General features: G+C 39.4%; 5 protein-coding genes across 5 annotated transcripts; 2 read left to right on the top strand and 3 right to left on the bottom strand.

Moving 5' to 3' along the window:
• Positions 1-12,494: 12,494 nt before the first annotated feature.
• larp6a (La ribonucleoprotein 6, translational regulator a) lies at positions 12,495-17,802 on the top strand. The gene is made up of 3 exons (XM_085352124.1): positions 12,495-13,330; positions 15,009-15,207; positions 16,618-17,802. Exons 1-3 carry the CDS (start codon positions 12,495-12,497, stop codon positions 17,710-17,712), a joined length of 2,130 nt encoding a protein of 709 aa, XP_085208250.1. The 3' UTR covers positions 17,713-17,802.
• Positions 17,803-21,457: 3,655 nt separating this feature from the next.
• tm2d3 (TM2 domain containing 3) lies at positions 21,458-25,933 on the bottom strand. The gene is made up of 6 exons (XM_085352112.1): positions 25,817-25,933; positions 25,311-25,397; positions 23,746-23,900; positions 23,438-23,612; positions 22,734-22,809; positions 21,458-22,616 (listed from the first exon to the last, which is right to left on the bottom strand). Exons 1-6 carry the CDS (start codon positions 25,920-25,922, stop codon positions 22,451-22,453), a joined length of 765 nt encoding a protein of 254 aa, XP_085208238.1. The 5' UTR covers positions 25,923-25,933; the 3' UTR covers positions 21,458-22,450.
• A 1,485-nt stretch (positions 25,934-27,418) lies between these two features.
• tars3 (threonyl-tRNA synthetase 3) lies at positions 27,419-40,187 on the bottom strand. The gene is made up of 19 exons (XM_085362209.1): positions 39,863-40,187; positions 39,508-39,594; positions 39,211-39,398; positions 38,897-39,020; positions 38,523-38,647; positions 37,107-37,224; positions 36,964-37,028; positions 36,762-36,840; positions 35,901-36,047; positions 34,584-34,682; positions 32,017-32,183; positions 31,709-31,871; positions 31,422-31,559; positions 30,931-31,008; positions 30,716-30,816; positions 30,146-30,250; positions 29,420-29,492; positions 29,177-29,291; positions 27,419-27,909 (listed from the first exon to the last, which is right to left on the bottom strand). Exons 1-19 carry the CDS (start codon positions 40,184-40,186, stop codon positions 27,761-27,763), a joined length of 2,445 nt encoding a protein of 814 aa, XP_085218335.1. The 5' UTR covers position 40,187; the 3' UTR covers positions 27,419-27,760.
• A 398-nt stretch (positions 40,188-40,585) lies between these two features.
• On the top strand, positions 40,586-55,215 carry ulk3 (unc-51 like kinase 3). Its single transcript, XM_085362304.1, has 17 exons — positions 40,586-40,645; positions 41,280-41,422; positions 42,439-42,579; positions 43,188-43,308; positions 43,535-43,630; positions 43,752-43,895; positions 44,607-44,689; positions 45,992-46,147; positions 46,315-46,420; positions 46,562-46,602; positions 46,799-46,901; positions 47,636-47,700; positions 48,022-48,100; positions 49,565-49,605; positions 51,826-51,873; positions 52,005-52,068; positions 54,204-55,215. Exons 2-17 carry the CDS (start codon positions 41,318-41,320, stop codon positions 54,218-54,220), a joined length of 1,410 nt encoding a protein of 469 aa, XP_085218430.1. The 5' UTR covers positions 40,586-40,645; positions 41,280-41,317; the 3' UTR covers positions 54,221-55,215.
• A 5,197-nt stretch (positions 55,216-60,412) lies between these two features.
• LOC146639369 (growth arrest-specific protein 1) lies at positions 60,413-61,162 on the bottom strand. The gene has a single exon (XM_085352090.1). The coding sequence runs from the start codon at positions 61,160-61,162 to the stop codon at positions 60,413-60,415; it is 750 nt and encodes a 249-aa protein (XP_085208216.1).
• Positions 61,163-64,537: the final 3,375 nt, after the last annotated feature.

Here is a 64,537-nt window from a genome sequence, read left to right as displayed (position 1 = left end):
CCTTGTGGTGCTCAAAGGCCAAAAAAATGATTTTGAAAAACTCATCCACGGTGTTTCTTCCCAGAAATCATCCACTTGTTCACAGAAAATGATGCAGAACCCTTGCTGATAATCCAGTGAATGCTTCACTTGTTTCATCATGTTACAGCCTTATTCCAAAATGGATTCAGTTCATTTTACCTCAATATTCCATTCTCAATACCCCAAAATGACAATGTGTAGAAAGTTTGTTTGAATTTCTTGCAAATCTTTAAAAAAACAAACAAAAAAAAAACATTAACAAACAGTACATAAGTATTCACAGTCCATCTGTAGGATGCTCAGTTGATTGGACATGAGATTGGACATAGAACACACCTGTCTATGTAAGGTCTCATACTCGACAGTCCCTGTCAAAGCAAGGAAGGGAACAGAAAAATTCCTGTGGCACTGAAGGACCCAATAAGCACAGTGGCCTCCATCCTCCATCATCAAATGGAAGAAATTTGGAACCACTAGGTCTCTTCCAGGCTTGTATTGTAGAGAGGACTCAATAAAAAACACACCCTGTGTGGACTTTACCAGAAGGCATCTGAAGGACTCGACCATGAGAAATGAAATCTTGTGGTCTGAGACAAAGAATGAACACCTTGGAGTGAATGCTGAGTGTCATGTCTGGAGGAAACCAGGCACCACTCATCACCTGGCCAAAATCATCCCTGTAGTGAAGCATGGTGGTGGCAGCATTATGCTGTGGGGATATCTTTTTGGCAGCAAAAAGTGGGAGGGTTGAGTCAGGGTAGAGGGAAAGATGGGTGGAGGAATGTACATGCTTGATGATAACCTGCTCCAGAATACCCCATCTCCCAACAGTACAACAAGCCTAAGCACACAGCTAAGATAATAAAGGAGTGGCTTCAAGACCACTCTGTGAATGTCCTATCAGAACCAGAGCCCAGACTTGAACCTGATTGAACATCTCGTGAAAGATCTGAAAATGGCTGTGCACTGCTGTTCCCCATCCAGCCACATGGAGTTTGAGAGGTTCTGCCCCAAAATAGGTGTGCATTCTTGCATATAAAGCTCGTTGCATCATATGCAATAATTGTTGCCAAAGGTGCTTCAACAAAGTACAGAGCAAAGTCGGAATACAAGTTATATTTTTGTTTTATTCTTGTAATATCGTAAACAGAGGGTATTTTGCACCTTGTCTTTATCCATAGATTTACCAGTCTTTTCACTCTAAGAACCATTTAATCCAGGGGGTGGTTAGTCAGCAGCCTTGCCAAAACAACAATTGTCATAAAATAGATTATGATGTATTTTCAGCCCTTTTTACTCTGGCAGTAATAAGCTGTTGCTAAGTGAAGACAAGTCCAGATTCATCAAAAGGGACATCCCACACACTGCCTGTCATTGTCTATTCATGAAGCACAGGCTGACACATATGATGGGAGGTGATGAACAGTTTGAGTGGCAGGCCATATTGACAAAGTACTATTTAAATGTAGCTCTATATAGACAGATATTTGGTGCTCTAATTCAGATTGTTGTTTCCTGGACAGAAAACAGACACAGCACCAAATTTTTGTTTTGCAAATTTCTGCCATTACATATTTTGTTAATACATCAAAAGTTTAAATTGGCCAAAAAACAACTACAAAAGATTATAATTATAGTTAACAAAGATCAAAGAGGTAGATACGTCCACACATAAATATGAAATGAGTACAGCTTGCCCTCAAACATTTGAAATGTGAACCTGAAAATATCACATTCTGTATAGGTCTGACATACAACACAGCAAAAGGTACATATATTGTTGGTTGCCAGAGAAACGTATACCCTCGGGGGATGTGTTTTTTCATCATGAAACAACAAATAATCAAAATATAGTGTAATTGTACCATCAGTGCTGATTTGTTGGCAAAAGCACAGTGTGGCCTTTGCCTTGACTGACAGATGAAATCTAGATATACAAACATCATTTCTAAACATTCAAAAGGAAAAAAGAAAGAAGTGTGTGTATGCCTGCATTTCTCATGCTGTGGGGATATATAACAGATCCCCTTTAGTCATATTGAAGCGATCTGCCTCCCTGCTACGGACAAAAAGCAACCCCCATGTACGTGTACATGGTTACAGTGTAGGGCGAACACTTGGGTTAAAGACAGAGAGACAGAAAAAAAGAGAGAAAGATTGCAAGGGGGTGACTGAGTTCGCGCCAGTTTTTCTTGTCATTCAAATCGGTTAGCAAACATTTTTGGTTAACCCTTAATAGCTGAAACGATTTATGTCACATCACAGATTGTGTGAAATTAAATGAACGTGACAATGAGGGGTTAATCATTTTAAACATTTATTTCCTTGTGCTTCTTTAAGTATAACTGTAATTCTGTCTTTTTGCCTACAGACAGATTGTATGATCCACAGTATCATTATATGTTACATAACAAGGTCAGTGTTTGAAAAAAAGGTGTAATAAGAGAAAACACACAGTGTAACAAAACTGAAAGAATTACTTTAATGTATGCATGCCCAAACAGCACTTTATTTGTCATGTGGATTGGAATAAGTGGGGACTAGCAGGGTTACAACCATGACTCATTTCTTCAAACAGGAAAGTAAAATAGAAACATGAAGGGGAAAATTTGCCTGGTTGTTCAGCACCATTCTTTCGATCATGTGAAATCATACCAATAATGGCAGGGTCTGCTAAAGAGACGAGCATTAGTGTACATCCTTACATACTTAAAACAACAACAAGACAGCAACATCAAAAATAGCAAATAAGGTTTTCACAGTGGTACTCTTTCTATTTAAGAATCTTAAACTCAGGTGGATATACTGCCCATCTGAAAGCTTTCTCTGAATTAAATGAGTCATTTTAAGTGGTTCCTTTGCTTTTAAACATTTGCTAGTGGCTGTCAGGCTGCACAGCTGTGCTAACATAAATATAGTAACATTAGCACCAGCAACAAAGATAAAGAACAGGCAATGTGGATCCAAATGTCATAGATTTAGGGGAAAGGTCATGGGGTTACACAAGTTTTTAGGGTAATGTCAGTTCAAAATTTCATCATAACCCATCCTAGAGCTGTTGAGATGTTTTAACCCTAGCTGTTGAGATGCAGAAAGTAATGAAACCCTGATTGATTGATTCTTTATTTTGAACATGTTGAAAAAGTACAACAACATAGAAGTAAAAGAGACAAATAAACAAAACAAAACAAAAGGAAAACGAGCAACCACAACTACAAATAACTTTCATGTTCAAAAAGGAGCAGGGAGAAGCACAAGCTTATTTAATCCCACCCCTTTTCCACTATCTAGTAATCAATAGACTACAGAAATACCTCCTTGCAATTACATTATATGTTATGTGTTTTTTTTATTAATTTATATATATATATATATATATATATATATATATATATATATATTAGGGGTGCAACGATACACAAAATTCACGGTTCGGTTCGATACTTTGGTGTCACGGGTCGATATTTTTTCGATACAAAAAAATGTTCATGCATTTTTAATTTGTCATTTATTAAAATTATAAATATATATTTTAACTCAAAAGTACAGTTTTTAAATTTAACCCTAACCCTTGTGCGTGTTTTTTATTTTGACAGCGAATGCGCACCTGCGGACCACTTATGTGCAGCCCTGGTTATTTAGCTCGTCATATCGCAGCCACGGAGATTCTTTTGTCCATGAAACCATAAAGCTGCACTTTCTTTTTGCCTTATAGTCTGATTTGTCATAACTTTTCCGTTTTGTGGTAAGCTTTTCTTTGGCTGTCACTTCTTCACCCTGACCTGTCTTATTTGGCTCAGCAGAACTGAAATGCTTTTAGACATGCACTCACATAAGCTCAGCGATTCTCTGCGCGATCAACCTCTCACATGTTTAAGCTTGCTGCGGGAGATTTCACTTGTCATGTTTGCATAGTAAGCTAACGATTAATAAGACGATGTCAGAGGAATTGGTGCACAAATTATCATCACTCACAGATCAGTGCTGTCGCTCTCTATACACAGTTCACACGATTGCAAAGTGAAAGCAAAAAACAAGCGCAAATTCAAACGCGACTTCAATATGTCACATATTGACAGTGGCTCACCGATGCCAATGACATAATTACCCAGCTACATTTCCGAAAGAATGCAAAAGCATTGACATATATTTTTCCTACAATAGCCCGACGGGCAGGGAAGAGATAGATTTTGGTAGCCCGACTGAAAAAATCGCTAGCTCCGGGACGTCGGGCTAGCGATATTGCAAGCCCTGTATCTGATTGAGGAATCACATCATCTTTGGAAAAGAGAGTTTATTACAGAGAAATGGCTCTTTCCAAAATAAAAGCTATACTATCCGCTTCTTCTGGGCTATATTCTCAGCAGCATAAGGAGAATCATGTGCTAACAGCTGTCTAAATGACTCGGCTAAAGTTAGTAGCATGCTTGTTGTTTTTGTCTTTGCACTAGGATGATGTCGGCGTAAATGTGCAGTCATATTCGTTGTGTTCCCACTAGTGCTTTCAGGTTAATCTCGTTGAAATGACCTTAACGCCACAACACGGCAAATCTCCGTTAACGAGCTACCGCGGATCGCTCCGTGCATGGGGCTAGACGGCCAACACCTTAACGAGCTAACTGCGCTAACACACTAGTTCACACCAATGTAATTGAGCATTGCATGGCACATCCAACATACTGTTTTACTTTAGTCCATGACTCGCTTACCTTCAGGGTCATACGTCACATGAAAACCAAAATAATTCCAAACGCCAGATCTGAATGAGGTTCAATTTGCTTGTTGCAAGGAGAGCTTAACTTCTGTCTCGCTAGCTTGCCCTGCGCTCTTCCTTCTGACTATGCTGTCTGTGTTGAGCGCTCAGTGGATCTGCGCTCGACAGTGCAGCCTAGGCGGAGTAGTCGAACGCAGATTCACTGAGCGCTCCACACAGACAGCATCGTCAGAAGGAAAATTGATAAAATAAATTACAAATGTTGTATTGTTCGATACATATGCGTACCGAACCGAAAGCACTGTATCGAACGGTTCAATATCGATACGAATATCGTTGCACCCCTAATATATATATATATATATGTTTCTATCTATCCATACATACATATATACACATACACATATATACTCATTCAATAACCCCAGTAACACCTCAAAGGATACACAACCTACAGATATATATACCCATACCAACATACCCGTGCACCCGCACACACATGAAAATATTAGACAAGAACATCCTATCAAATCTCTACCTCCTCCCTGTACCCTGTAAAAACCATATCCTTAAACCGCTTTTTAAACTGCGCCATGCTCGGACATTGCTTCATATCTTTACCTAGTCTGTTCCACAGCTTCACTCCACACACAGAGATGCAAAAACTCTTTAATGTTGTACAGATACAAGGATGTTTTAAATTTAATTCCCCCTCAAATTGTATCCCCATTCCCTTTTAGAAAACAGTTTTAGAATATTGTCAGGAAGCAGGTTTTTTATTGCTTTATACATAATTTGTGCAGTGAGAAAATGAACCAGATCTGTGAATTTTTGATTTTAATAGAAAGTTATGAGCATGACTGACCTCTGCTTTGAGGTCATAATACATTGATATATTTTAATAATATGGTAACATTTGTCTTCTGAAAGTAAATCTGTAAAAATCTAAAACTGAGAGGTTTCAGTCCTAATGACTGGTTAATAAGGACTCACACAGCATCAGGAATTCAAGCTTTATCTTATAAAATCAATGCCATATTGGGTTGGATTTAAATCAAAGGCTGGACAATTAATCACTGGTGACAGCACATTTGCTTCCTTACCAGAGCCGAACCTTTTCCTTTTCATTACTCTATAACTGAATACCAGAAAATTATTGTCTGGTTTACAAACCTGCCTGTGGGCATGCAGGTTTTTGAGGCCATGGCACCTGACCTATGGAATGCTCTTCCCGCTCACATGAGATTTGCTGATTATACAGACTTCAGAAAATTAGCTAAAGGCATATATGTTCACTGGGGTATTTCAGTAACATGTTTTATATCAAGTCTGCTATTATGCAGTGCACATTTTGTCATTTCATTGTTATGCTCTTAATGTTGTTTTAATAACTGTGCAGTTTTGAAATCTATAAATATGTCTGTATCTTTTAAATTGTTTCCAGACTTTGTATGCATTAGATTACTTTATATACTCTGTTTGTGACTAATTTAAATGCCCAAGTGGGATTATACAAGCAATCTAATCTAATTGAAAACAGAAAAGCTCAAAAAAGTGGGAAAAAAGGAGTGAAAAACTCTTTAAATTCCCTCTTTCATGGTTAATGTTCAGTTTTCTTGGTCCAAGAAGTAGAAAATACTCATGATGAAAGAGTAAGATGTGGACAAAAAAGGTGCCTCCAATCAAAGAGTTCTGATTTTTGAAACTCCCCATAGTTCTTTTTTACTTTGTTTTTGTTATGAGATGCAGATGAATCATACAGAGCCACTCCAATCACATAAACAAGATTTTTTTGTACCTCATTGTAAATTTTTTGTAAACACTATAAAGAGATGAACAGATGTTTGAAAAAAGAAATGAAAGTGGCTATGTATGCCAAGGAACAATTATAGTTAAGAGGAAGTGGACTGCGGGATTATTTAGAGGTTTTTACCATGAACACAATCACCCTAACAGTGTTTTCTGACTTCTGTTTCACAGAAAACTTTTCTAATTCACTAGATTTACAAACCGAAAAAGACAGAAAACACAAATGCAATCCTGGGTATTTCTACAAACTGGCAGGCTCTCTCAGTTGATCCTAGCAGATAAGCATACAATAAGACACTAAATGCTTTAGATTATTTGTTGGCAAACTTTTCTTTCCTTTCTCTCACTCATTGTCTCTCTCCTTCCCCCCTTCTCTCCCCATGTTGCATTGTACACAAACTGGAGCACTGTATGGCATGTGGTGCAGAGAATGAGTCAGACTGCCCACCAGCTGTGAGCCTGGCTTGCCAGTGGGGAGGAGTAAAGATATTTCACGCAGGGCTGCATGACATCGATGTGGGTGATTTGCAGGGTTATTAGCTGAAAGCCAATGGCTAGCTGCAAAAATGGACCTCAGGTAAAGCCTATAAAAAAGTGACCATATGATTATAATTATAATATTCCAGCTGGACACCTACATACATTTCCTCTATAACAGTAATGAAATCAGTGACTCTGAAAATATACTTTATTCTTATTAAGGGCTCAGGGCCTAAGTCAAAGAACAAAAAGTTTCACTTTTATATTACTAGTTTCATTAAAGAGCAAGCAAAGTAATAATTACAACAGAAGTATGGTTTGGTAGGAAATGCACACATTTTAAATAAAAATGTTAAATATTTACTGTTTTTTTTTACTTACATCAACAATGGTCACTGATATTGGCAATCATTTTTGGAATTAATATTCTTTGGATTAACTTATGGTAAATGGCCTGTATTTGTATAGCGCTTTACTAGTCCCGTAGTACGGTGGCCCCTAGAGACAAAGCATGTATAAACTCCAAAACACTTACAAATTCCAAATAGCACGCACAAACTCCTCAACACATACAAAATCCAAAACACATGCAAACTCCAAAACACATGCAAAATACAAAACACGTACAAAATCCAAAACACGTACAAGCTCCAAAACACATACAAAATCCAAAACACGTACAAAATACAAAACACGTGCAAAATCCAAAACACGTGCAAACTCCAAAACACGTGCAAACTCCAAAACACGTACAAAATTCAAAACACGTACAAAATTCAAAACACATGCAAAATCCAAAACACGTACAAAATCCAAAACACGTGCAAAATCCAAAACACGTACAAAATTCAAAACACATGCAAACTCCAAAACACACAAAATCCAAAACACGTGCAAAATTCAAAACACGTGCAAACTCCAAAACACATACAAAATCCAAAACACGTGCAAAATCCAAAACACGTACAAAATTCAAAACACATGCAAACTCCAAAACACATACAAAATCCAAAACACGTGCAAAATCCAAAACACGTACAAAATTCAAAACACGTGCAAACTCCAAAACACGTGCAAAATCCAAAACACGTACAAAATTCAAAACACATGCAAAATACAAAACACGTACAAAATCCAAAACACGTACAAAATACAAAACACATGCAAAATACAAAACATGTGCAAAATACAAAACACGTACAAAATTCAAAACACATGCAAACTCCAAATCACAACGGAAGTGCTCCAGGACGCTAGGGGCAGTGTTGAGCTCGATTTGTAAAATAAACGGAAAGTTTGTTGCAAACACATGGGCTCTAGTCTCCGTTGCGCTTCCCAGGTTGCCTAGCAACTATGATACTAACAGCTGGAAACGTGTCATACAACTTTTTTTGACAGAAATGAAGGAGAACATATTTTTTTTCATTTGTTTGTTTGTTTCTACAAGAGCTTTGTGTGATTTGATAAGTATCTGAGGCTGAGACCACAGGACAGTAAAACATGATTTTTGGGCTTCATTTCTGTACTGAACAGTCATTTAAGATTAGCTAGTAAATAACAATTAGCTAATGTTGTTCATGAGACTAAAGTCATATCACTTTGGTAATGTAAATATAATATGGCCAATATTATGGTTATTATATTAGTCATTATTAGGTATTACAGCAGTGAACATGAACTCTTTGTCAAATACTGAGCTTCAGTACAGATTCAAGTTGCAGTTATTTACATGTCTTACCACCTTAAATCTTCACTCAAAGACAAGTATATAGGAATGACTGCCAAATTTATTTGCCACTGAAGCCGAAGGATGGCATCTGAATAAAACCTCTCTTGACATGCCTAGATGACATTAAAGCTTGGTTGGCTCTAAACTTTTTAAATTTGAATGAAAAGAAAACAGATTTGTTGGTGTTTGGACCCAGTGGCCCCTGTGAGTCCTCTTCTTTTCATTTGGAACCCCTGGAGGTTTATTTTAAACCTGTTGTTACTGCCCTTGGTTTTAAGTTGGACCAGTCCATTTTTATCATTTAAGGCGACTGGCAAGAGTGAAATCGTTTCTTTCTAGGCAGCACTTTGAAACCGTGATCCATGCTTTTATTTCTTCCCCTGTGGACTACTGTAACGCACTTTATGTGGGGGTCAGTCAGTTGTTACTCTGACATCTGCAGCTGGTTCAAAATGTATATTGACAGTGCATATATAGGTGTATCATATATAAGAGACAAATGTTGTTCCTTCAGTATGTTGGCATTACTAAATTTGGCTCAAATGCTTACATACATGTGTAAAAAGAAAATGTACAAGCTGTGAGCTGTTTCAAATCAAATCACTTTTATTGTCACATCACATGTGCAGGTACATTGGTACAGCACATGTGAGTGAAATTCTTGTGTGCGAGCTTCACAAGTTGTGCAAAATACGATAATGTAAACAAGCAAAATACAAGAATGGCTACATCTGAAACTAATAAATATATGTACAATATATAATAGTATATATATGTTTCTGATAAAATGAAGAGTAGACTGATGTATTAAATATTCCTTTATTGGGTGAGAAAATCAGACCATGTCATAACTGCTTTAAGTCATACAGAATAGATATCAGAGCTTTAAACAGGCTGACGTCTGCTAAATGGGTCAAACTGGGCAGAAAGTATACAAACACATAACATCCTTATAGAATATGATGTAACACTATAGATCAACTTACCTCAGAATATATAAAGCATATAAACAATTACACCAATATGATGCAACAAACACAGCAGTGCTACTGATCCAAAATACTCAAAGCTTCATAGAACTGAAACAAACATTTATTTTTAGTTCCATTCTGCTGCTGATACAGACTTTAGGTTTCTGAACATCAAACTTGTTGCTGCCTTTCATAGTGCGTAACTTGAAGGCCCTGAGTACTTTCTCCCACACTGGAAACACTGGAATGATAAAATTATTTGAACATTACCTAATAAGACTGATTCAGGACAGACAATTAGTTATTTTAAACTTTTCTAGCAGTCCTTCACAAACAGGGAACAGTCTGTCTATTCTCTCCATCTGTCAGCTGCTGCTGGCTCTTCCTCCTCCTCTTCCTCACATACTGCTGAGATTGTCCTGGTGGATCATCAGGGGTGCAAAGCCTCACAGATGATGTAATGCAGTGGGTCCCTCAGTCTGTCCTCACTCTGGACACTTGCAGGTGTCACACATAGAAATCAAATGTGTGATAAGCTGCAGGATTCAAACACAAGTGTGACTTATAAATACATGTTCATACTTTTATTCCACAATCAGAGAGAAAAAAACAGAGAGAGAGTGCAGGACAGACAGACAGGTGACAGTCTCAGGTGTACACACTGCTACAAAACAGCACCAGAGAAGGAGGATTTAGTGTTTGTGTCATTACGAGTGCTAAACAAGAAGAGTTCCCAGATGGTACAGTGGACACATGTGTGACTCCTGTGATTAAAGCATCTTTCTTTCAGCTTAAGGAGTGAACCGTCAGCTGACTGACATGACTGACTTTAATTACGCATAAAATCATCACATTCTCTGTAAGATTAAAGTCAGCTATTGAACGGCGAATATTTTGAAGTGAAGGCTTTAAAACCAAGTTAGTACAAACGTCGCTAATGTCACATAACTTTCCCGACATGTTGCCAACAGTAATGTTTTAATGTTCTTCATTATAAAAACATTTGCGCATAAATAAGTGACATAATATTCAGTACTTACTTCTGGAAGTTTACTCTTCGTCCGCTCCGCTTCCGCCGTTTTTTTTCGGCAAAATTATCCAAACCACCGCCGCGCTATGAAGTCTGGGATATGTTGGGCCATGAAGGCTACACAGACCCATCCTTAAAATTCAGGGAAATTAAGGACGCATTTGAGGGCCGCATTTCGAGCAGCCTTTGAATTGGGACAGTCTTTGTCGTGTCGCTGTGACATAATCGGCCTTAAAATGCGGCCTTTAAGGCTGCAGACCCCAAATCCGGTCATTGGTACTTCCTGGCTTGTGTAATTACTAGGTAACAAAAGCTCAACACTGCCCCTAGCGTCCTGGAGCACTTCCGTTGTGTTTTGGAGTTTGCGCGTGTTTTGGGGTTTGCACGTGTTTTGGATTTTGCACGTGTTTTGGATTTTGTACGTGTTTTGTATTTTGCATGTGTTTTGTATTTTGCACGTGTTTTGTATTTTGCATGTGTTTTGGAGTTTGCACGTGTTTTGTATTTTGTACGTGTTTTGGATTTTGCACGCGTTTTGTATTTTGTACATGTTTTGTATTTTGCACGTGTTTTGGATTTTGTACGTGTTTTGTATTTTGCATGTGTTTTGTATTTTGCACGTGTTTTGTATTTTGCATGTGTTTTGTATTTTGCATGTGTTTTGTATTTTGCATGTGTTTTGGAGTTTGCACGTGTTTTGTATTTTGTACGTGTTTTGGATTTTGCACGCGTTTTGTATTTTGTACATGTTTTGTATTTTGCACGTGTTTTGGATTTTGTACGTGTTTTGGATTTTGCATGTATTTTGTATTTTGTAAGTGTTTTGGAGTTTGCACGTGTTTTGTATTTTGCACGTGTTTTGTATATTGTACGTGTTTTGTATTTTGTACGTGTTTTGTATTTTGCATGTGTTTTGTATTTTGTACGTGTTTTGGAGTTTGCATGTGTTTTGGATTTTGTAAGTGCTTTGGAGTTTGCACGTGTTTTGTATTTTGTACGTGTTTTGGATTTTGCATGTTTTTTGTATTTTGTACGTGTTTTGTCTTTTGCATGTGTTTTTTATTTTGTAAGTGTTTTGGAGCTTGCATGTGTTTTGGATTTTGCACGTGTTTTGGATTTTGTAAGTGTTTTGGAGTTTGTACGTGCTTTGTCTCTAGGGGCCACCGTACCTGAGGACCCCAAAGCGCTTTACACATTCAGTCATCCACCCATTCACACACACTGGTGATGGCAAGCTACATTGTAGCCACAGCCACCCTGGGGCGCACTGACAGAGGCTTATTTCAAATAAAATTTAACAAAAAGTAAAAATCCTGACATGGCTTCGAAACAGTATATTGCAATAACTTAGCAGGAAAAAAATCTATAACAAGAACATAAAACTGTTTTTTTAAACCTTAAACTGCCAGTTCAGGGTGGGTTTCAGTGGGCCCGTACATTTGGCCAGTTGCATACAAATCTTGAATACATCGTTTTTGAATAAAGTATAACAGAATAAAACAAATATAACGTTTAGTTATCTGTACTTTTAACCCCTTGCCGCCTCTACCGTTCCCGAGCGGCTACTGTTGTTCAACTTTCCTGCTTGCTTTGGGGACATGTACCTGTAAAACTTGCCTCCTGCTTGCCACTACACGCTAAAACCCTATTATCCAATTAGCAGCGTTAGCGGAGGGGTTCGTCCTTGGCACGCCAATTTTCCAATTAGAAACACGTGAATTTGCTCCCCTACTTAGAGACATGTGGCCGGGACGTTCGCGTTTTCGCAGACTTAGGCAACACTCTGGGGGGGAAACTAAAAATCAAAACATGTACGCTTTGGTGAACGCCTTCATGCGTTGCCTCTCCTTTCTCTTGCCTCCTTCTTGGCTTTGTGTCAGCTTTTGCTTGTGGGTTGGGAATGAGTGCGAAGAGACGCTACAGCGGCCCAATCCCAGAGCTCGTTTCAAAAGCAGAGAGCCTCTTACATATGAGGAAGTAAAAGCAGCAGCAGAAGCAGAAGCACAAGGAGGCTCCAGACCGTCGGTCTCACCAGGTCCAGACTGCGTCTCGCTGGCTGCTACAAGCCCCGCTGCTCCTAAGGGACCTTCGTCGGGTCTGATTTGGATAGGGGGTCTCTGGCGAGCCGTGGAGCGCGTCTTCGGAGCCCCCTGGGTCCTTCTCCGCCATCACCTGTGCCCGAAAAGGCGACGTGCAGCTTTGGGCGCCCAGTATCCTGTCTGTGCCTTCGAGTCGGGTAAGATTAAAAGCTTCCAGAGAGGCGCTGCTGCTGCTGCTAAAATCGTGGACGTGAAGGGACCGGGTGAAACCACCTTTACTTATTCGAAGAATATGAGCGGGTCCGTGGGGGTACCCAGTGTGAACTCAACGGAATGCGCCTCGGATGCGTCGGCGGAGCAGGGCATCGATGAGGTAATTACCGTGGACCAGCTCTCGCAGGAGATGGGGACGGTGACGATAACAGTGGCCATTCAAGCGGCTGAGGACGAGGAACCCGAGGAAGTGACATCCAATAATGCTGACTTCCTCGGAGGTAGCTGTAGCGAGGACGAAATCGGAAGACATGACAAATCGAGGTTTGTGTTATTTGCTACTTTAAGTTAATTACCGTAATGCCTAGTGCTGTGAAAACTCAAACTAACTAAATCCTATCCTACACGTTAATGTGAAACCTGTTAGTTTAGTTGTTCAATTCCCTCCAAGGAAGTTCAGCAAGGTTGGAAGTAAAACAAGTGACTGTGTTAGTTCTTACTGGAACCCCACGAGTGTCTTTGTGCTCTGAATTTTATTCTTAAGCTGATGATTACAGCACGGGAGCAGCTTTGGCACAGTTGGACTGTTTTGTTTCAGTATAAGAATGCCACTCACATGAAAGGCTATTGTAGAAATGTCACAAATTCCAACAGGTGCATCACAGGCACAACAAAACCCGGCAACGAGTGCAGTAGATGAAAATAGATGCTTACAATTGGGAGTGTAAATCCTCACAGACACGGGTGAGGGATATTATTATTTATTATTATTGTCTTTTGGGTTGGAAGTGTTTAACCACCAGTAGGCAGCATCATAGCTATAAAGCTAGACACCTGAGACGGAGAGATAAAGGATGGCACCTTCACTTTAATCTAATTCCCCTGCGTCATGGCCTGCTATTTTTATCCTCTGGCCTATAAGGTCCCTACTTGAACTACATGCACAAAGAGTGAGTCAGTGGTAGAAAGGCCAAAGGGGAAAATAAATCTCTTTCTTCATACCAAGCATTTGTTTACTTGGAGCTACTGAGGTGTGACCTGTGTGACAAAGGGCTCGGTAACGCCTGCAAGCTATTGCTTTACAGCACGTTTTTCACACAGCTGGTATTTTAAGTGGTTAAGGTCTAGGAATCGTTTTTAGGACGTGTTAAATGTAAGCTGTTGGTTTGTTAGTCTAATATTCCTCCTGCATTCCTCCAGAGAACTTGTGTAGAGTGACTTGAAAATAAATGTATAACTATCGAATAATCTCTTGCGTTGTCTTTGCTCGTGCCTCTCGTCCTATTATTTGAGGAATGCAGGAAGGTATTCTCTTCTAAATTCTTGTCGTGCTTTATCTGACATCCTGGGGAAGATGTGGGCTCGTGCCAGCTGTATGGTCAGTGGGCTGGAAAGCTGCTGAGCGAGGGTGTGTGAGGGAGGAGGCTGGAGGAGGTGATGAGTCATCCACAAAATTTCATTCAGACCCTCACTCTAATCTGTAAGGCTACCTGACTGTGCAGCTTTACGGCAGCTGTCAGGCTGCTGTCAAATTATGCCTCAAAGCTTCAGTTATGCACTGTTGATACCAGTTTTTGTAAACTGTGTGAAGTTGATGTGGTGAACCACCATATTCTATGTGGGAGGGAGAGCCTGTGTCTCTGGCCTTCAGATGGAGAGGTCTTGGCAGTTTCAGGACTGGTGGGACACTGGTGTAAAGGTCTGGCACTGAGGCATGGTGACTGTGGCTAGAGACGCAGCTTGTCAACTGCTGAAAGAAAAATCAGGAAGGAGGGAAGCAAACGGTCAAACGCTTCTCATGCCAGCATGTTGTTTGGAGAAATGACAGGATAAGATTGTATTACTGCCAAAAACTTGTAAGCCTCTGGCTTATTGTATTAATGAAAGTAAAATGTGTAACAGTTGTAATGTTGGTGGTTGAGGATATGAAACATTCTGCTATTTCGGTAACGCACTAAAAAAGGTTCTCTGGCCATGATGCACGTTATCTTCCCACACACAGTGGTGCCGGGACCAGCGGAGGAGAACTGGAGGAGGAGAGCTGGCAGCCCCCGGATCCAGAGCTTATCCAGAAGTTGGTTACTCAGATTGAGTACTACCTGTCTGATGAAAACTTGGAGCATGATGCCTTCCTGCTTAAACATGTCAGACGTAACAAACTCGGGTTTGTTAGCGTCAAGTTGCTCACGTCCTTCAAAAAGGTAACGGTGGCAAAATTTTGAGGTAGTCTAGAAACACGGCAATGTCTCATTTCAGTACACATCAAACTAAGGTGGGAAAGTACACACGCTCTTCTGCTGCTGGCTAAAACATACACATCACATACTAAATTTTATACTAGAGACTCAGAATTATGTCTTGTATTACTATAGATTAGCCAGTGTGTGTTGCGTTGCACATTGTGATTTATAGTTGACCACAATGAATAAATTAACTTTTAAGTAATGCTGAGAGAAAAGGTAGTCTTAGAATTGAAATATGGCTAAAGATGAAAGTCATTTTTATCTCCTAGTGACAGACGCTTGTGAGAGCTGAATAACAATGACTGGCTGCTTCTAGTGTCAGCATGACTAGCTGTTGCTGTTTGGTGATATTCTCACGTTAATTCACAACAGCTTGTGCTAATTTCAGCTCAATTCAGATGTGTTGGCTTTTTTTTTTTTTTTAGATCTGTCTGCACAGATTAAACCTAGATTGTATTCATGATCATTCACACATTTATTACCCTCTACTCAATATCTCTGTATAGAATAAACTCTTGACAGATTACATTGGCCAGAAGAAAAATACTGATGTGCATTTTCTAAAAAAAAAAAAAAAAATTCTGAATTTGATGAATAAAAATCTTTCCAGGTCAATATTTTTAGACTCAAACAGAATAGTGCTACACTTCAAAATAATTATTTGCCTTGCACTTGGTGCAGGCTCTGTTCTGAAAAAGCAAACTGTCATGACTGGTTGCTTCTTGCAAACAGTTTGAACAGCAGGTGGGTGGGACTGTCCTGATGACATCCAAAACTTGTACCTGAGAGGATCATATTGACATTGTTTTGGGTTTTTTTTTTAATGTAATAAGTATACACCTGTGCAACAGTACATGTGGTAGACGATAAAGAACATCATACTCCTTACTCTAGTCAGTTTAATTTTTCCTTCGGTGCAGTATCAAGCAATGTACAGTACTTGGGTAGTGACAGCTGTAGACCAGTTTAAGGCATAGTGAGATACTTTAACAGAGTACTAGTCACTACACGTTTGGAATGTACTATATGGCAAACTGACTATAGTAAGGGATGAGCACTTGCTGATTTAATCTGATTCAACCATGAGCTCAGAATCACTGAGCTAAAACATAAGTTTGGGCAATATAGTAAAGTCAGAATTTTTGGCTTAAATTAATGGGTATAATTAGAGATTTAGGAAGTATGATTAACAAGAAGCTGTGAAACATTCTTAGTCTATCTTGGTGACAGACTGAAGTTAGCGTGGCCATTTTTACTGAAGCTTAATAACTCATAATTAAAGGTAGTTTCACTGAAATTGTGACCCGATGGTCACTGGGTATATGACTGTAACAAAGATGTTGGTTGTTTGTTTGTTTTTTTCCCCAGGTGAAACACTTAACTCGTGACTGGAGAACCACTGCTTATGCTCTGAGACACTCAAAGATCCTTGAGCTGAATGATGAGGGGCGTAAGGTGCGACGTAAATCCGCAGTACCAGTCTTTCCCAGTGAGTCACTGCCCAGCCGCATGCTACTATTAAGTGATTTGCAGAGGTGGCCAGAGCTGGCTGCTCTCACTAAGGATAATGGAAGTGCTGAAGGAGGAGCCACTCAACAGGAGCAGCTGATGAAGCTGTTACTGAAAGCATTTGGAACATACGGTGCCATTGCCTCTGTTAGAGTCTTGAAACCTGGAAAGGACCTGCCGGCTGACCTGAAGAGGCTGAGTGGTCGCTACGCTCAGCTGGGCACTGAAGAATGTGCCATTGTGGAGTTTGAGGAGGTGGAGGCTGCTGTTAAAGCCAACGAAGCTGCAGGGAGTGAGAACGGAGGACCCAGTTTACTGGGGTTGAAAGTGGTTCTGATTGGCACCAAGCCGCCTAAAAAGAAGGTACCAAAAGAACGACCTCGTGAGGAAGGAGGGATGCGGAAAAGCCGCTCTCTAAACAGCCGGGTACGAGAGCTTCAGTATCATGGGGACGACTCTGCTTGCAGCTCTTCGGAGACAGAGAGCACCCCTACATCTCCCAGATTGGCTAGAAAATCCCAGTCGTGCAACAAGCTCAGCCCCACCACTGCAGGCATTAGCTTCCAGAATAATCACCTGAGTCCAAGTATGTCCCCACGTAACAGCCCCTGGTCTAGCCCTCGTGCTAGCCCGTGTTCTCAGCGCAAATCTCCTCATTCCCACAAGTCTCCCTTAGCTGTTGAGGGTAGACTGAGCCCTGAGTCTGGACGTCGTTGGGCAGATTACTCCTCAGACAGTAGCCTCACACCTTCAGGGAGCCCGTGGGTTCAGCGGCGGAAGCAGGTGGCATCACAGGAAAGCAGCCCTGTCGGCAGCCCGATGCTGGGTAGAAAGATCCAGAATGCTGATGGCCTGCCGCCAGGAGTAATGAGGCTGCCAAGGGGTCCTGATGGAACTCGTGGCTTTCACTGTGTGGCGATTGAGAGGGGAAAGACTGCTGCTACTCAGACTTGATATGTGGAGCCTCATTATGTATTCGCTGACCCCCCCAGAAATAAAATGAGATATTGGAAGTTTAAACAGTTCTTGGCCATGTTGCTCAAGCCCCACCCCACATTTCAGACTGTGTAGATATATAATTTTTTTTTTTAGTGCATCAGTTTTGAGTCTTTGTTATATTTTTATACAACATTTTGAGTTACCATGGTAACATTAGTGATTTACTAATGGAAATTTGAGTGAATGTAAATTAATATTGTTTTGAGAGAGAACTTTGAATACACCACTGACATGAACCATGCCACCTCCATTGTATGAGAGCTTGTTCTACTTGGGGTAACCTGGGGGAAAGGATTCAATTTTTTTTTTTCTTTTACTTTTTTTCTTTTTCTTTTACTTTTTTTCTTTTTCTTTTACTTTTTTCTTTTTTTTTTTTTTTTTTAAGTTGGGGGGGGGGGGGGGGATTGTCTTGTCCTCTTGTATGTGTTTAAAAAAGGAAAAAAAAAGATCTTGTTTGTGGATGGCGTATAAATGTGTAAGTCTCACAGGCACATGGACTTGATAGAGATATCGCCATATGCCTTTTCTGTGTCTGTCTAATGTGAGTTCCATTTTTACAAACTACTTAAACTGAGGCCATAATTGCTCCACTGCCACGAAGATTGGAATGTTCAAATTGGACATTATTTTTGTAAATTTGTTTTATTTTTATTTTTGGTACACTTGGTTGGAAAGGTTCTCCTTATCCCTATACATGTTCAGCAGTTAGCTGCTTGATTGTTGCTGCTTATTTTTTTTTTTTTTTTTTTTTTTTTTAAGTTTTACTTCTCCTTGCCATGTTTTCATCAGTCTAAGCCCACAATGAGGTTTGAGGGATTTTCAGGTCGGCCAGAATAGATGCTCTTATGTTCTTGCCTTTACATCTGAGATGGGGTATTTGTACACTGCAATTCCTATTGTACAAATAAATCACTAAATATGCACTCTGCCTGAGTTCTTTTTGTGACATTACTTTTAGTCGTGTTCATTTGAAATGACCAATCTTATTTTTGACTTCAATATGTGAGCAGGATTAAGTGAGATGTTGTTACTGTGCCCAGAGTGTAGAAGCTATTCCAAACTTGGAAAGCAAAATTGGCTCATTCAAGTTGTTGGGTTTTTTTTGTTTTTTAAATGAATTGCACAGATGGGAGGATGATGACATTTTTTGGATTATTTGATCCTATGACTTTATCATTGGATGGATATATAACAAACCATCTGAGAAAAGGAAACATGGGGGGATTATTTTAAAAAATGCAACATGTACTTACTAGACTACTGATCATTTATTGCATCTTGCTATGGTAATATGCAAACTATCCATTGAATTTAGATTAAGACAACCTTTCATACACATACCATTCATACACTTAACTCTGTCAGGTCGCACAGCGACTGCAAGTGAACGGCTGTTCTCGAGTCTTTCCGCAGCATCTTAATTAGAGGTTTGGATTCTGAAGTGACTATTGGACAGGATCATTGTTTTAGTACATTCCTGTCTAAATTTGGCTTGGTGATTGGTGTTGTCTGCTGGGGAATATCACATCTGTCTTCTTTGTACACTGCAGCATGGTCCCCCCCCCCCCCCCCCCCCCCCCCCCCCCCTGATTTTGTCTGTTTGCTCAGTTTATGTAAACATTCTTTTACAAGCCTTTCAGGGTCTGCTATGGAGAAGCATGTCCATGTTGCTTTCCTTATACAGTTACATTTTTCCTGCAGATGTTCCTTTTCTGCATTTTACATACAGATTTTATGTATTTGAAAATTGCTAGCCACTCAATGACTACAAAAACAACTTCCTACCACAATAGTAAAATATCAGAACAAAGGAGGCCAAAACCAATTGTTTGTCCTCAATTCAGATATTTCAGAGCTTTGTTTTCCCTTTTGCACAGATAAATCATCTCTGCTCATTTGTATAAAACTAATTACTCCATTGTGATCCCATGTTGTTGCAAAGCCAAATGAAAAGATACAATGGTGGGTATTACTTTTTATGAGCAATGTAATTTGTGCCTTGTCCTCAGGCGGTTTCCAATAGTTCTGATGCAGAGGTTCAGGGACTATGCTCTAAAATTCAGAGATGCAATGTGACTAAGTGGGGTTGCGTAAGAGAGGGATGAATAAACTTTTGTTCTCTTTGCATGATTAGCAATTCAAAATTAGGAAGTCGTGATACTGTCTGCCTTAAACAGATAATATTTTGGCTCAACTCCATGTAACTGTTAATGTTAGCAGTGAGAATAATGACTGTTTGAGAAAAGTACCACAAGATTAAACTATTATTCTCATATGATGATTCTCTATAATAACCATTAGGGAGAGTTTCATACTTACACCAAATAGGATAAAGACAGATAATAGAAAAACCAACTATCACAGGGGCCATTATTTGTAATTGGGCAGTGTGCAGTTACATATGAATAAAATTATTTAGTAAGGTCATTACGCTATTTATTTAGGACTTGAGAGAATTAGAAGGATGTGGAGAGTACATTTGTTAAAGAATAAAACTTCACAGCTTTTCATATGTATTAAGTATTGTATAACTTTATGTAACACCACTGTGAATTAAGCAGTATACTGCTGAATTACTCCATCATTGCATTGCTAGTTATTTTACATGGTTTTAAAAGCCTATACCATATAGTCATGTAGTCATATTGCACACATTTACACCATTACCTATCTATGCTAAACCCACTGACTAATTGTACCCATCAAGTTCACAGTCCAGATAAATCCATTAATGTGAGTATGTAACAGTACAGCATGATTCAAACTGAGGTAAGGCTGGAGCAGTCAGTAGGAACAAATATTATCAAGAGTATATTATGGATGCAGAGTTGAAAAGCCTCTGGTTGGTGTTTAAATTACAGCTCTCCAAGAAGAAATAATCACTAGACGTCTCCTCCTCAACTCAGAGAAGATGACAAACACTTACATCAGTCTGTGGGAGGGAGCTGTAGTGACTACGAGTGGGTGGAGTAAAAACTGGGGAACTAGAATTAGGGTGGAGTAAATTTACAACGCTCAGCAAAGCAACCAATTGGAAAAGTCGTATCAAAGCCCAAGAACCTGCTAGAAAGGAAATGTTTGGGTTTTTTTCCCCTTTCTTTCATTTTTTTTCAAACCTTGTTATGTAACGTGGTTGCATATATATTTATATCAATTTTAGAATTACAGCCTAATGCATTAACTAAACTAACCATTACCCTCTGGATAAACATTTTAGCTACAGTCCCCTGCAGCTATTCAGTGCCTTGTTTATGGGCTCTTTAATGATATTTTATTAAAAGGGGAACATTGCCTGGCCACTGCATTACCCTCCTGGTGTCACAAACCTGTGGGTAATGAAGGTTACTGGCACCTTTCACTTTTTAATTATATATATATAGATATAAAGAAACTGTCCTGTTCAAGTAATTGTAGTTCTGCTGTAATCAACTGAGTATGTCAGTATATTTGTGTGGCCTTTCAACTGACAATATTCACCTCTTATTTTTCCTTTCAAAATTCTCTGGTGTTACCATACACTATAAATACATTTAAAAAACACACATGCACAGTGAATTGGTTAGCAGTGCTGTGTACATTTGATAAACAAATATTTCACAATTTTATTTTCTTAACTAAAAAACAAAATTTACAGTGCCCTTACAGAGGAAAAAAAAACCAACTTAAATTGACACATAAAACATATTTACATAATGTGGGTGAATTAAAAGATTTTACAGTGTTAGTACACAGACTTCTGTAAAGGATGATGACGATTTCACAGAAAATTGCCACTTAAATGCAGAGGATATCTCCAACACGGAAATCACAAGGAGCCGAGTTTGCTATTGCAGCACATTTCAAGCGTTTCAATATTTATCACAAACACAATCATACACCGATTGTTATCTGTTCTGCAACTGAAATCCAACTACATGCTGCAGGAAGAGACAGTTACACTACTTCCTTGTGGTTTACTACCCAATGCTGTTGTGAGACTATAGTAGCTTTCATTTATTAAACATATGAACTTTTATAAAATAAAATGTACCCCTGTTTGGAGAGTGTTCTTACAGGTGTGACCTGCACTGCTGAATGAATGTAGGTGAAGAAATAAAGTACATGCTGAAATAACTGTTCAGGTTGTCCACTGAAATGACAATCAATAAAAAAAAAAAAAACGCCTTAAATCCCTTCTGCACATTCATACTTTCAGGATATAAATATCACCTTTCAATTTGTCCTTTGTGTGGTGACACTATAAAATTCTGCATGGCCATGGTTACCATTTGACCCCTATTAAGGCATTTAACTTGCAATAAGAGAGAAGCAATGCACAACTCCAATGGAAAAGCGTTGCTCCACAGGAAACCACAGGTACCTATCAGCAAGACAGAGCCTAACCACTAGTTAAGTCAAAGAAACTGGACAGAGGTAATTACCGGTTCCTTATACTCCTGCACAGCACCATCTGCGCAATCTCAACAGGACATGGACGCAGAATGATTGGGATCAATCTGATGGTTGTGTGGGTAGAATCATCATTTGTGTGATGAAGAAAACACTTCCTGCTTGTTAGCAGATGGGATGAAGATGTGTTACACAGCGAGCTTAGCCAGCCAAATGTGCTAAGAACACAGCATCTCAGCTCTTCAGTCCTTTGAGAGTGAAGCAGTGTGAAGAGCAAAGCCAGCCATGTCCCCAGGGCTTTGCTTCAGATATAGAGAGAACCGTCAACGGGTCCTACATAACCAACCCCTATTAGAAGGACGTCAATCAAAGTCCAAATGCCTAGGCCTCCAAAGCTGAACAGTTTGCCCAGACCCTCTCTCCACTGGCCCAGGTAAAACCGGTCCGCTCCAAAACCACCAAGTGTAATGCTATGGAAGGAACCAGAAAAAAAATAAGTTTCATCACATATCCTAATCAATAACGTGTCTTTACATTTCCATTGTTTAAGCTTGTTGTAATGGTTTTAATATTACTGTCAGTTTTACCTGAGTGCTAATGCTGTTGACCATTTGTATCCACCAGTCCAGTTACAAAATAAACGTTTTGGAAAACGTCTTTTACCTAAAAAGAAGTGAAGACATAGTGAATGCTTTCATGCACAAACAAGCAAAATTTAAACAAGCTGACTGAAAATACAACAAACATTACATCAAAAATGTCATGTGGAAATTTAAATAAATCCTCGCCAATCAGCTGATCTTAATGCCAGCTCACATCCGCTGATGTGTTTCCATCCTGCTGATAATTCGCATATGGGGCTATCCTATTTAAGCAGCTTCAGCCTGCATACAAATGCTGCTGTGTCTGCAAGTAGCTTTGCAACCCACCCCAACCACAGCTTCTTCACTTTATGGTGTTTCTGACTTAAATGTCTGCTGTCACAGATGGTTTATTCTGTGAAGAGGTCCTGCTCTGCTGCTCTACCTGCCTGTGCGGTTTCCAAAAATGGCCAAGCAACCATAAGGGCTCTCTAGACAAAACCCAAACATAGCTCTACTGCAGATGAAATAACAATCATACTTTGACTAACATTGTCCTGACTGAATAGGAGTTTTCCTTTAATAGCAACCATGAATGAAAACCAGTTTAACTTCATGCTGTGGACAAAACAGTTGCTGCTCTAGACTGCATGACTTTAACTGACGACTTTAGAACCTAATTAGGCTTTATAGTGGATCCTTGATCATACCTAAGCAATGTACATGATCTAAGACATCACAGGTGGCATTGTAGCGCTTGCGTGGGCAAGAGACTGTCATACAATTGGTGGAGTTTGTGCAGCGATACTGGGAAGGGTCCAGCTGCCAACAGAACTGACAGGTGATATTGAGAGAAAAATTGGTTTGCTGCTGTCCAGACTCTCCCTGTAAATACAAAGAAGAAAATAAATTTCACTACACAGCAATTCCCAAATTGAAGCCTTACTAACCCTCTTAACAAACAGATAAAGATGGTACAGAATTACTACAGACAAGAATATTTGACAATATTACTCACTATGCAGTGAACGCCTTTTTTGGGTCTACAGGTAAATAAAGTTGGTTTGCCATATGTGCACTTGAGATGGTAATCGCATTGAATGCAATGAGCTGGCAGGCGGTGACACAAACCCCCACTAGGACATTTGGATGTGTCTTCATCTGCAGGAAACACTACAAAAAGTCCACCACAAAGTTGCATTATCTATTTTAAGACATTTTCAAGCATGAATAATAAATATTTTGTGCAAAGTAAGCAGGCTTTCATTAAATCTGGCTGCTGGTGGTGGCAACAGGCTGTGACTTGTGATAACAGACTGTGGCGGCAAAATTAAAAATACTCCGCTTTCAAAGAGGGCAGGCCATTAAAGAGTCCTTGAGCAAAGCTATTTAGTCTTGATTGCTACATTATAGCTGCATGCTGGGCAGTAAAGGAAAACTGTTGCTGCTGTTGTTGAAAAGCAATTAACTTAACAAATTCTGGTTGAGATCAAGACTTTACTTAATGATATGCAGGTTAACAAAGAAAAAAAAAACATGCAATACTTAGACAATGGAAATTAATTGTGTCTGAAGTAGGCAGTATTACTCTGATTTTGCACTGCATTTTATTCAGGTTCCCAGATAACATGGACATTCTTAAATATATGTAAAAACCTGCAGTTTACAATCTCATTACATACAGGAAATACAAATTTATAGTGATGCTCAAGCATGGGAAATAACCAACTTCAAATATGTCAAGTCCATCGCAATTGTATTTCTCCAAGCTTGGTTGTTTTTTTTTTTGTTTTTTTTTAATCAGTGCTGCTATGTTACAGCACAACTCAGCACCCCCAAGTCTCATGCTGTTTCCATCCTGTGTTCAGACTCAGAAATAATAATGTTGTATAGATGCTAAAAAGTGTCTAGGTCTACCCTTTCCTCCCCTTACAAATAAGACTGAATTAGGGAATTGATAAATAATCCTGATGTATGAGCAAAATCAATAGCAGCAGTGCTACAATGAAATCTTACCAATATCTTTAAGAAAATGTTACCTTTAAAATACATTTCAAATAATCCAGCATCAACCTGTGACAGGTGTGCCATGCTTTTTGCCCTAGAACAGCCTTCATCCCTCTAAAGAAAGGGGTTTGAGTTCAATTCATGAGGCATGAACTGAAAGTCCTGGTTAACAGGTTATTAATGGAAAACTGAGCTTGCTTACTGCTTAATAGAGCCGCATTTCTTTGTTGTTAAGTGCTATAAAAAATATTAAACAGAACGTCCTCTTGATGTACAAGTCACATCTTGTCACATAACTTCTTTATACAAATGAATCCTCAATTTCTATTTGAACCAAGCGAGGACTTGTTTTTCTAGCTTCATTTTGGACTACTATTCAAAAACTCACACTCAAAGATTTAAATTTGGAGTTCAGGAAACTCTAATAGTAACCGTTGTGAATGCGGCCCTTAGTCAATCTGTTTTTTAGTTTACAAACAGTAAACTAAAAACCACACAATATATAAATTCATTATTAATAAAAAAAACAGTTAAATAAATAACGTTACAGTCAGTATGTTTAATTTTGATATTTACCTGAGGCTGCATCGGGGACCACCGGGCTAGTGATGAAAGGTCCATCTCTTGTGTAGTGGGTCTCAACATTAGTTGTGCTCAGGGAACCTGACAACAAAGCGGACAGGTCATATATGGTTGAACAGAAATTAGAAGTCTAAACACGCGTAAGCAGCTAGAGACACTGGTTTTTCTTTTAATAAAACGTGCTAATTATTGCTTTACAATAATTTTAGGAAGCTACTACACAGAAGCTACTCGCTGACATGTTCTGTCATGCTACAAATTAGCATAAACAATGAACTGTTAATTGTCATAGCTTAACTTGCATACGACACAATTAACAAAAGGTGTTTTTGTAAAATAAATGTTGAATCCGTGTTGCTCACTACAGCCAATGTTTTCATTGCTACCTAGCTAAATAAACCAGTGTTATGCTAACTTGCTAGCTAACCACCTCATGCTAATTCAGTTGGGGAAAGGTAACGACCAAAGCGAGATCTATAAGTGTATTATTGTAAGCATACCGTTAACACACTGTAACATAAGCTCCATAAACAATACAGCGATAATTCCGTAGCTTTTAAGGCACCGTCCTCTGTCCGGTCTCCAAATCTGACAGACACTAGCCATTGTTACCGCAGAGCTAAAGAGAGCTGCATTCACGTCATGTAGGAAACTGGAGTGCTAATAGTCCTCTGATAGTTTCAAGCACGGAGATAGAGCAGTTTTTGTTTTGTTTTCTTTCTTTGTTTTAAATTAACAAAAATCACTAAAATAAAACCCCAAATAAGATCTGAAAATATTTTTCGTTTGAGGTCATTCTAATACAAATTAAAGGTTAGGCAATAGGGGAAAAAAAGACTAAGAAGAAGAAGAAGAAGAAGAAGAGCCACTTTAATGTAAAAAAAAAAAAGAAAAAAGCAAAAAGCAAAACTATTATCAGGTTCTTTGGTTATTTAGTTAAAGCTGTGAACATGCAACGGAAATCATATTAAATTTCATATATATGGTGTTTGATAGAGGACTGCATTAGTTTAATCCTTTACCCATGACAAAATACATTGTGTATTAATGCCATTCCATAAATGCAGGACATTTTCTGCCAACCCATGAATTTGAAAATCTTGAAAAAGAATTTGAAAAAGGTCAGTCCTCTTTGAACTGTGTCAATGTGTCCAATTAAAGTGACCCTGTTATGTATATTACCAAAAGCAGACAAATTAATTTCAGGGTTTGCTGCCTTTATCTATACATCTACATTTTATTATTCAAAAGTCTCTGGAATTACACTGCTAGCATCCTTTTCTAAGAAAATACAAATACTAGGACCGATTTGCAGTCCTGTTACCAAACGTATAAAACAAACATTAAAAACATAAAATATTATTAAACATCACATTTATATCATAATCTATAAAGAAATCCAGCCATTTTAACTTCAACCTTGTTACTGCATCATACCGATAAAATAAAAACAAGCCTTGAAATAGTTACAGTAATCTTCAAAACTAACTGATCTTGTGACCTTAGTGTAAAACTAGAATAGAACTAAAGCTAAACAGAAATGTGCTATAATAAAAGTTTGAACCTTTCCCATTAAGATTGATGCAGCAAAAACCTTTCCCGTCTTCATCTTGCTACCCCTGGTGCATGTTTTAGCAACATTTTGGTCCGTTCTGTTTTATAAATTCTTAACTTTTTATGGAAATCACCTTTCTGGCGAGTCTATCACATTGTTCTGCATGCTGTGAGTTGTTAGAAAACAGTGAGGAAAACCATGGGTAAAATAAATTTTACCACCTGACACTGGTATGTTCCTGATTTGTTATTACATGCTGTATGAGGAGCTGGCTCAGTCTTGCTTATTACACAATAACAGCTGGAATTCCCATTATTGCCACCTATTAATCTACAGGCTTCATTCCAAAGCAACAGCATGATCAATAGTTATTACTTTGGAACAAATAAACTGATGAAGCATTAAAAAAAGTAAAAGAAAATTAACAAAAATGTGAAGACTGTCTCTACAAAATAAACCTATTGTAGTTTGTCATGATATCAAACTACTTAAAGATTAACATCTTCTGTTGTGAAAATAAAGAAACAAAGCACCCACATTTGGAGAATTTTTTTATTATTATTCCTGAATTTCCAGGCAGATCTTGGTGAAAATAGATTAGTGTAAAATTCACACAACTTTCATGTCTTCACGTCGTTTCCTTAAGTTATTGAGTAACTTTTCTTGAGATACACTTAGATTACCTTGACATAATTTCAAACCCACGCTACCTACAGTTTTCCCCCGTTCACTGACGATCACAAGAGCACTGCAGAGTAGTTGTGCAGGCCCAGTCATTACATCCACTTACAGAGTATCAGTTTATTTTGTCTGCACTTTCCCAAAAACCATCTTGTGTCCCTTGTTGCCGTTTCATGTTTGAAGTATTAAAATCCAAGCTGTGCCTAGATCAGAACTCCTCTTCTGCATTTTGACAGCGAGACTGTTTGAGCAGGGTCAGGCGTGCCATCACCTCGGACACCGGTAGTTCTCCGTGGACTTTGTTGTCCCTTGTGCGCACATTGACACTGTTAGTCATCTTCTCCTTCTCTCCAACCACTGCCAAGACACAAGACAACAACAACTTTACACGGGCCAAGTTTCACCACACACTCCCACTTTGCGTGCTGAATTTGTCAGCTGTTGGTGGTTAACCAGCTTGGAGGTCTGTTTGGCTTCTAATCAATCAATTAAGAATGTTTATTTTGATGACTTTGACAGATTTTCACTTATTCTCTTCCTTCACTACATCCAAAAATCTTCTGTGACACACCTCTTTTCTCCTTCCTGTTAGCTCCATATTCAAACACCCTTTGATAATGTATCCACTATCCCTCCTCTGAGAATGTCCAAATCATCTTAACCTTCAATCTTTAACTTTCTTTCCAAACCGTTCAATTTGAGCTGTTCCTTTGTTGTACACATTTCTAATCTTGTCCATCCTGGTCACTCCCACTTGAAATCTTGACTCGACTGCCTCCAGCTTAGCTTCCTATCTTTTTTTTTTTTGGGCCACCATCTCCAAACCACACAAAATGGCAGCTCTCACTAACATCTTGTAAACATATCCTTCCACAAATCACCCCTGACCCTCGACTCCCTCAACTCTGCCAGCACTTTCTTCTTCACTTGTATTATGTATTGTCCATTGCTTTGAATAGTTGACCCCAGATATTTAAACACATCCCCCTTCACTACCTCTACTTTCCTTGCATCTTTACTGTTACAAAGGTCAAACTCCTGCCTGACCTCATTTGATAAAATGTCCATCACCAATAACAACAAGAAGGGCCTCAGAGCTGATCCCTGATGTAATCCCACACTCAATCTTAAACACATCTGTCGTACTCTTACTGCACACCTCACCAAGGTCTCACTGTGCTCATACATGCCCTGCACCTCCCTCACATAAGTCTCTAGCACTTGAACAGTAAAGTTTCAGGCATTTTATTCTTATCCATTAAGCAGGATCTGATCATCACAAATTCATTCTGAAGCAAGACTATGACCTCAAGCATTCTGACAAAGAACCACTTTTCCTGACCAGAAGAACAATGAGTCCTGCAGCAGATGGCCTGGCCCCCACAGGGCTCAGAACCAACATTAGTGATTCAGTTTGGGAAAACATGAAGAGACAGAAGACACTGACACAGCCTAAATCCAAAGAACTGTGGAGAATTTAATTTACTTTGTACCGTGTTAAACTATGGACACATCGTTTTCACTCACTACAAATGTACAAGCATCCTCATTTACCCGTTATAGACCACACCTTTGTACAGTTTGTTACTTAATGATCTAACTTGGGGGTTTTATTTTTCCTCACCAAGAATGAAGTTATACTGTGCCAGCTGAGCATTGCGGATTTTCTTGTTTAGAAGGCAGCTGGAGTCCAGATCAGCATCTGCCATAAAACCAGCTTCTGTAAACTGCTTACACACCTGACATGTAGAAATTGTATTTGTTAATGTTCAGTACATTTCAAGAACTTTCCATACTTATTGTCATTAACTACTGCATTACAAGAAAGAAATAATCAGAGACTAAGGCCACAATGGGGAAGTCATACCTTCTTTGCGTAATCCTCACAGGATGGGTTGACAGGCACTAACATCACCTGACGTGGAGAGAGCCACAGAGGCCTGGTGGAGGGTGAAACATGGGTATTACAACTTTCACATAGTGAACGATAGAAACATGACATGATCTGTTTCCTCAACAAAAAGGAGCTAAAATCATGATCTGAGGAGGTAAAAATCATGCCATAGTTGGAGAGCTGTTAGTGACAATACAGGTAGAATTTTATAGTAAGCCAAGATGCCTACAATAATTATAAAGACCAAAACATATTTCTAAATAAAAGAAAGATCAAAGCAGTGGGTCATAATAGCACTGTATGTTAGTAGTTTTAGTAGGCCCATTGTGCTTATTGCCATCTCTATTTTGAACTCTAGTAAAATAGCTTTGCATAACTAAAATTGGGCTTCATGATCATCATTTGCCTGAAATAAGCAGTTTTAGCTCCTTTGCCTCCTTTTTAGACAGCTCTCTCCAGATTGGCCCAATCTCACAAATAGCTGGTTTGAACATCAGGTAGGTGGGGCTTCTGGTCTTACAGCCAGATGTGTGCCTGGGATCACCACAGGACAACTGAATGCTTGAAGACTGAACTGCTGGCTCACCAGGACTGCCATTTAAAATTTTAACCTTGTTTAATATGAGCATCCACTATTGTGACAGAAAGTACCAAAAATAATGGGTGTTGAATACAAAAGTAACCAAAACAACACATTACCATTTCCCTGCATAGTTCTCTGTCAGAATGGCAATCATCCTTTCCACTGAGCCTAAAATGGCACGATGGATGATGACTGGTCTGGATTTGTCATCCCCATCTTTTCTGTAATTGTAGCAAAAGAAACAAAAATAAAAACACTTATGTTAAATATGGTTGAATAAAAACATTTTGATGTATTGTTATATACACACTGACTTAGCAGCTCAAACTGGTTTTAATGTCAAGCACTCTTTTATTATTAACCCTGCAATCATTCTCATACCTTCCCATTGTCTTTCCAGAGACAATACTTTTCTGACACAGACGTCTATACAACTATAAACACCATTTATCCATGCACTGCCTGCTGTCTATTGCTGCACAGCACGTGTATAATTTTCCCCATGGTGTGTATATTAATTGAAGTTCCCTGTGAGTCTATAGCCTGCCACCTGCACAATGAGTTCAGATTTGCATAGAGCAGCACAGGCTGAGACATCTTATCCAGGAGGGGCTTAATGCGTAATCCTTGGCGCTGTAAAGCACACAGACTCAGCAGTGTGTCAATATTTTTATTAGGTGACTCACCCCACAAAGGTCAGATTGAAGCGGATGGGCAGCTGGAAGTCCAGCTGAATGGTTGCACACTGGTGGTAACGTCCAATAGCATCTTTGATCTTAATGTCAATCTGCAATAACACAGAAAGAATTATACTTCTTTCCAGACCACAGAAGGAGATTCAAACTGAGCCAGTGTTTGGAAGGAGTTTTAAAAAAATGAAATAAAAAGATTCATTCAGAACCTTGGGTCCATAAAAAGCACCGTCACCAGGGTTCAGTCTCCATGGCTCTCCAAACTCATTCAGGCTGTTTTCCAATTGCTGTCAAGTATGAGGTAGAGGTTAGCATGTACTTTAAACAATACAAGGCAATTACTGTAAATCACGCCAAGTAGAACTACAGTAAAGTCCATACTTGGGTATAGAGTTCAGTTTTAATTGGTGCTCTTATGCAATTTATAGCTGGACACCCGAAGGAATCAAGCCAAGAAAATGAGTAATTCTTTTTTTGACAACACACCACCCACAGACAATCATGAAACTTCACAGATTTGACACTACTACTGCATAATTACATGGCAGGAGACCGATACTATCATCCACAGTAGTTCTGTGTCAACATGAGCTTTTATTTGCTTAAATCTCTGCTATCCCTTTAGATTTATAATTCAGTAGTTGGATTTCCCTTTTTCACACGATTAACTACTTAAACTGTGACTCATGACACAGTTTACCTTCTCAGCTTGATTCCACACAGCAATGTCACCCAAATACTTGTCTGGGCGAGTGGAGAGGTGAAGCTGGAATGAGAATCCAAATACATCGTAAACACAGCGGAGGAAGTCCAGACAGCCCTTCATCTCTGACTCGATCTGTTTGAAAAAAAACATATACACATATGACTCAGCATTTAGGAAATGACTCATAATAAGCAGGTACGTGTTTTTAAAAGATGTTTTTCACATCTTGTTAGAAGCAAAAAACATCCCACAGAAATGTTAAAAACTACTGATGTTGTGACCTGATCCATTGTGCAGAAAATGTGAGCGTCATCTTGCTGGAAACGGCGCACTCTGGTCAGCCCGGTTAGTGTTCCTGACAACTCGTTTCTGTGTAGGACCCCAAAATCTGCCAGCCTCAGCGGAAGCTCTCGCCATGAGCGAGGCCTGTGGCTGAACATCAGACTGCAGGAAAACCAAATTAAATTACTTATATGTATGAAGTAATGTGTGCGATTTTGATATACAAATTGAGAAGGAAAACAAAAAAAACAAAAAAAACAACAAAAAAAAAAAAACAGTATTTCTTTCCTGAGAGCTCTACATTTACCAGTGCCCGGGGCAGTTCATTGGCTTCAGAGCAAATATGTCATCTTCCACGGAGAAGGAGAACATATTTTCGCTGTAGTGCTGCCAGTGGCCAGATGTCTCCCACAGTTTGCTGTTATAAATGTTGGGGGAGGCTACTTCCTGAAAGCCTCTTCTCCAGTACTCATCCTAGAAAAACAACAAACCACATTGGCTAAACACACCATTTAGGCTGCACAGGTACTCAACTGAATCATGACTTCTGGCATGCAACCTTAAGCTGCAACAATGGAAATCACATTGTGTGGGCTGTATTTATCCATTTGTTGCCATTAAGCAAAACATTTAACAGGCTGTTGAGCTGTTTAGCAGCCAACAGTACAAAGACACTAACTGGAAGAATTTCTGTCAATGTGCAAAACTGTGAATACCAAAAAGGAAGTTGCTGAAAAAGAAAATGCTTGCTCACTCAGCTTTCCTAGTATTATTTACCAGAAAATGGAGAATTTCAAAACCTGGAAATAAATGAGTGCATGTACTGAAATACTCATGACACTTCAGTCATGAGCTGGGTTCCCTGCAAAGTAACTTCTGACTATTAAATGTTTTGGTGAGATCTTGGAAAGGGAAATGCATAGCATGCTGGTATAATTTTCTCTGCAGTTTTAACAGCTATAAGTGATGTGATAATGATCTTACACCCTGTCTGTGCAATGTATGAGTTTGTCTTGGCATGGCTTGGTTTGGGGGTGTGTGCTGCGAAAGTCTTCAAGATGTTAGCATGTCTTTCCAAATACACCACGGAGACAAGTTCCTGTAGAGTCAGTGAACTTGTCTGAGCAGTTGAAGTTACGCTGAAATCTGAAGACTGAACTTTAAAGACCTTTTGAGAACTTCCAAATGTAGAGAATCTGCAGCTTCAAAAGTACTATTAATTTTCCTACTTTGACAACATGTGCAGAGAGGACTGGATACAGCTATTATCTTCAACTAAATGTACAACCCCAATTCCAAAATGTTGGGAAGCTGTGTAAAATTTAAACAAAACCCAACTATCTGTATGGTAGTACAATGTAGAAACTGAGAAAACGTACCACTTTCAAAAAAAAAAAAAATACTGTCTCATTTTGAATTTGATGGTATCAACATGCCTCAGTCCCTTGCATACAGAAAAGTCTCCAGACTAACAGACTCAATCTTCTGATATTATGCGCTGCAGATTAGATACTCAAAGTCTTTGCAATTTGTTGTTGGAGAAAATCATTTTGAAATTGTTTACTTCTGAGGAACTCTGTTGCTCCAAGATTCTCTTACTGTTGTCAGTTAACTAGTTGCAAAATATTCACCCAGCTCTTTTTTTGACCACTTTGTTTTCCCACCTTTTGACACTTGTTGCTTAAATTTAAATTGAGCAAATATTTTTCATGAAATAGTAAGGAGGTCTCAATTTAACAATTGGATATGTCGTCAATGATATATTGTGAATACAATACGGGCTTGCAAAAGACTGTATTCTATTTTTATTTGCATTTCACACATCTTCCCAAAATGTTCAGAATTAAAGAGTTTATGTACCATTCAGTTTGACCTATATTTAGGTAAAAGGGCCTTCATAAGGACCAGGCCACATTTCAGATTACGCACTGTCAGGGTCCAACCAAAGTTTTCTGAAGCTCTGAGGTATTGATGAACAAAGCTGAACAAAGCTTTTCACTTGGTGTTACTGTTAGAGAATTGTGGATAAATATGATTGTCATTGTGCAAGATGATTAGATCGTTAACAGGACGATTAGATCTTTAGCATGAATGCTGACTTCTGTTTCCTACACAGACACACATACACATATCACCGATCACATCACATGCTCATAGACACACATCAGATGTTCTCTTTTGCAGACACACATGACACATGTTCACATGTGAGTGTTTTATCTGTTGCATGATTAATGAGATGTTTGTGTGACCACAGAGTTAATAAAAGGCTGCAGGGGAGGCTGGCTCTTTGGAGTTGTCTGGGACCAGGTGAGGAGCTTGCAGCTCCAAGACCCTGGTCCAATCTGCTCCCCTTGCAAGTTAAAATGGATCGAGCTCTGTCTTGCTTTGTTCATGGGAATAAGTCTCTAAACCAGTGGGGCCTGCAAAGTGCAGACCTAACAGTTACGCTACTTATTTTTGAGCTTCTGTGATTGGAAAAGTCACAGCGAGTGGTCTGCAAGCCATTGAGAAGGCAATCACGATTGCTACTCTGAAAATGCAAAGCACAGTCGTCATGGACTGTAAAATGATTGTAAGGGTTTCTGTGGTTCAGTAAAGTCCTTCCAACCAAAACTTTACTGAGACAAATGATCCTAAAAGTCGACACAGTGTAATATGAAAACAATGTATATATGAATACTCTGGATCTGAGGCATACAATTATACACAAACAGTAATGATCCAAGCATTGACCTTAAACACTGCTTCACATCTACTGAGCTTGTAATAATATTAGTTAATATAGTTAATATTATCTGAATGTTCCTATAACATTTTCTCAAAATGATAAAGATATTGGAGATAAAATAAGCATTTGGCTGTATCTCCTACCCTGATGAATTCTGTCAGTGTGTGGTAGATGTAAGCTCCCCGTGGCATGAAGAAACAACTGCCTGGGCTGAGATCATGGAAGAAGAAGAGCTCTTGGTCCTGTGAAGCAGACAATTATAAAAATGATTTCATATCATCATTATCTGCAGGTACAGCCAGGAATAAACTCCATGCACAGCAGACCATCTGTCAGTGAATGACTGCCCACAACCTAACAAGAGAACAGAATAAACTTTTATCAAAAAGACTTAAGACACAATTTAATCACTATGGTAAGCACTGTTAAATCCAATTGAATAAATATTGTATTAATGACAATAAACTTTGCACTTTCCTTTGAAAAGAGGCTGTGAGATTTCAGTTTCTTGGCACTTACTTCTAGAAAGACCCCAATTACAGACCAATTTGAAATTCAAATCATGCAAAGGATTAAAGGAATGGTTTCTTATGAAAAAACACACACAGATACACACCCTCATCTCTATGTGTGCCAAAACATATTTGAAGAGTTTTGTTAAATTAACACATTAAGACCAGCTACTGCATTACAAGAATAGACTGTAGTAAGAGATTTAAAATGTACTGGGTCCATGCTGAACTATAAAAATAAAAAAAGAAAAGGGGGGGGGGGGGGGGGGGGGGTGTCAAATTAGAAAAATACCACCGAACACCGTCTTTAAACACAACATGTCACTTTTGCCGCCTCCCTCCAACTGGCTTTGACAGCCTTATAGCTTGTGTTTAATATGGAAACTGCGTTGTAATAAGTGCTGATTGGGGTGTTGCCGTCTGTGTCTCCCATGCTGGGTAACCACCTGGGGCGCTCTGATGACTCACTCACACTTGTTCTGAATGTGCCAATGTGAGGAAACACAGTGCCCTCAGCTGGTACATAGCAGCAACAGGCGATCTGGTTTTCAAGTGAGAAACCTCACATTCGATCAGTCTTGTATGGCACTGAAAATATAGAGAAGCTGAGAAATCGGTTTGGCAATGAGTTCTGCTTGCTGGATTACATAACAAGAGAACTCCTCTTCAACCTCTCAAATAAATGCATTTCATTTCCCATTTCTTGTGTGCATGTTCACAGTTAATGCTTGTAGTGTTGGTCCAGGTTTGTTTCAGTGTTTTGACATGTCTATAGAACCACCGAAACAAACTAGTGAAGAAAAACTTCTACAAAAACCTGAAAGTGGATCTGTTTGCCATCACATTACATAATTACAAATTAAATTGCACTTAGTACTGGGTTTAGGATTTGGTTTTAGGCCTGAGTCAACTAGGCATGCTAAAACACTACTGCCTACAATGACTCACTTTTCCAATCTTGCGATGGTCTCTGTTCTTGGCCTCCTCCTGAAAACGTTCCCATTCCTTCAACATCTTTGAGTCTGGGAAGGATATCCCATAGAGCCTCTGCAGAGTCTCCATGTCAGAGCGTCCCTCCCAGTAGGTGGAAGAGTTCTGATGACAGAATTAAAAATGCTTTTTGACTCAGTTTGTTAGGTGCTTAAGCCTATGACAACATTTTGAAAAATCCCTACAGTTTGCATACAAGTAATCCCTCCAAATCTTTGGTGTCAGACAGGATTTTTTTCCTACTTTGCACCTAAATAGTGCATTCTATATTCCCAGTTGGAATTTGATTCTAAAGCACCCTCTCAAGTCCAATTTCCTACTCAGAAAGTCAGAGCAGACTCAGCAGCCCAGAGCTATCAAGCCAAGATGGCAGGACTGCCCATAAAGGGTAGTAAAACTTAATCTATACCGTCACTGTTATTTATTTGCGACTTACCCAGAGCATTGATCGGGTTCCATCTACGAATGTGCAGCAGCATAGTGCTGCATTGCTCTACCTTACTAAGAACCAAAACAAATCTTGATTTTCCTCGCTTTTTTCTGGAATCCGCTAACAAGTTCTGACATCCCAGTTCCAAGGTATCTGGAACACAGCACCAGTGTGATGCTGTAGAGGGTGTATTCTTGCTATAGTCATCTTGGGCATAAAGATTTTGCTGTTAAAACCTTCTGTTCTTTACAAAACTGTGAATTAGATGAAAACGGACTTGAAGGGAAAGGCTTGGTTGATCTCAGACAATCTCAGATCTTATTTTTAACTGTGAAGCATGCAAAGATCTCTACTAGAGTCCAAGAACAAAAATATGGAGTTGGAAATACCTTGTAGATCTTCATGGCCTTGATCTTGCCTGTATGTCTGACATGTGGACCTCTGCACAGGTCAATCAAGGGTCCACATCTATCAAAGAATTGTGACTTACAACAGTTAGCATTACAAGAAAATAAAACTTTAAAAATAATAACAGTAACACAGTGGACATTTCAAAAACACAGCAGTTCAAGTTAAAAATAAACATCTTACCTATAGACTGTAGTAGTTGGGGTGGTGACTTTCTCATTGAGAATGCGGCATTTAAATTTGTTGTACTGGAAGATGGAAACGGTTGGGGTTAGTAAGATATATAAGTCTAAGCAGAAGACACCAGTCTTACCTCTTTCACTCACCTTAAACATTTTTAGTAGTGTCTCCTTGCTGACTTCAAGTCTCTCAAAGGGCTGTTTTTCCTTCACCACAGCTTTACATAAAGATTCCAGGTCCCCAAACTCCATGCTGGACACACCTCTGGAAACAGCAAACATATTAAAAAGGACTCTAGGGAAAGGGACAGCCAACTGGCACAGTAATCTGGATGACATGTGGGTCAAAATCAAAACCCAAGAAGTAGAAACCATCACAGCTCACATCAAGTCAGTAGATGGGAAAATTAAGTTCATCTGGGAAGATACAAAGGACTCCTCGATGTGCACATTGAGGAGTGCAGCATTGATGTTTACCAGAAACCCCCCTCTCGAACACAAACTTTGAGTAATCAGGACCCTGCAACACCAGGCAGAAAACGTTTCCTCTAAGCCAGAAGGGAAAATGAAGGCACACACACACACACACACACACGCACACACACACACACACACACACGAGAATCTTCTCCAAGCACAACATCCCAGTGTACTTCAGACACAGCCACACACTCAGACAAAAACAGGTTCATCCCAAGGACAAAACACCCAAACACATACTAAACAACATAGTGTATATGCTGTGCAGTGCAGCAAGGAGTGCTCAGACCTCTACATTGGAGAAACCAAACAGCCACTCTATAAACCCATGGCACAACAAGAAGAGCCACCTCAACAGGACAAGACTCAGCTGTACATCTGCATCTGAAGGATAAAGATCACTCCTTTGAGGATGCCAATGTTTTCATTTTGGACAAAGACAGATTGTGTAAAAGAGGAGTGAAAGAAGCCATCTATGTCCACTGTGAACAACCATCCTTGAACAGAGGGGGTGGCTTATGACACCAACCGTCTGTAACCTATAATCCAGTTTTGAGATCCCTTCCCAGACGCCCACTCACATCTTGTGTCAATTGATCTCAATAAGTCACATGATAGGGTGAGGCAAGGTCTCGCAGTGGTTTCACCTGCAACCTCTGCTGATAATGACCCACACCTTGGCTCATGTGATTAGGCACATGATCAATACTGGGCCAACAATCCTCTTAAGGGACAACTCCCAATAGCGCTTAAAATCTGGAACTCTCCACCAACTGGTCTTAGAACTGAAGCAGCTTCTCAGGTGAGAGGTGAAACGTCTTCAAGAAACTCAAAGAAGTCTAGCCGCTTTTCATTTCAAGCTCCTTATATTAAGGGACTCAAGGTTAGTCAAGTCTGACATGAGGATGCTGTGGACCACCAGTCTATAATAAAAATCTCAAATGCATACACATGAATAATGATGATTATTGGCATGATTAATGCCAAAATGCCATACCAGAACATTCAAACTCGAATACAAAAAAAAAAAAAAAAAAAAATAGGTATGGAAATATTGAGCTATTAATGGCAATACTTGCTCACTTTTGTCCATCCAGGAACATGTCGTAGTAGAAACCGTTTTCTATGGGAGGTCCATAACATAAACAACCCCCATAAAAGCGCTCCATTGCCTCCCCCAGGATGTGAGCACTGGAATGCCAATACACCTAGGGATTAAATAACATTAACATTCTTGTGAGAAAAAAAAAAAAAAAGTAGTTACAGTAACTCAGTGTATGTTTATGGATGCCCTCATAAGTTTGTTTTGTACAATATTGAAAATATTTAAGAATAAAATTCATTGAATGATCTCAGAAACTGATTTGCAGTGCATTTATGTTGTGTCCCGCCAAATTCTGTATTTGCAAACAATATTAAATAATTATTGACAACTTTAAAGGTTTAAGAGTACTCACAGCCTGAGCGTCCTCATTGTCAAAGCGCAAGATCTCAAGTGAGCAGTCCTGCTCAAGAGGCCTGTCCAGATCCCACAGTTCCCCATTTACCCGAGAAATCACAGCATTGTCAGCAAGACCCTGACTGAAAGACAAATGCAAATCTGTGTCAGCGGTTTCTCTCATTATGATAAAGCATGAGAATTAAGAATATTTGCAGAAAAAAAGCATAAAGAACACAGAGGCAACATTCTCTGTTGTTATTATTAGTAAATACCCACATTAAGTAACACAATTATTAGCTGATTATTAGTGATGAAATCAGTGGTACTAACCTGATATTACAGGCCAGCTGATATGGAGTAGTGACCCAAGCTTTGCCCTCCACCTTTCTCCCATCTGGGAGCTCCACTGTAATGGGCTTACGGTCTGCAGCTTTTTTTGACTGCAGGGCATCGCTCTCTCTCTTTAGTTCCTCATAAAGACTGAGACGCTCTGCAATGTATTCAGGCCAGGGACTCAGCTGAAGCAGATAAAAAATAAAATAAAAACAATCGAAGTCAAGAAATTGTCCACACTTTGGTATCAGCGTTTGGATGAACAGGATAACTTGCAGGTCCTGTGATCAGCACCTCTTTCATGCCTCCATCTCCTTGCACCTTGTCGTGTTTCTTCCCTTTCTTGTTCCCATCACCTGTTTTTGTACTCACAGTTGCCACCTGTTAATCAGAAAAGAGTGTGCTTCTTCAAACCTGCAATGTCCTCTTATCACGATTTCTGCCAAGCCACATTATCAGCCTATTCACCGCTTAAAGAGTGCAAACACATGGGCTTGACTAGGGTTGCTATTTCTGGAAATGGGGTAGCATAGCTTGCCATTTCACGGGACAGAGGCCCGCTACTCATAACGACACAGGACTACTACGGCTCACAGCTTACTCATATTACAAAAAAAACGATTTAAACTACACCGGTCTGTATAATTACCTTGTTATTGTCAGCTCGGTTGTTTGTCTGCTGAGGTTTGGTGGTATTTTTCTGCGGAGCTTTGTCACACTTGGCTCCTTGTTGCCTCTTGCCCCGCGCCTCCTCCAGCTCCAACTCCGCCTGAAGACCCCGCCGGAGGTGCAGCAGCCGATACCTGAGCTTCTCATTCTCCGTCCGCAGGTTCTCCAGCTCCGGAGAGACCACCGCGAGACCGGCGGCGTCTAGACCTTGACCCAGTCCATCCCGGAGCGTGGATATTTCCCTGGTGAGGAGCAAAATTTGCTCCTCCTGGGCGGCCAAACGTGCAGCCAAGCACTCCGCCATCTTTAAATGACCACCAATGACAGCTGACTTCCGCTGAGCTTTTATAGAAAATAAAAGCCTCGACTCCAAATTGTGGTAAAAGGACAAACCAAAAAAATGATCTATCTCTAACCAAATTAGATTTGATATAGAGTTTTACATGTTTTACATTAATACTAGGTTAAAAAAAAAGGATTTATTCAGTTTTAAGCAGATCTTTTAACTGATCTCCTCGAGAAGTGAGTAATATTTTTGTGGGTGTTACAATTCTAATTTCCTAGTATACTAAACCGCTATCAAAAACGACTTTTTCATAGAAAGCCATCGCTCCCTTGACTTGCAGTAACGGAGTATCAACACTAGGAGGCAGTAACATATTTTTAATACGTGTTGACGTCAGCTGCTGTACAGCATGAGACAGTCTAACAGCAGGGATGTAAACAGTACTTTCCTCATTCATATGCTGCGGCTGGCCTACAGGTTCGTGACAGATATTTCCTGGTCCATTTGTTATTTTTGTGTGAACCAGGAAACCTGTATATACTCTGTGTTTAATCCGGGCATTGGTTTACTTCGAGTACATCTAGTGGCTGTGTACATACTAGCATAATGTAAAAGTGCTAAGTTAGCTTGCTAGAACTTCTGAAGCTAACAGGGTAAACAGGAATGTGTGCACTTTTAAAGAAAAAAAACTGTTTACGGTTCTTTTGTGTATTAGGATGATAAATACTTGCTAGACGAGCATTCATTAGCCTGTCTGAAATTCGGCATGAATTCAGGATACAACAACCGAAAGTAAACTGAAGCTATAGTCTTCACCAAACTATTGATTTGCCTGCCTGGATAGAGAAGAATAAGTGACGCCAACTCAATAAAATGTTTATACTATAAACATGTATTTGATAGAATATTTGAAATACGCTTTATTGCAATAGTTTTGAAGCGATATGGCTGTGGTCAGACTGACGACTTTCCCTTCCTTCTCTTCGTGCTGGTTAAAATTAGGTATTTGGTATTAACAGGCAGCATATCGTTAGCTTCATAGCATAATTGCCTAAGTCAATGACTTAGGCAATTATGCTATGAAGCTAACGATATCGATCTTAAATTCCAGCTTAGATCTGTGTGGGAGAATCTCATGCTGGTGGCAACATGGCATCAACTTCCAGCTTTGCTCCTCCAAAACTGTCAGACTTTATTCTCACAGAGCGGCTGGGCAGTGGTACATATGCTACAGTCTACAAAGCCTACAGGAAGGTGAGTTAATCTGTGATATGTAAATGTGGGTATTATTAGTCATTTTGATTATATACCACACATTTTACATTCCTAATTCTTTCTGCATTTAAGGCTCACACAGAGTATGTTATGCACTATGCATAATAATGTCAAAAAGAAAGTTTAGACAGGTGTCCATGCAACCCTGCGCATTTGATTAATTGATCATCTGCAAGTGTGACAACTTCTAAAAAAGCTGAGGTTTTTTAGAAGTGGTCACCTCAACTCTAACTGAATTTCCTGAACTCCGAGTCCTAGCCTAACAGAGGCCTAGCCTAACTCCAAAAGCCTCAGCTAGCATGTTAAATGTTCAAGTTCATGATGGTAAAGTTAGAAAAAGGCGGAATAATATGGCTTGCTAAGAGGGGTTATCAGGAGAAAAGTTCTTATCTCTCAAATCAACATGGCACATAACAAATCAAAAGACTTCTGAAACAATGTCCTTTGGACAGACAAAGCCATAGTGGAGATGTTTGGCTATAATGTACAGCCCCTACTTAGCAAAAAACACAGCATATCAACACAAACACCTGCCAACTGTCAACAACATTAGTGGAGTGGTAATTTGGGCTTGTTTTTCAGCCACAGGATCTCGGCACCAATATTGTAGAGTAAAATGCGAGGCTATTTGACTGATAGTTAAAGCATTGTCTTAATTTGGTCACGAATGGTTGAAAAAGAAAAGAAGCAAGATTTTGGAATGGTCCAGTTAATGTCCAGAGCTCAACCCGATTTAAAAGCGTGGCAAGACCTTAAGAGAGCTGAATATAAATTAATTTCTACAAACTTCAGTTAACTAAAACTACACTGTAAAGGAGAGTGGGCCAAAATTCTTCCATAATGTTGTGAGAAACTGTAGTCATGCAGAAAACGGTCACAAGTCATTGCTGCTGAAGTTGGTTCTGTGGACTTTTTAGTCATGGAGCGTACTTGATTTCTCAAATGACTATGCAGTCCTGTTAAAACCTTTTTTTGTTTGTTTGTTTGTTTTGCAGGGGAACAGTCGAGAGGTGGTTGCAGTTAAAGTAGTTGGAAAGAAGACTCTTAACAAGGCTTCCACAGAAAATCTGCTCACAGAGATTGAAATCCTAAAGACTGTGCGCCATCCTCATATAGTGCAGCTGAAAGACTTCCAGGTAAGCTCATACATGTGTTTTAGTATAGCTGGTACTTATGCAAGGTTTTTTTTTTGATGAGCAGAGTTTTGTGTCCCATATTATCTGTCTGGCTTTTTAATAACTGTTCATCTAGTTCAGGAATATAAGGGCGGGAGCTTCTCCCAGCTGTTGTAGGGTGAGAAGCAGGATACACCCTGGACCAGTTGCAGCAATCTCCCAAAATAAAAATAAAAAAATACTGTAAATAATATTTGTGGTACTTAAAAAAATCAATAAAATAGGAAAAAGGAACAGAAAGGCACTAGACCCATATTATTATATAAACTTTTCCCAGATTAAATAATAAATTGTTTTAAAACATTTTGTTATTTACAATATTGTGTTTACTATATTTGCACCTTTTTCTACATTAATTGTTTGGATATCACTTTCTATATAATTTTCTATATAAATTTTTTATATAATTTCTCTCTTGTTTATATGTTTTCTTCCTGTTTTCTTCTTTTTTAGCTGATATTTATGTTTTTAAAACATTAAGAAAGATATTAACGAAATAAATGTGAAATAAAACTAATACTCTTGCTTCGACTCTGTCCCTCAGTGTCTGAACTTTTCTTTTTCATCAGTGGGATGCTGAAAATATTTACTTGATTCTTGAATGGTGTTCTGGTGGCGATCTCTCCTGCTTCATTCGCAGTCGCAGGATTTTACCTGAGAGTGTGACTCGGCGCTTCCTGCAGCAGATTGGTGGGTGATTCCCATTTCAAACAATATTGCTGAAGTTTTATGTGAATGTTTTTGATGAGAGACTTGTTTGAAAGCAATCAGCATGAAGCAGGTTTTTACATACCCGTTTTAGGAAGTCTGGAAATTAAATCCAATTCGAAAACTTTTTCAGCTGTGCATACTTGTTTGTGGAATAAAATTGCATTCATATTCTATCCTGAGCTATTACATCTGTCCACAAAAACAGCTTGTGCCCTCCAGTTTCTTCATGAGCGAAATATCTCACACCTGGATTTGAAACCCCAGAATATTCTGCTCAGCGGCTCTATCCTGAAACTAGCAGGTGATCACATGCACTCACTAAACAACAAGCACGGGAAGCTAATGTTTTACTGTAAACATGCCAACTGGTAGAGAATAAACAGATAGTTTCAGATGTAATTTACTTCCTAATTTGCCCACAGATTTTGGTTTTGCACAATACATGTCCCCATGGGACGAGCAGAGTGTCCTGAGAGGTTCTCCTCTCTACATGGCTCCTGAGATGGTGTGCCGTCGGCAGTATGACTCCAGGGTGGATCTGTGGTCTGTAGGAGTTATTCTCTATGGCAAGTACTGCGTGTTCACATATTTTATCTCTTGTGAATGTGAAATGCCATCAACATGAAGAATACTTTGCTTCATTTGTCACTTGTAATGCATTTGTGTTAGACATCTTGGCAACTAATGTGGTTCTGGGTACACAGAATCTGGTGTAATCTGTCCTGTGCCATGTTGTGTGTCTCACTTCTGACAGTAATTTATAATATCTTGACACCACTCCTTTTCCAGCAATAAAAGGCTAATCAGCTGACTGACCCTGCAGGCTTGAAAGAGCTCACTCAGTAGGCTAAAAGTAGAATTGAACTATTAATCATCAAGTGACAGAGTGGTGAAGAGCCCTTTATGGGTTTTTAGTGCAGTAATTGTGCAATAATATTGTAATAGCACACAGCAGTAACGTGTGCTATCGGTGTGACACTGTACAGTGCAAAATGAAAAGAATATTTTATATTATGTGCTTTTTAGAAAAGCTAAGTAGAATTAATTTAATTTTTCATTTGCACAGAATTTTTCAATAAAATCCAACATTCAAGTTGTTGATTGTTTTAATATCTATCTGTCTATCTGTCTGTCTATCTGTGTATCTGTGTGCAAGAGTTTATTAAGATTGCTCAGTTGAATCACTTTCTTTATTTTTTTTATTATGAAGTACTCAGTAATTATTGCATAATTATTCTTTTGTAATAATCTACTGCCCATTGTTTTTGTGCACACAGAGGCATTGTTTGGCAGAGCACCATTTGCATCAAAGTCATATGCTGAATTAGAGGAGAAGATCAGGAGCAACCAACCTATTGAAGTAAGTTATGAGCAATCTGGTGAATGTGTTAGAAAAACTTGAATTGCACTGGTTATGAGCAAATGTGCAAATGACAATGACTATTCCAACTATGGATGTAGAAATCCTGCTGAATGCTATAGTTATGTTTCTTATGTTTATAAAAATTGCTCGTCAGTATGCAAAGGCACAAATTTAAGCATTTCATTTTGTTACATTTGTACAGTATCTCCATAGTATATTGGGGTTGATCAGGTTTTCCAGATTGATATGTATCATTACATCTTCTTCAAATTAGATAGCATAGTAATAATTTCCTAACAGTAAATCTGAAATATGCTGTAGGTGGCCTGTGTAGAAAACACAACAGTTGCAAGTATTTTTCTCCCATGTACTGGATTTAACCACTAGATGGCAAACTATTCCACTCAAGAGGAACCAGCAATTGAAGCTCTACTGAAACATGACTGGTCCTCTTAAATCACCTACAACATTCAAGACAATCTGAAATGTCTCTTCTAGGAAGCTGAAGAACATGAACTTTTAAATGATGAGAAATAATAAAAGATACTAGATGAATTTGAGTGAAATAAACATCAAGACAGCAGCATAAGCTGTTTGTTTATTCCCTAAATAAATGTTATCCTCTCTTAGCTTCATTCCATACTTTTACTCTTCTCATTTGTCCTCTCCTGCAGTGATTCTGTGGTCTACTCCAGAGTTTGACAAATACTGATTTAAGAGGGCAGTCTGGGACTGAAAACTGTGTTTACATACAGAAAACAAGGGCTTGTGATCTCTTAAAAAAGAGACAGAGAGAGATAATTAATTAAATGGCTTAGTAACTAATAACTCTATTTGTGTCTTTGTCCTATTTTTTGCCACATGCGCAAACCACATTAGGCGTAAGATTGGAAGAATTATCAAGAAAACATGTGCTTGTTTTACCCTTTCTTTAATGGAGACAAGAAAAGGGGAAAGAGGGGCGGAATGACGTGCAGCAAAGGTCCCATGACAGTAATGAAACCCTCTGTCCAGCCTTTGTACGTGATGGGCTACTGGGGCATCCGCGATCCGTGCACTTTAATGTTGGAGGACTTTCAAAACACTAGGATTCTTGAATCAGACATTAGTCTTAGACTTAATTGATTGCATTAGCACATGGCCCATTATCCAGGGATTCACACAGAGAGTTTAAAGGTCATCTTTTGACAGAAAGTAGCAACGTGAGACCAGAGGGTCTGTGGTAACAATGTGCTGTCCTTTTTCCTTGTATCACCATGCCGATTGGATGCAATGCAATAAGGTTGTGTTTTGTATCAGCTCCCTCCCGGGGCCAGGGTATCCAAGGACTGCAGAGACCTTCTGTTGCGGCTGCTGGAGAGAAATCCAGATGCCCGGATTACCTTTGCAGAGTTCTTTACCCACCCTTTTGTGGATATGGAGCACATGCCAACTGCAGAAAGTATAGTGAAAGCGGTAAGAGACTAGGATTATTCCAGATTTTCAAGAAATATTTTGTATGTGACTGACTTTTATACATGCGTTTGTAGGTCTGTAAACATACTTTCGCTGTGTGGTGTTAATGAATAGACGTTTGTATCCGTTTCCAATCAGTAATACCACTTTCTGTTTCTTCTTTCCAGAAAAAGCTGGTCCTACAGGCCGTTCAGAAGGACCAGGAGGGGGAGAGGTCTGCAGCACTCTCGCTTTACTGCAGTGCTCTTGAGCACTTTGTCCCTGCTATTTATTGTAAGAGCAACAACCACCATAATATCCTGTCTATGACTTAAGGCCCACTATGATGCACTGTCTTTGTTCCAGCACAATAAACTGGCAAAGGAAACTCAATAAATGAAAAACCAACACATCTCTTTTCTTTGCCCTCCCTAGATGAAACAAATTGTCAACGTAAAGAGGCCCTCAGGCAAAAGGTAGGCCTGAAAACAGTCCTCACATTCACATGTGGATTGCCCTCTATTTTCAGTTGCTTTTTTCCCTATAATCCAGTGGCTCTCACTTGTAATGAATTCTTCTTTATGAAAACCATATGTGTGTATAGAGAGCATGAGAACCATATGTTGTGGTTGATGTAATTAAGTTAAGTCAATGTAAGCGGCCTTTCCACAGGTCAGGCAGTATGTGTCCAGAGCTGAGGAGCTGAAAGCCCTGGTAGCTTCGGACAACAGGCTGAGCTTCGAGCAGGCGCGGACTTCCAGGGACATCCTCCGAGGTAAAGAAACAAAAAATAAAAATAAAAAACATACATCTCCGGGCAGAGGCTGAGGCACCACATGGCTCCCAAGCTGGATGTAGCCTGCTGTATTTTGTTTTACATAAGCACTGTGCTTGTTAATCAATATCCTATGTTTACACCACGCATTATTACCAAGGCCACACACCAGTCTTTGCAGCCTTCATTCAAGCAACATGTCTGTGAAGTCCAGGTTCACTTAGTGCTGCACTATGAATCAAACTTGAGCCTTGTTTAGCCACACACTGTGTATCATTTTTCTTTTAACTTAGATCAAATAATTGGATGTTTACTTCAAAATGGGTTTTTGTAGAATAGCAAACATGCAAAGATGAAACATGTAAAACTTTAATCAGTATTAGAAGGAAAAAAATGTTCATTTCTCTTTGTCCTGGAGGTGAAATGTCTGTGAAGGTTTTCAGTCATCCAGGTCATCGTAGTCTAAAGAGCTTGGAAAGAAAAGTGTCTGGACTTATTTAGGTTTCTTGAAGACGTTTTATCTCTCATCGAGAAGCTTCTTCAGTCTGAAGCTCAAACAATTACTCAAATATATAACTAAACCACTGTGTCCACAATACAGTTTGTCATAAGATGCATCAATATTTCATGCTAATTTCAAAGTTCTGCATATGTTTCAGTAGAATGAGTTCTGCTGTGTGTCCATCTAAATTCAACAGCAATGCAAGTAGTTTTCTGTTTTTCTTCATTTGCAGAAATGTCTAAAGATCAGCCACGTCTGCTAGCTGCTTTGGAGATGGCCTCTACTGCCATTGCTAAGGTTAGATGGGTTTATTGCAGGATGATGACATCACTGTAGTTACACATAAAGGCAAAGTGAAGTAAAGGCAATATAATGGAGAATAAGACCTAAGTGGAAGAGTAAAAAACCAAACCCTTCTCTTAGATTGATATCCAAACCACATCTTTTAAGCTCATTTGTGAACCAAACAAATGTTTGTTTGTTTTTTCAGTTTTGTGTCTGTTGTTTCAGCAGCCAACAAGAAGGGAATAAATTGTGTAGTAGTAGTAGTGGTGCTAGTTAGTTTTTAGTTACTTGATATACTGGCTTAAATAATTTCTGCCTAACTTTCCTGTATAGGAGGAGAGTGGATCAGATGACCTTGAGGCACTGGATATGTACCAGCAGTGTTTAGGAGAACTACTGTTGGGACTAGCAGGTAGACAAATACATTTCTTTCGTTATAACATCAGTTATTCAGATTTTTATAGATGTTGGTTGCTGAGCCACTTCACCGGTTCTTAAGGTAAGCTAAAGTGCTAAAGCATAGGGAATGCTGAAGTGTCACCAAAGACAATGAAACCATCTTGTAGTCCTCTATCTGGTACTTTCTCTGCACACTGAGACTGTAGCAGCTTTGTTCGTGTGTTTGCAAATATTTGGTACTAGAGAGAGAAAAATAAGAAAGATTTTGAAGAAAAATTATTTTAAAAAGCAGCTTGGCACTTAGAGTTATGTAAAGTGGGGTAATAATGAGTAGGCTAGGACTCAGAGTTCAGGAAATTCAGTTAGAGTTGAGGCTATAGGTCAAGAAATAGCTAAGGAAAAATGATCCTCAAGGGAAAGACGTTGGAGAGTGAATAAAGAGTAATTTAACTAGAATAAGAAAAGATACTAAACATGACAAAGGGTCTTTTAGAGAGGTGGATGCAAAGAAAGGGTGACCGGGGGAGAGTGAAAGGTAATCTGAAAGGGTGAAAGACAAGAGACTGTGAAACCACAGACTTGGAGAGAGATGGGGACACTTAGTATGACAGACAGAGTAACAGAAGAGACTCCAGTGACTCTGTCTGTGGCCTGGCGTCCATTAGGCTGGGTTCATGAGCTCATCTGGAAGATCAGCCCAATGGAAGAGGTGGAATAGAGTGATCCAGATGTGGCTTTGAGCTGGGATGAGACCCGTGCCAGCACCCTGTGTGTGGTATGAAAGCCTTGCCATCTGCTTCCCATTCAGACAGAACACTTCACTTATTTGTGTTTACACACTGGAAACAAACAAAAACTATTATCTTTCTAATAGACAAGAGCTCTAAGCATTCAGATACTGCTTTTGAAACAAATCTGGTCAATTAAAAAATACTGTTACTTTTTCACTTGAAATGGATATTAGTTTCTAAAGCTGTCTGAAGAAAATTTTTACACGTGTAGAATAACGCTGATAGCTTTTTTTTTTTCTTTTTTTTTTTAGATTTGTTATGCTATACTGGTTTAGTTGGTTGGTGAATGCAGTCTCAACCACCTTCTCTCTCCAGTGTCAGGGAGCCTTGTTGTGGCAGAGGATACCATGAGGAGTATAGTCGGGGGAAAAGATTGGTTCTTTGACTGTCTAGGAGCTCTTTGCCACACAGCTTTTCATCATGCCTAACTACCACAGACTCCTCTTTTTACTGCTCATCTCTCTCCATTTTCTGTGAGTCTTCTCTTTTGGATGGTAGTTGGTGAAAACACTGGCCTACATTAGAAACCATCCCATCTTGAACCTCACTAGTGAAATCCAGTCTTGTAGTTGACCTCTCCCAGAACAAACTAAGTAATTAGGTATTGGACTTCTCTCCTCCCTTCATCTCCTCATTATTTTCCTCATTATTCTTATGTCTTTTTTTTTCTCCTCTTGGTGAGCCAGCCGAGCCCCAGGGCCGCAGGAGGGAGCTGCTCCACAGCGAGGTGAGTGTGTGAGGAAGGGATTCTGGTTCAGTGCTCACAGTAGGAACGACAATCTCCTACCTCCACTGAGCCCTCAGCTGATCACCTTCCACAATACACACTCCATCACATAACCTGCAAGCATTTTTTCCACTCATCAAATACGATTTTGTTTTTGTTTTGTTTTTTGGTAAAGAACAAATAATATAATTCATCATCTATAGTTCCTGTAACATACCCATAGATCACTGTCCACGTAGATAATTGGATATCTTGTATTACCAGTGTGTCACGTGACCACTCTTGCAGAGGTACACATACTGACAAATTATCAGTTACATAAAGCTTTATGGTGCTTTTTTTTTGGTTTTACAATTTAAAAACTTTGCTAAAATTTAGCTAGATGTCTCATTCATAGACTATTGTTTTTTCTAATCCACTTCAGTTACTGTAGAGGCTGGAAAGCCTCTGTTGCAAAAGAGTAATGTCAACTTTAAAGTCAGTCAGCTAAAAATGAAATGTTTTTAAAAATGTGGGGATGTGATGAATCTAAAATGTCAAGAAGGTCAGCATCCATTTATTTATTTCTAATCTTCTTACACTTGCGAGAACCTGGGGGAATAATAGCCATGTTTTTCCAACATCCTCAACGAAGCTGAATAAAACCCTAAATTCTGCAATCCTGTAAGATTGCTTACTGTAACTTTGAGGAATTAGGATCCTGGATTCTTGCATTGATGAGGTGTTGTGTATGTCTGTTGGTAAAGCTCCGGAGTCTTTTGTTTTTGTGAAGATTGTTAATCCAGAAACTGATCCAACAACAGACAGCCATATTTCAACAACAAAGCCAAAAAAAAGGGGGGGGGGGGATTGAATGGGCCGTGTAGACCTCCCTATTTGAAGTTTTATGGGTGCTTGTCTTAAGTAAATTCAGCTGCGGCTGTAATAATCTAATGCAGCATTAGGGAGGCGAGTTTGGGGTATTAGATTGAAAGCATGTGTGTATGTGAGAACCTAAAAAAGCCAACACATGCTGCCATGGCTGGCCTCCATGTGCGTTCATATCTACTGTTGAGCACACTTTGGTCTCTCAAAGCTGTAATTCAATATTCTGGCTTCTCAGTAGTGAGTCATAGCTTGGATCTAGCTAGTGTATGTTGACATAGTGTCATTATGGCTGAGCATACATGGGATCTCTTTGTCTTGTAGCCTTTGTTGGTAATAAAATTTCTGCAAGTTATCAGCATGCCCCATATACTTTGCTTACCCGTGTAGATTTGTTCCACATTTATTGTAGTTGGTGATTAAAGGGATTGTGATTAAAGTTTTGTGGATACATAAGGTTGGGGTCAGAGCCGGATACTAAAAACCTGTGGTCAGAATGATTATTTGGCTCCAAAGATTGGTGTTTTAAAGGGACATTATGGACGTCATCAATTTAGGTCTCCCGTCATTACGATCCTCAGATGTTACTTCAGTAAGACCTGAGAGAGCTGGCTTTAAATTGTGACAAAGTGGGGGTACAACTAGGTATTAGGTGCAGCCAAAAACCTTCATGATCACCAAAGGACTGATTACCACAGTAAAGAGCATCCTCGAGCCTTGTGATGACAGCAGTTACCGCTTGCACGTGTGTGCCATATGAAATCTTTTCAAAAAATAGAAATACTAAGTTGCAGAGATGATTGGTTTGATCTGATTTAATTCAGGTTTTGCCAACATGCATCCAGAATTTATTGTTTGTTTGTTTGTTTTATGCACAAAAACAGCACAGTGTAGAGTAAATAATAAATAAAATACATAATACACAACAAAAAACAATTAACCATCTGTATACTTCACTTAAAGGCAATTAAGTCACAATAAAATGTAAAAAATTAGACTATATGGTCATACTGGAAGCTGTCTGAGAATTACTAGTGTTATGTAACCACAAACTACAGCTGAGGGTTGTACTAATGTGTTTTGTTTTACAGCCTTTTGATAACAAAGAAGACTTTTTATTAAAAGCCAGAGAAAAGGGGGATCACTGAAATTTAGGAACTATGAATATCTGTACAATCTGTTATCTCATCTACTATGGGATGGATTATATTTTAACTAGTCAGCCTTGCTTCTGGATTCATGCTGCAGGCACAGTTAAAATCCTGAGTAGAAAACATGTTTAAAATGAAAGCCACTGTGACTGTGTTGTAACTGTGTATCTGTTACCAAATTTATTGGAATTTTGTATCTCATCAGATTAAAAGCCTCATGAGCAGAGCTGAATACCTCAAAAAGCATATTAAGGTAAGCATGCACTCCTTCAGTGTACATTCAAGTGAAGGAGAAGAAAGACCCCAGACTGTATGAGAAAACATTTGATTTACAAAAAAAACAGAGGCAAGGATCTTAAGATACATGTTTTGTTAATTTTTCAGATGCAGGAGACTCAAAGGGACGTTTCTCTGGATCGAGAATCTCTCGCAGAATCCGTCAGAAGTTGTGAGTCTCCCTGTTGTGTTGTGTAATCATTACTTTGCCCTTAAATGTGTTTTTACTTTTTTGATTTTACCTTGCAGCCATTCTGATAAGTAGCTACAGTATATGTAGTGTTAGTGAGGGGATGTGGTGGAAGTTGCTGTAGGTGAGGAACACACATCTCAAGTTGCAATGAAATGTCCTTTCACTGAAGTTTTTTCCACTAGTAAAATATGAGCCATTCTGTTGCTGCTCTGGCCGCCCTGCTGGGCTCCCTGACTCTTTCATTTTATTTCCATGCAGCCCTGTCCTCCCGTATAGCCTATATTGTGAAAGTGAGACATATTCAAAGAAAAAAATAATAACTTTAAAAAATCTAAACTCGAAACTTCTATTTAAGGGTTGCTTTTTGTTCCTTTTGTGTCGCTACATGTCAAACGTCTCCACAAAGTTAAGTTTTAATATCTGCAAATTTCTGTAGTGGTAACCTTTGTAGACAAAACCTAATTCCTCATATTTTCTAAGCTCTGCTCCTAGATGGATAGTAAATACTTAAAGTCGGGACAATATCCTGTTCTCCGCTAGGGATTCCTGGGGAGTTATGAATTTAAAAAAGAAAAAAAGACAGGAACGGGGGAAGGCAACTGATGACTGTAGAGGCCGTTTAAGTTTCATGAAGAATGTGGCTTCTTATTCTGCTGGTGTTATTTTAATAAAACCACACCACAGTCAGCCTGGCTGGCACTAATCCAACAGTAGCTGTAGTAGAGAGGGTCGCAGCTACGCCCAAGTCTGTCTGGTGACCTTAGACTACACCAACATAAGCATAACCAACTTTTGCTGAGAACTGAGATCTCTAAACTCCTCTAAAAATTCACATGTCAGACTGTCTTGGTAGTCCATGTACAGCACCTTTCCCTTACAAGCCTGGAGCCCTGAATATTTAAACTGGCATCATATGCATGATCAGTGTAGCCCAGCAGGGGATAGAAATGAAGGTCTTGGCAGATGAATATCTGATAACTCCATTTACATAAAGGTTTATTTATGGAAAAGGACTGGACATGTTCTGTTTGGCTCATGCAGCAACAAACAATAAAAGAGGACTCGCATCTCCTCCAAGGTCACGATTTAGTGTGTTTACAAAATTAATTATATTTTATCAGTGTCAGTGGCTGTTTGTACTGGCTTTGTTCAAAGATGAGTTGGCTTAGAGCTGTAACACCTCAGAAGAAGATTGTTATAGAAAATAATTCAAAGCTTCTTTTGTTACCCTGATGCAGAAAATGTCAGCAAGAAAAAAAAAATACACAAACAAGTATAAGCAATTGGATTTTCATGGAAAAATCTGAAACATGGGGATCATGCCAGAATTCTGATGCAGGCCTAATAAGCATAGAGTACATGTTATTCTAAATGCAGATGATTATTAGTTTCTGTCACTGCTATAACATCAGTATTAAAATCACAAGAAGAGTATACATATACTGCAAACTACATATACTATTTGGTGGGATGCCAGTCTGTCTATGCTGGAGAGTGGACAGGAGACGACACACTAAAGCACTTTTCACACATGCACTGCAGCCCTGGACTCTCCTAAGTATTACCTAACAGAGACGCATGTGAGGACTTGAATATCTGATGCAGTCAATTCGGACATTAGCTGGTCTTTAATCTGCCTGTACTTTCATTAAAGTTTCACAATTGAATTTAGATTCAGAAAACTGATTGATGAAGTGATATCTACGTAGTGTAACGGTGATTGCTAATTATGCAGTGGCACAGACAGAACACCTGGGCTGCTGATGTGCACTTCTGTACACAGCAGGAGAAGGAGAAAGACATCACATTTAAGCTCATAGGTAGTAACACAAACGCGCATTAAGTTAGATAATTAATTTATAAATAAACTTTAAATGTTTATAAAGAGTTGTTTTTATAAAAATGTTGAAGATGTTTAGTCTAACACACTGTTTTCCTTTAATCAGTCGAAATGAATAACATAAAAGTTTCCTAAGCAACTCTGGAAAATATTCTTCATCTTTTTGGATGCCAGATGTGTTTACCGAACCCTTAGAGAATAATTATTTCAAATGTTGTAGGAAATGTGTTGTAATCTTGAAAAAGTGGAGCTTGACACATTTCTGTCTTCTCAGCCTGCTGTTTGCAGTAAACAGGACAGCCACCGTGGGAAGACTGGAACTCCTCGGCTGTCTGTCAGTGTACAGGTTGGACACAGAGCCTTCACCTGACCAGCTTTCTGCTGTAGCCAAATCACACCACATCCTAACCAACTGAGTACACTATCTGGGTGGGATATTGCACTTGCCAGCCAAATGTGGTCAATGTTTTGGCTGATGCTGTAAAGTTTTTACATGAAATGATTGGACAGGTAGTGAACTTCTGTTTATTATTTTTCAGGAAAAAAAAAGTTGGCTGGTAAGAAACTCTTGAATTTTGGATTTGCACACTGCTGAATGTGAAAGTTCCCTGTTCTTTACACTGTTGTTGCCCTGCTTAGCCCGAATCCCCTCCTACTGACACACCATTGATATGTAAATGGTGGACAGCTTGTATGACAATACAACACTGTCACGGCAACACGCAACTGGCACTGTTGCATTTTGGTTTGGTGTAGAACATTCAAATGTATTTGAAGTTTAACTAAACCTGCGAAAAACTGAAAATACAGATGTTTCAAAAGCATTTTCAGCAAATAGTATAGATGATGTGTACGATATATGATATAGAGGCCTGTACAAACAGCTACATACTACTCCGCACCCCCCTTTTCCCCCCACTGCCTTTACTGTGGGTGAACCACAGGCTCACCATGCTCTCTCCACTGATGGAGTTCTCTCCACCGCTATGAGGGGAAAACTGGAGAGGTGCGGCCTCTGCCTTATTTACACTAGACATGCATTTTCTTAGGTTTGGCACTGGCTTTAGATTTGAGGGATACACTGAGTTGTGGAGTTCAAGTAAAGCCTTCATAACTGGGCCTCTGTGAAACGGTAAAAAACTTAATAGATGGTGGCAAGCCAATGATCCTCGCTGTTGTAGGTCTTCACGGACCGTTTAGATTTCATTTATTTGAATATTCCAAAAGGGAGCTTTAATACAATTATCAAAAATATTATACTGTATGTTTGTTTGCAAGATTTTCATTCTGCTGTACTGTTTCATTATTTAATTTCTTTATACAGTGTGAATTTTAATATGTATTTATTAAATGACAAATCACAAATGACAGTTCTGTCTCAAAATAAAATCACAATCTTTAAAAATTGTGCAGTCTGAAGTTTTGTCAGCAGCACGTCGCAAACACTCATTTTTCAGAATCTTTGCAAAGATTTATTTGTCTTCGTGTGAGCAGCGCTCCTGGTTCCTCACCACCGTCATCATCTGGAAGTGCGCTCTGTAGAAACAGCTGGCTCGTGTCCACGAGGGGTGGAGACAGGGAGGCAGGGAAGGGAAAAGTAAGAATACTTGTTAATAATATGATTCATGAGATGAGATAACGGATTCAATAAAATGTCACAAAAACTGGAGAATGGTGAGGAATTTATTTCATCTGCATAATCTCTTTTGCCAAGAATGCTACGTCCAGGTTTTTTCACAAAATTATGTCAGTTGAAGACCTAACATGATAGATCCACATTTTTATTCTGTGAAGCTTTGGCTTACTGTTATCTTTTTTGGAAAAGTAAAATGATTGTCCCACTCACCCCCAAAATAAGATTTTTGCCTCTTTGGGGGGAAAACAAGGCCTGTCTTACAAAGTGAAAGTTCGGAGTTTGAAAGATGTGTTTACCATGCAGTTTCCAGTGAAACACAGTACTGCTCCATTAATGGAAATGCATGAATCTGTGTGTGTGTTTTTCATTTATGCTAAACTCTAAAAGCCAAGATATTTTGATTTCCACAGTTCTTTGATTATTCTTTTTTTATTTCTGTCACGTTCGCTTTTTCCAACTTATTTCCAATATTAAATTGCCCATTTAAAAACTGGATCAGTAGATCAAAAGACAAAGTTTTGTGAAAATCGGAAAGAGATGTATTTTGATATCTTAAAAAACTGCAGCTGTGGTTGTCATAGGTTTACGAGCGGTCTTCAAAACCAGGACTCAGATTAATGTTTGTTTTCTGTGCTCTCATTTAGCTAATAACAATCACCTGGTCATGCCAGGTGTAAATCAGTACCAGACCGTATGGTTAGAGCAGAAACAGCATGGCCCCGAAGCAACGGGATGAAGAACCATTGGGTGATGAGTTTGTGGCTGTGCTATGGAGGGGGCTGTAATTGGCTGTCGGTGCCCGTGGTGTTGGCTCAGTTTCTTTGCTTTAATCATAGCGCGAGCATGTTGCTGCCAGGAAAACTTTGGATGCAATTTTGACCCTTGTGCTTGCTTTGTTGTTTCTGGGAGTACTGCCAATTTATATTGCCTTCTTAAAAAGTCTGCTGAATAACCTTACAGTAATGCAGCCCAGAATGGGAGCTTCTTAGATGGAAAACTTATCCCACAACCCCTCCTCCAAAACATCACCGATCCTCCTCTCCTAAACCACGACCTACAGCATTGTGGCTTCGATCAGTCTCCATATTCCCTTCCTCCCTCTCTTTTTCTTTTGGTACTGTTAAAGCTACACACGAGTAGTGCTGGTATCACTGTTGCCTATAAAGAGGGGTTTGTATGTTCTGGTCCCTAAGGAGCTGGGTGACCTTGACTCCATCATCCCTCTACATAGAGAGCAGGTCGGCTAGTTGCTATGGCTCCATGGCTGTCATGAATGGAACATTGTATGCGTGTGACATAAGAACCTCCCAAATCCATGGGTCACCCCACTTTGGAGTTGGGGGAACAGGGGGGTTTGTTTTAAAGAAATGTTGAATAAAGATAATTTAGAAAATGGGCTCCAGCACACTGCTCCCTCTGTAACCCCACCCCCCATTCTCCTCCACACACAATCCCCAAGGCTCCTCTGTGCATGTTTGTTTTGACTTTGCTCCCAGAATTGGGGGGACAGGGTGTTTTTTTTTTTGGAGGACTTTAAGATGCATGGCAGTGGTTAAGACAGACTGAACCAAAGACAGTCTAACTACATGAGATGGAGTCGTGCTATATTGTAGCTGTAGGCTGCATTGTTTCTCTATCTCGCAGCAGACAGTTGGACCTACTTGAGAATTCCTGTGGTTTACAAAAGAAAAAAAGAAAAAATCAGTAAAGGCTGTATAGAAGTTCTCTCCAGGCTTGGAGATGTTACTGAAATTTGCCACCTGTTAGCTCAAGTAACAAACTTCCAAAACGTAATTACTCAACAAATGTAGGTCTGTTTTTTTTCACGCAAGTATAGTGGAAAAACGTTACTCCTCAGTTTATTCCTTTTTTGTTTGTCCGACTGCTTGTACCATTTGGACATGCCTAAAGTAACATTTGCAGAACAGGTGTGCAGCTCAGCTCACACCTAACTGCTAATGCTAATGATCATTTCACAGTTTGTTAACGACTTGCAAATACCTCAGTAACTGTGGAGGAAGCACCAAATGGTGGCTTGCTCTGAAGTAGTTCATTATATTTTCGGTCATTAGCAAAGTCACACTGACACTGGGAAAGTTTGAAGGTATATGATTAAATCTTTCCAGTATCGGCTTATCTGCTTTTCTCTACCTTTTTCATTTTAAAGGTTTTGTGCTTTACATCTACGTAACTATGACTCATGTGTTTGAAATGCAATATAGTACTCTTCAGAACTTCCTAACTCTTACAACCTGACCATTACCGCCCATTTCAAATGAACAAAAGGTAAAATTAACACAGGATCCAGTACTGAAAGCAATACTGACAAAACAAACCCACTCAGTCCCTTAGCTGACTTGAGAATGGCTGTTTCCAGGAACCCAAAATGCTAACGTCATATAACTATTTTATAGTGAAACTTTAATGTGAAGAAATATGATTAAAATATAATAAGTGCTAGTATGTGAAGGTTTACACATTATATGCAGATTTAGCTCATGCCACATATACCACTGAAATATCTAGACACTTTTGGATGCGCCCTTATTTCCCAAGGGGTTGCCACAACGGATGAATCTGCATGTTTGATTTGGCACTGATTTTATGCCGGATGCCCTTCCTTTTCCCTTTTATCCAGCTTTGGGACTAGCATTAAGTACATTAGCTTGTGAGCCCCTGAGACTGAGTTTGTTTCCTCTGAGTGTTGGACCACAGATCTTTTGTGTGTAAGATGAATGGGTTGAAAACTACCGCATGGATCCTCTACACTACTTTTAAAAAAATATTATCATTAAATATGCACATACAGTCATGAATGCTCCACTGACTTTGAGGTAATGTACGATCACCAAAATATGACAGGGAAATGATGTAAAAATCAAGCACACATTGGTTAAAAGTTCAACATTATTTATTCCTTTTTATTCTTGGGCTACATTAGGTCATATATGTATTATAAAACGCATCCTCCAGTTTGGAGGAAGGAAGACGTGCTGAAGTGTTTACTGCTATATTCCCAAAAAATGAGAGGAAACATTGAAAACTACATCCAAAAAACAGGTTTTGTGAACAAACTTTGAGCTACATTTGTTTATATTAAAAGCATTTAAGCGACACTTGTTTTACTGCATATGACGGTAAAATATATACACATTCTTCATACTATAGCTTCATAATTTAACACTTAACATTCATTGTTTAAGACTGCATTTCAAGTGGCAAAGACACAAACTGGCAGCTTCAGAAAAAGTGATCAAAACTAACAAAAACTTTGTTTTTAATTTTCCCCTTTTTCAGCATAACGTGGAAGTAAGAAGTCAGACTGAAAATCTGCTGGTTTCAGTCCCTGGACCTGCAAACAGGTAAAATCAACCACGCAGCAGCTGTTCAAAGCAATGTGTGCAAGTACAAATATGAATGTGATGTTTTGCTCTGACGTTTTTAGCCTCGAAACACACAAAAGACTTCAAAGTACAATTACTGAGGAAAGGATCCCCAACATGAAAATGTAAAAGTTGTAAAAATCTCATATTATTAACTTGAGTTTATCTGTGTGTGTCATTTAGAAAATAGCTGGGTAAAACATTTAATTTAAAAGTATCCTGACAAATGTATCCTGACAAAATGAAGAAACACTTTCAACTTCAAGCCAACCTGTGTGACATAAAATAAGGAATTATAACTATGTTTGCTCACAGTGAACATCAAGACTACTTCTTGATGTTTTGTTTACCATTTACTGCATTGCTGCTTTAGTGTTGCTTGGTGTTACTTTAGGTGTTTTGTTCAGCAGAGTTTGTTTTGTTCATAAAACCTGACTTACTCATCCTTAACTTGCACAGTTTGTTACATATATGTGGCTTAAATCCAACATTGTGCTTTGGAAAAAGAAAGCAAAGCACTGTCAGACCACCTGTAGATGTGAGCAGTCTTGTGGACAAACTGTAAATGTTGTACGTTGACTTGTTCACTCCAGCAGCTGGCAGTTGTTCCTGGAGTGTAGCAGCAGTGTGAAAGCAGTAATAAAGATAGGGGTCTCCTTAGAGGCCTCAAATGGGGTAGGCAGTAGAATGGAGGAAGAAGGGGGTGAGGGTGGTCTCAGGAAAAGTTCAATAACACAATCTCAAATGGGGGAGGGGAACAAGACAGAGTGCTGGAGAGGCGCTTCAGTTAATTTAAGTACTTGATCACACACCCTTGCCTGTCCTCTCACTGTTCCTACAAATATTTGAAGTGTGGCTGTTGCAACAATGAAAAGGCCCCTGAAATAGAGAGCAGAGCAAATAGAGACTGGATGGATCCAATGTTTGTCCAAGGTCTTAATAAGGCCACACTTCAAGTACCATTGAAAGCAAACCAAATAAACAGGAGCTGTTTGAGGGCAAACAAAGTGGCCGTGCGCTTCAACAAAATACGGTCTGGTTAATTTCCTCTCACTGCTACATGAAAATGTTTTTGATATTTTTGACAAAAGCTTTCTTTTAACTTAAACTGGTGGGGAATTTTAACTCGGAAAACTAAAAGGAGCATGTACAGTATACAAATCGAAAGGAAATACTTCCTGAGTGAGATGTGCATGGAGAATTACTAAGGTTGTGGAAATTTTACACAAACCATTACAGTGCTGTCTGTCACCATGAAACTAGCACGAGAAGTTTGAGGGGCCCAGGGACGAAAAAAATAACCTTTCTCATCCTGCAGACCTGAATTCAAGTCCTCTGCCAGCAAAGCATCGCCTGCTCAAGTGTCTTTGAGAAAGTTACCAAGTCCTTATTAAATTAAATACGGGATAATTTTGCTTTTGTACAGTACATTTTATTCATAAAACTGTAAAAATACCCATCCCCTCAGTATAATATCCGTGCTGTAAGAAGAAACAAGGGCAACACGCCTCTGGATAAGCTCTGAGAAGCAGAGGAGTTTTCACTAAAATCCACCTTTTTGTCATTTTTAGGGTAATTGTTTTTGTTTGGATCTTCATAACCTTTAGTCGGGTCTGAAACAACGCTGTGGTCTCCTATGGAGCAAAGTTTGCTCATGTTCTCCTTGACCACTTCACACAAAGGCCTCTCCACTCCATCGCAAATGCAGCGGTTCAGAAGCATGCCGTTTGGGATGAACAGCATCTGCTGAATGGTGGCTTTACACCTGGAGGAGCACTTCCGGCCATTGAACAGCTGCCCGCAGTATGACATGTAGGCTGCCAGGGAGGTGTGGCAGTTGCTGTCTTCCTCGCAGCGCTGCCGGGCCTCCATGCACCCTATACCTCCGGCGTCCTTCGGGTGTCTTCGGGGCAGGCACGGCTCTATGGCCCGCTTGGCGTTGAGGCAGTCCAGATCTTGAGCGCAGTCGCAGGTCTCCAGATCTGGCCCACTGCGGGTGTGATTCAGCCTTATCAGCGCGCTGATGCAGTGGCTGGGGCATTGCTTTCTAGTTCCTTTGATGTTACCTTCACATGCTGTCATGTATTGATTGTATGCAAGTTCGCACTCGGGTTCGTCGTGGCACCGGAGAAGCGCCTGCCAGCATATTAGCTGTGCATCCAAGGCCACCAGCACCCACGGGAGAAGTGCCAGGGCGCTGCACCAACATTTCATGCTTGGATGGAGTTGTAGTTCGGTGACGTGCACTTTCTCCACCAGCACATTAGGATCAGAGCGACTCAGGCACAGAAACTTTCACACTGAAGTTCATACAAGTTTTCTTTTCATCCGAGAGTTTTCGCAACAGACAACCTGTTAACACCGCAGCTCTTTCAAAAATTCTCCACTCACTTTTGCACCTTGGATGAGTTTGGCTCCTCCCGGTGAGATTTGCAACAGTAGAAGTCAAGATCGGACTCAGGGGATTCACCACGCGTAGTTGCAAGAAACGGAAAAGTCAATTCGGGAAGCATGTCCGTTCAAAGACGAGAAATCCAAACTCCAAAGTGCAGTCTGTCTCCGCATCACCGGTGCAAATCTGAGGTGGCCACTGAAACGCGCCATTGGGCTATCTAAAGTTTACAACTCTAACTACAATTAATGTACACAACTCAGATATTACACTAGAACTCTCCTGCCATTGCTAGTTTCGATTCTTCCCAGCGCTACTACTTTTAACATCCATCCACGCATTCATTCCAAACTTGTTAGGTTTTTTTTGTTTTTTTTAGTTGAGAGCTATTTCTCTCAGTCCCATTTTGTCCCGCTATGTGCGTCTTTGTCCTTCTTCTGGCTGTTACGCTTCACGGTCCGCCGAGCATTTCCCCACAACACCCCTCCTCCACGAAAAAAAAGAAAGAAAAAGTCGCGCCTTTCCCCCTCCTTCTCTCATTTACAATCCTGGCCACCGATTGGTCGTCACTGAGGAGTCAGCCGTGGGACCCATTTCCAGGCCCACAGCAGCACAGCTCTGAGCACAAATCCTCTCAGTATATGACGAGATAGGCTGGATGAAACTGTTTATAATTTTCCTTGTATGAAACCCAGGATCTGTGTGGTCCTCCTGTAGCAAAACATAAGTGAAAGGGGGAGGCAGGCAGGGGGAGCTTGCAAAATGCATTCCTTTGCAAGAAGCTCACATCTGCAACTTCACTGCTCCAAATTTCAGCGAAGAAAAACAAATCTGTTTCTCCGGAGCAAGGAGAAACCTCAGTGATGGCTTCCTCGCCGATGAGGATTTTCACTTAAAGGTTCTCGCTAATTGTCTCCCTCCCTCGTCTCCCCATTCTGCAGAGTTTTTTAAGCCTCGATTGATAGAGGAGAAAGGGAGAGAATAGTATTTTCTGGCCCGTTTCACCCTAATTGTGTCAGATTGGCCATGCGGTGGCCCAGTGTCTTTCCAGCCTGAAGATTGTTCACGCACTGCAGCCTATCAATAGAGAGGGGTTCAGCATCAATATATTTTACAGCTATTCCCTTTCACACCACACTTGAAAACTACCAATAGCCCAGGCGTTCCTGCCATTGAAATGGAAACGAGCTTTTCTAGCTTCAGGTCTGCCCTCACAGAGGGGCTGTGCCAGTTTTGCACAAACCACACAGAGCAGATGGGTGCCCAACCTGAAATCTGCAAGAATGCAAAAGAACTGATAGCATTCTGGTAATTATTGTAGCTCTGTGTCTTTAACAGGGACAGAGTCAGCACTGGAGCTGCAAGTAACACTTTAAATAGTAAATTTGGGGCTTTTTAAACTTTAGTTTAACTTACTTTAATTTATTTTAGTGTTAAATTAAAGTTTGGATGAAATTTATAAAGCTGTAACTGGCAATTATTACTTAAAACGAGTCTAAGTAAGTGCTAAAATATAATTTTGTTTTGTTGGGTTTATACACTAAAACCAGTTGATCACGTTTTGGACAAGAGCAGACATTTTAGAGAAAACATGCAGATCAACACACAAAAAGACAGCTAGTGCATATATATGAGATCAGTCAATTAAAAAAACTTTATTTGCATATCACTTTTCATGCAAATCACTGCAGTTCACTGTGTCTCACAGATGATTAACAGAGTATAATAAGTGAAAGCCACTCAAAATAAACTAAAAAGATAAAACATCATGGAAATAACATAAAGAAAATATTCTTTAAAGTAAAAGTATGTCAGTTAAATTAAGATACAAATAATAAATAAAATAAAACACAATGTACGGGAACAAGCCAGCTCTAATCTGTGAAAAATGCTGTGATGAGAGCAGTTAAAATGAAAGCATTAAAAATCAAATAAACCTACAACTTAGACACAATGAGGTAATAAAAACAAAGTAACTTCTTGAAAAGAACACTCAGTCAAAAGCCAGATTGAAGGCATATGTTTGAAGTTCAAATATTTCAACACTTCCAACTGCAGCGCCAATCTGAGCTAATGAAACCTTACCTACACAACAACAACGACGACAACGACGATGGCGACAACAACAACAACTGGTAATCATTAACAAATATATAATATAGCATAGAAAATTTTTAGGTGTAAATAGGAATAATCAAATGAGTTATGGGTTATTATCGATTATATAGTGCAATATAATTAAATTCTATTTTATAATCTAATGATATGAATGGTAATGCCTTTTAACAGTATTCATGATTAGTAAACATGATCAACTACACTAGTTTTAGTATATAAATTTATACTAAGGCGCTTTCTAAAATGAAGGAAGTGAACAAAAATAATAGTATATATGTAATAATAATAATAATAATAATAATAATAATACCTCACCAAAAACGACCATCCATCCTTACATCCACCTTTTTAGATCTTCTTAACTGCTTTTCCAGTTCAGGGTCAAGAGTCAAGGGTCACAGGTGAACTTGAGTCTATCTCATCTGTAATAGGATGACATACAGGGTACACACTGGATACATCACCAGTCTGAAATGTAATTTTTGCTAAAATCCTCAGAGCACCCATTTATTGACCTGCAGTGACCCTTCCTTGTAAGAGGACAAAGTAAACGCAAACCATGCCATTAAAAAGCCCCCCACAGGATATCAGAGCCACCAGATTCCATGACTGTAGCAGTTCTCAGGTGCACACCATCCACTCACTCACTCTTTGGAATATGCAGTATGCCCATTTGACTCTACATTTTCCCCCATCTTTGCCATCCTTTGTCTTGTGGATTTTGCACCTTTGAACTCTCTGATGTGTGTATGCCCTCAACCACAATATAGAGTTCCCTCCATGAATCTGTCAACGGATTATTCTTGATGACAGTCTGATTACAGTGACATTTCTCAATCACTTGAAGAGTGACTCCATAATATGGTAGTTTACACATTTGCTAACAAGGAAAAGCTCCCTAGTTCAATCGTGGTAGGACCTGACCCCAAATCCCATCGGGGCTGGGTCAGGAAGGGCATCCAAATCAAATAAGCAGAGTTACCTGTTATGGTAACCCCCTTCCAAATAGCTGTTAAAAGTAGCTTCTGAGTCCTCGGATACTTACTGTCTTTGCTACAGGGATGAATGGACAGTAGTCG

Source organism: Diplotaxodon limnothrissa, linkage group LG1, assembly GCF_057381915.1.
Source record: "Diplotaxodon limnothrissa isolate DT_005_m linkage group LG1, D_limnothrissa_male_GT1.1, whole genome shotgun sequence".
Lineage (NCBI taxonomy): Eukaryota > Metazoa > Chordata > Actinopteri > Cichliformes > Cichlidae > Diplotaxodon > Diplotaxodon limnothrissa.
This window is presented reverse-complemented; position numbering and strand designations above follow the sequence as displayed.

Excerpts from the sequence above, each read along its gene's own strand:
- larp6a (XM_085352124.1), top strand. The coding sequence starts at position 12,495 with ATGTGGCCGGGACGTTCGCGTTTTCGCAGACTTAGGCAACACTCTGGG. Across the intron at positions 13,331-15,008 it reads GGAAGACATGACAAATCGAG|TGGTGCCGGGACCAGCGGAG; the intron begins GTTTGTGTTATT and ends TCCCACACACAG. Across the intron at positions 15,208-16,617 it reads TGCTCACGTCCTTCAAAAAG|GTGAAACACTTAACTCGTGA; the intron begins GTAACGGTGGCA and ends TTTTTTCCCCAG.
- tm2d3 (XM_085352112.1), bottom strand. The coding sequence starts at position 25,922 with ATGGCTAGTGTCTGTCAGATTTGGAGACCGGACAGAGGACGGTGCCTT. Across the intron at positions 23,901-25,310 it reads GGTCCCCGATGCAGCCTCAG|TGTTTCCTGCAGATGAAGAC; the intron begins GTAAATATCAAA and ends GACTTTTTGTAG. Across the intron at positions 22,810-23,437 it reads AGATCATGTACATTGCTTAG|GTAAAAGACGTTTTCCAAAA; the intron begins GTATGATCAAGG and ends ACTTCTTTTTAG.
- tars3 (XM_085362209.1), bottom strand. The coding sequence starts at position 40,186 with ATGGCGGAGTGCTTGGCTGCACGTTTGGCCGCCCAGGAGGAGCAAATT. Across the intron at positions 36,841-36,963 it reads CCAACTACTACAGTCTATAG|ATGTGGACCCTTGATTGACC; the intron begins GTAAGATGTTTA and ends ATTCTTTGATAG. Across the intron at positions 30,251-30,715 it reads TTCAATCTGACCTTTGTGGG|AAAAGATGGGGATGACAAAT; the intron begins GTGAGTCACCTA and ends CTACAATTACAG.
- ulk3 (XM_085362304.1), top strand. The coding sequence starts at position 41,318 with ATGGCATCAACTTCCAGCTTTGCTCCTCCAAAACTGTCAGACTTTATT. Across the intron at positions 43,631-43,751 it reads CTCTATCCTGAAACTAGCAG|ATTTTGGTTTTGCACAATAC; the intron begins GTGATCACATGC and ends ATTTGCCCACAG. Across the intron at positions 46,421-46,561 it reads CTTTGTCCCTGCTATTTATT|ATGAAACAAATTGTCAACGT; the intron begins GTAAGAGCAACA and ends TGCCCTCCCTAG.
- LOC146639369 (XM_085352090.1), bottom strand. The coding sequence starts at position 61,162 with ATGAAATGTTGGTGCAGCGCCCTGGCACTTCTCCCGTGGGTGCTGGTG.